We start from the raw sequence: 72,089 nt of genomic DNA, 5'->3' as shown, positions 1-72,089 counted from the left end.
AATGAGATTATATCCGTGGAATATTTAGTGAGATGCCTGGCATATGGTATGTCCTCAATAAAAGGGGGTGACTGAGATAGTGGAACTGATGTTGTCTGTAACAATTCCCACAGGCAAAGGTTTTGCCAGTTGATGGCAGTTTTCATTCACTGACTACTGATCCCTTTGGTTTACAAATAGAGGGGCAGAGAGACTGGATATTTAGCTTTGTAGGAAGAGTGCAGGGTTTAGAAAGGGGTTCCTGGCTCTCCTCCTAACAACTAAATAAATACAAAGGGTCCTTGTTTGTCCACATGAAGTCTGGAATTTTATCAATAGAGATTACTTGTTACTAAAGCACTTACAATATGATAAAGCATCTTCCTAGGCGAGAGGATTTGAAATTAAAATGTCATTCCTTTAAAAACCAATTTGTTAATTGAATATAATTCCAATCAACTTAAAAAGACTGGACCAAATGGTTTAAAATTAACTTGGAGTATAAACATGTAAGATGTCAGCATTTTTGAAAAACTTTAATGAAAAAAGATATTATATAGTTCCAGGTAAATTTGTCAGTTGGACAAATTTACCAAAAAAAATTGATTTACTAACTACATATAAAATATTGTAATCAAAAGCACATGATAGGGCCTCTCCGGTGGCGCAGCGGTTGAGCGCTGGGTTGCAAAGCTGCCGGCGACCTCTGCGGCGCCGGTTCGATCCCCGGCTGCTCCCCGGCCACCGGAGGAGGGTCCCACATGGCGCGCAGACCTCTCCTGCCGCCCGCTGCTCCCCTCAGCAGTGTACTTCGGTCCTTCTGTCTGCTCTGCTCCCCGCTCTGGCTCTGGTGAATTCTCTCACCCTCCCGCGCTTCTGACTGTACCCAGTGCATGTATAAACAAAACGAACGAACAAACAAATAAATAAAAAAACATGCCTCTATTAAAAAAAAAATTTAAAAAAATTTAAAAAAAAAGCACATGATATTGGCATAGGAGTAATCAAATGGAAAATGACCAAAATAAGAAGTAAAAAACCAGCCATGTAGATGTAAAAGCTTAATGTGTGACAAGGCTGGCATCCCAGTGGGTTAGCAATTGTTTCTTTGGGACAATAAATGATGTTGACATAATTGGCAATTTGTCTGGAAGAAAACAAAAGTTAGACTCCTAGCACTGTATCTATAAAAATAAGTTCCAGATGAAATAATTGTCCGAGTTAAAATAAAGTATACAGACTTAAGAATAGATCTTTGAGATTATTCATATGACCCTAAAAGTGGTGGTAATAGACCTTGTATAAGACAGGAGACCTGAAAATCTGAGATAAAACACGACAGCAGGAGATGGTGTGGGAATGGTCCTGAGTCTCAGCATTTCCAACAAAATTTCTCCAGATTGAGGACTCTGGATGTAATTGTCCTCAGTACTCGGGAGAGGAATGGAAAACACCCCAGGCCAAACCCTCTGATTCTTAGTTACCTTCCTTCAGCCTCTAGAGTTAAGACACGAAATTCATCAGGGAGGATATTTCTTTGAAGAGGATTCTCAGGGGTAAGTATCCAAGAGCAGTGCCCCTCCCTCTCCTCAGGGAAGGGAAGGTGATGGTCCCCCTCCCCCCCATCTCAGGTCAAATCAGGGAGGCACCAAGGGAATCCCACAGGAGACTGGGTTACCTATGTCTGGGGGCTGCCATCTCTCACTCCCTGGCTGAGCTCCCCGAACGCTCCTGCAGGGCTGCTCCTGGCTAATGCAGTGGAAGGGTCGTGTATACCTCCCCAGAGATCAGGGACCTACTGAGGGCAGACTCTGGTGTTCCTCTTTTTCCCATAGAAGCAGGCAAAGAAAGAGTGGAATGGTAAGAGGGGACCGCTTTCCCAGGCTCAGGGTTCAGAGGGGTACAAGGCCTTCCTGGGGCCCAGGGAACCAGCCTGGACATGGAGACAGCAGCGAGTGCCATTACAGAAGGGGCAGGAGAGGATGTCACGCTCTCCTTGTGTCAGCAGGAGGTCCCTGGAGGTCTGGAGACCCCACGACAACCCCCATGGAGGAGGCAGTAGTGAGATGGATACTCTGACTGGGATTAAGTGCCAGTCAAGGGAGAACTACAGGTGGCCCCACCAGGTGAGCCCTCCTGCCCTTGGCCTTGACCTCAGAGGATTCAGGAATAGGAGGAGGGGGACTCAGGAGAGTAGAGACAGACCTAAGCCTTCATTTCTCCATTTCTGATCCGCAAGCAATGGCGACATGTGAGGTTAATCAGATTTGAGATTAACATATTGATAAACATTGGTTTTTTTCCTCCTGGAAAAAATGAATTAAATTTACAAAAATGAAAAAGATTGATAACAGTCAGTATTGGTAAGTATATGAGAATAAAAGCATGTTCATATAATGCCCACAGCAGTTATGCTACTTTGGGGAAATTAATCTGCTTATGGATAACTCTTAATGAAGGCTTAATCATCTGTCTAGAAATCTGACTTTTTAAGAATTTCTCCAATAGAAATAAAAGCAGCACAGTGAAAGAACATACATGCTATAGATGTTCTTTTAATATACATACATTATATATTCTTTCATATACATGTATATATTTACATATATATGTATTTACGTCTATATATTGCGGTATTGTTTAAAAAAAAAAAAGAACCCACCTAAATGTCCATCATAAGGAACATGGGGATAAGTCTCAGTACATGTTTGCTGTTAATAGATGGTTCTATGTGTATTGCTCTGGAGAAATGTGCATGAAGCATTAAAGAAAATTGCAAGCTATATGTATAATATTTATATAATTTATAATATTTCTAAGCATTGTAACATTTTATAACATTTATATTATCTTTTAATGAAAGGAAAGAAAGAAAAACAAGGTGTGAGTATGTGTATTGAGTGTGAGTATATGAATGTATGAGTGTGTGTGCTTGTTGAGAGGACATAGGGGAAAGTGTGGAAGACTATACCCCAGTATTTGGAGGGCTCTAGCCACTGGAGGGAGGAGGCAAGGGTTAGTTTTTTTTTTTTTTCAGGGCTATATTGTCTGACTTGCTGTAATACTTCAAAAAGCCAGGCAGCTACCTAAGCAATTAAAAATAAACTCCCACCAAGTAGTGCAAAGGGTAAAGAATAAAGGAAAACGGATCCATTGTTTAGATTTAATAAGTTGCCACCTCCCAGGGCAGGGGCCATCCTTTGCACTGGACTTACAGTAAGCATTCACTCAAGTTTTTCCCATTAACTGTTTGAGTCATGTGCTTCCCTTTCCTGAGTCTCATTTACAAAGTGGGAATACCAAAATAGATGATCTTATAGATCTTTCTAAAACTATCAACTCCAATAAGAAGTCATTTGTATGAAAAAAATGTTATCTTGGGACATATTTCAAAGGTGGTAGAATCTGACTAGAGGGCTGGGGAGCTGGTGGTGCCACGGGTTCTACTGATAAGATGACTTTAGAACAGGAAAAGATGCACTACCTTTAAGGGAGTCATGATTTCACCTCAGAACATCAAAGTAAGGTACCACGAGAGTCTTTACAAGAGGATTTAGGGGGTGTCCTTTTTGCTTTTCTTTAAAAGTTTGGCATGCGACAGAGAAGAGTTGGGATGAAGGGAGAAGAGATGGACAGAAGCTCCAAGGCTGACCCTCAGGGAGCACTTCAAGCCAGGCTTCTCCTCTGCCCTGGGGAGCAGCTCTGTCTGCTGACAGTCATTGACAGAGAACTCAGAACAGTCCTCTGATCCAAAGGAAGGAGCAGGCCTCCTGCCCCAGTGGCTGGAGGGGATGGAGGTGAAGTCTTAGCTCCTAGGCAGGCTTGGCTGCCTGCTTCTGGCTTTCATCTTACCCCCAGGGTTCTTCTCCTCCTTCCGCCCCCACACATCACCACCCTCTTCCTTCCATCCCAGGAAGGATATGGGATACTCACACAACACCATGAGGTTGAGACGTGACTGGGACGTCATGCCGCCCTTGTCTGATAACAGTGTCACTGAGCAGTCATAGGTGCCGTTGTCTTCCATGGTCAGCCGGTCAATGATGATGGAAGCGTCTGACCGTATAGGGTCGCCTGACAGCTTGACACGATTCATATAACGTTCACCAAAGGTGGTTTCATTTGTTCCCAAGATCCACATGAACACGCTTTCCTGGGGGAGGAGATGAAATACCACTTGATCTTCACTGGTGAAGGGCTGGGGGCACTGGGGTGGTGATTGTTGGAGAAGAATAACTGTGTTTGGCATGTCAGTTAAAGAAGGAATGATAGAGAAAGAGCTGGAAATGGGAAACAATACATCCAGTCCCAAGTGGTTCAGTGGGAATGGGGTTGAGTGTATGAGTAGGGGCGGTGAAAGGGGAGATTGGACAGGAAGCCAGAAGGACCATAGCTGCTATTTATTGAGTCTGCTACACGTGGTCTCATATAATCCTCATGAAATCCCCATGAAGCAGGTATTATGATTATGCCTGTTTTACATGTGAGGAAACCAGGCATTGAGGGGTAAATACCTCTCCCAAATTAATGTGGCAAGACTGGGATTCAAACTAGGCATCTGGGCTTCAGAGCCCAGGCCCTAGGGATGCCTTGCCAGATGGACAGATGCCTGGCCATCTGTTGCATGTGTGGTTGGAATAGTTTGCATTTTGTGCTGAAAACACTAGATAGCCACGTATTTTAGGAAGTTAGTTTTCAACACAGGTGGCAAAGGAGAAACAGTTAAGAGATGAGGCTGGGAATTAAGTGGAAAATGATGGTCTTTGGCTAAGGTTGTAGCAGTGCAGATAGAAAAAAAAATGAGTTTGAGACTTGTGAAAGAGATAGCATTTGGAGATGAAGTCAGATCAAATGTATATGTTAGGCAGTGGCATCGCTCCAGCGGGACAAGTTTTGCTTGGCTGTTTGGGTGACTGATGATGTCATTTCCATGAGAGGAAACACCTAGAAAGAGGAAGTTTTAAGAAAGAACTGATGCATTGTGCTTACAGGTGGTCTGCCTGAGTGTGGGAGGACACCCAGGTGGAGAAGTTCAGCTGGAGCCAGGCGGGTAGGCTGAGTGCAGCTGGGATGGGGGCTGGGGAGGTGGTCAGTGACATATGGGTGTTAACTGAGTCATGGGCTTGATGAAGCCACCCAAGGTAAATGAGTAGAGAAATGGCAAGTCCCAGAGTTACTTCACTTTGAAAGGTCGAGAGGGGAGAGAAGAGGAAAGCCATGAGAGACAGTCACAACGCTGAGGAAGACACCAAGATGGGGAGGTGGTTGGTGGTATGTAAAATGCTAATGAAAGATGACACATTCATAATAATAATAATATCCAGAGACATGCATCTAAGGATATTTATTGCAGTATTGTAGAACACAGACCAAATGTCCATCTTCGGTACATTCATAGAATGAAATGCTGAATGCAAGTGGTAAAAGAATGAACTAAATGTGCTGACAGATGGAGAGAGCTCCAAAATATATTGTGAAAAGAAAAAAAATCAAGCACAGCAGCACAGTGTATGGCTACACATAAACGTCCATATTCAAATATCAATTTCTGTATTTGCATAAGAGCCTCCGCAGGTCACTGGAGAAGACTGGTTGTTTTGGTGAGGGAACAGAAGCTGAAGGGCCTCAGCTTTCTCATTGTAACTTCTTGCTCATGCATGGGGTGGGCATATTTGTACCCTGCCTGCCTCTGTGCTGTTTGATCTTGTGTCTGTGTCACTTAGACAATCCACACACACAGGGCTGCGGGGATGCAGGCATGCTGGTGATTGCTGGTGGAAACACAGAATGCTCCCTGCTGGAGGGCAATTTGATAAAAGCTCTTACTGCTTGTGAGAAAGTGCTTCATGGGTACATGTGCACACACAGCATGGCCCATGTGACAGGTTAGTCTTGGTTGCAGGGGGATTGGAGGTGAGCAAGCGTCCTTCATGGGGAGGTGGCTAAACAGCACGGGGTCTCCACACTGTGGGCCCCTATGCAGCTCTAAAAGGGTGACAATGCTCGCAATTAAGTGGTAATGAGCTATTCAGGAACTGTGATGTGAAAAATGCCAGGGCACAAGTGCCTAGAATATGCTACTTTTTGTGAAGAAAAAAAAGGGGACAACAGAAACACAGAGGCAATGTCTGTATGAAGCTATGTAATTACATTTCTTGCATTTTCATAAATACTCAGTAGAAGAAACACAAACTAAATCAGTTATCTTATTCAAGAGTGATATTACAAATATTTAGTAATTGTTGCTGCATTACCAACCAATTTGGAACAGATGCTGGCCCTGAGCAATCAATGTCAGCGCAAATCAGCTTTGCCTTGTATGTATGTGGTGGAGGGTGGTCTGGTAGGGGGTGGCCTAGTGGCGGGGATTTATATTTCAGTTTTGGAGTCATGGGATTATGTTCTCTTCCAAAATAGAAATAGAAAATAAAGCCTCTTTCATACTCCCCCAAAGAATTCAAAAAGGAAAAAAACAAAACACTTATAAAATTTGGTCTCAGGGAGAGCGCAATGCTGATCAAAAGAAATGACTGACTCAGAGGATACAATTTTGGTCATTGAGACTGGTCAACAGAAAGAGTTTGGGGAAGGTGACTTTGTTAACATAAAAGTGACATACTATGCTCCTTCCTGGGCCTAGCACAAACTGCTCCTTCCCCACCCAGCCCTGCCTGGGTGCTGACATCTATTGGAAGACTCTGTAGTGATTGCTCTTTGCAAGGTCATGGTCGGATGAGTATCATTTCAATGATGCCCCCAAATTTTTAAGGGTCCCCACCCACCGTATGACTCTTGAGGAGTTTGTTCCACTGGATGAGTCCTCTTAGGCTGGAGGCAGTAGTGCTGAAATTACACGGAAGGACAATGCTCTTTCCCTCGGTACCCAGAATCGTTTCCGTCGGGGTTTTCACAAGGATGGAGCTGTCAGTCACCCATACTGGAAAGAAAGAGAGAAGGTGGGAGAGAGAAGAGAGAAGTAAGGATCATGGATATACCCATCCCTGCCCACAGGGCCTCTCAGGGGATGCCCAGTGACATCCTGCCTTGGGCAACCACAGCTAAACACACTACAATTGCCATCTCCCACAGCACCCATTTGCTCTTCTCCAAGACTGGGGTGAAGACAAACACGTGTTCTTTTGTCCACCCTGTCCCCCGCCTGCAGTGGCCCAAAGAAGTAAAGTGCATTGTAAGGTGGCCAAAAGTTTCAGTAGAGCCTCAGCCCCACCTCTTCCCAGCTGTGTATACTTCTCTCAGCCTTAGCTTTTCCCTTAGTGAAATAAGTACATGAATCCTTCCCAGAGTTGTTAGGAGAATGCAATGAGATGACAGGTATAACTACTTGTTCAGTGCCGAGCAGGTAGAAAATGCTTCATGACTCTTCTCCACCACCTTTTTAGTTGTGATGATGATTTATTCATGTATTTAACAAATATTTATGGAGCACTAAAATGTAGAAAGGAATTTTATGAATAAAATTAAATCAAGGTAAAGAGATGGGGGGTCTTGCCAGGGGAGTTTATTCACTGTGAGAAAAAGTGTGGCCACCAAAAATCATCCACCCCCTGATGCTGACTTTCCTCCATCAAAAAGTGGGGTCCCTGTTCCCTCCCCTAAGATCTGGGTGGACCTGTGATTACTAAGGCCTTAGTGGCTTAGTGAATTCTAAGGCCAGGTTATGAGGGGCCATGAGCTTTGCCTGGTCCCCTTGAGACGTTCACCTGGGAACCCAACAAACATTCTACAGGAAGCAAAGAAGCCATGGAGAGATCAAAATATTCAAAGGCATTATTTTAAGTCACTAATTTTGAGGTGATTGGTTTTGAAGCAATAAATGATTAAACAGAGAACCCTATAAATCCCTGTAGAGAAACTTTGAGGCAGGAGCATAGCAGCAGAGTCAGGTGTAGGTGCCAGGAAGCCATGAGAGGAGGAGGGAAAAGAATGAGAACAGGCAGAAATAGAGGGATCTCAGGTGGCACCTGGCCTTGTCTCCATATTTAAGACTTTATATTTTACTCTAAATGAAGTGGAAAGCCCTTGGAGGGATTAAGCAGAGACAATAGATTTGAGGTGCAGTTTTTAAAGACCATTTCTGGTGAAAGTAAAATGAACAGACTGGTAGGTAATGGAGGTGGGGAAACCACACAAGAGGCTATTTCAATGGCCCAGAAGGACTTGCACTCAGGTCACAGTCATGGAGGTGGCATGACGTGGTCCAAGTTGGAACATATGGAGGAAGAGCTGGTGGGATTTCACTGCAGATTAGATTTGTTATTAGAGGAAATGAGGAGTCAAGAATAAAGATTTGGCCTGAGCAGCTGAAAGGATGGAATTGTTATTTACTGAGACAGGTTTCAGGGACAAGAGCAGAAGTTTGTGGCTGTGTGAAATTGGAGATGCTTAATAGCTCTGAACACCCTGGTACTCGTGGTGGAGAACCAGGAGGAACCAGCAAGAGACAAGGAATACTGGTCGGGGAGATAGGAAGAGAAAGAGAAAGTGTTTCCCAGAGGCCCAGAAGAAACATGTCACATGAAAGCAGAGGGACTGTCACTCAGCGTCGCTGAAGCCCAGAACCAGGGAGCTGGGCAGAGGACCCCTGGATGTCACAGCAGGCAGGTGGCCACTGTGAGGGGTGACTCTCTGGAGCAGTGAGGGTGGAGCCTGGAGGGGTCATCATGGGAGAACAGGAAGTAGATAGCTCTTGCCAGAAAGTGGGGAGAAGATGGGACTGCAGGAGGTGGAAGAAGCTGCAGGTCCGGAGGTTTGTACCTTTAAAAGTTGTTGGGTCATTTCTATATTTTTGAGTGTTTTTTGATGATGAGAATGAGCCAAGAGTATGAGGACAGAGGTGCATCCCTATGAAACCGCAGACCCCACCCCCCTCCACCTCGGGGTTCTGGCTCCCAGCCCCAGAATTTGCTTAAGAGCAGTGCAAGTGGCAGCAGGTGACAGGCACTTTACCACCCACCACTGGTGGCCCCTCTGGGTCTCAGACTGCAGGCAGAGGCCAGCAGTGACTGTGGGGGGCAGTGGTTCTACCACTCCACACAGAGCATGCAGCCCCTGGTTCAGGGCTGCAGGGAGGAGCATGGGTCCCCCCGGGCCAGCTCCAATGAACACTGTGGCTGCCTCCAGCTGTGGGCTGTAGAGAGCCCCATGGATTTGGTGCATGGGTCATAGAATGGACCCAACAGGAGCAAGCTGTGAGCTGGTTGATACTATGGTCCAAACAGCCATAAGACTGAAAACAGTTCAGTCAGACTTGTAGGTGGGGGTCCCAGAAAGACATGAGGCAGGGCAGATGTCAACTTGGGACTCTGACTCTCGGTTCCTGGACTCAGATTGGATAGCAGTTGCCAGTAGTGCTGGTCACCTACTCACTAGCATTCCAGTTCTTTGTGAGTTGCCCCACACCAACAAAGAGCTCTTTGAGAGGGGCTCCCTGGTAGCCTAGGGTAAGTTTCAGCGCTATCACTGCTATGGCCTGAGTTCCATCCCCAGCCAGAGAGCTAACCCACATGACACAGCAGACCCCTCCTGTCTTGCCTACTGCTCCCCTCAGCAGTGTATAGCAGTAAATCTGCCTGTTCTGCTCCCCACTGTCTCTGGTGAATCTTCTTAACCTCCCACTCCACACCTCTGGCCTAGACCCCAGTTCTTCGATGCAAGGAAAAAAAAGCCAGCTCTTTGAGACACCAGGCCTGGGGCCTTTGGTGCTCTTTGCAGGCTATATCAGAGGCAGGTACAGCAGCCTTGGCCTCTGCCAAACTCTTTGACTTCTCTGCAAAGCTTTTTGGCTTCTCTTCTTCCTTTGGAGGTCAGTCCTTGGCTGAATTCTTTTTTCTTTAGAGGTCAGGAACAGAGTCTTTCTTAAGAAGAGTCTTTCTCAGGAATAGAGTGTGTCAGAGCATGTCTATTCTGAGACCAGAAACCCAGAGTCAGAGTCCCAAGCCGCTACCTGCCCTGCCTTATATCCTCTTTCCTGGTTTCCGCCCCCCTCCCTCCACCTATAAGTCTGATTGGACCGTTGCACCAATCAGCTCACAGCTTGCACCTGTTGGGTCCATTCTATGATCCAGGCACCAAATCCATGGGCCTCTCTACTGCGTGCAGCTGGAGGGAGCCACAACATTAGAGCTGGCCTGTGGGACCCCATGCTTCTCCCTGCAGCCCTGAACCAGAGGTTGCACACTCTGGGGTGGTGTGATAGAGGAACCACTACCTCCCTACCTTCACTGCTGTCCTCTGCTTGCAGCCTGAACCCTATGGGGCCACCAGTGGTGGGTGGTAAAATGCTTGTCAGTTGCAGCCAATTGCACTGACTGCAAACAGCTTCTGGGGCCAAGCACTGGAGCCCTGAGGTGGGGGGGGGGCATCTCCAGTTTTATTTCCAGGGCAAAGGAGACTGTGTCCAGGGTGCCAAGGGAGGGCAAGCCTTGGAAAGGACCCAGGCCACTACCCATCTGTAGGGTAAGGAAAAAATGTCAGGCTTTTCTGCCCTCCCGCCATCAGGATTGATGATGGATCCTTGTGGTCCTGAATGCATGCCTGATGGCGGGCACCTGGAGTAGGGTGTGGGCATAGGTAGATGGGATTACACCTGGGCTTTTAAGGGTGGCGTCACGAGGACGCCAGCAGAAGCCAAAAGAGAAGCCTAGAAAGCAGCAGCAGAGAGAGAGAGAGAGAGAGAGAGAGAGAGAGAGAGAGAGAGAGAGAGAGAGAGAGAGAGAGAGAGAGAGAGAGAGAGAGAGAGAGAGAGAGAGAGAGAGAGAGAGAGAGAGAGAGAGAGAAGGCCGGAGAGCCCAGATAGAGTGAAGATTTGGTGGGGGCTGGGAGGCCTGCCAGCCTCCCGGCCCTCTTTTTCCCCTGCCTGCTGTGTACCTGGTAAACCCCAATAAAAGCCACTGAGGACTCTGACTCCTCCTTTACCCGGTCTGCATGGGATCCTAGAAAACCTGCACTGTGTCCATTCCTGACCTTACAATTGGCGTAAGTCGGCAAGATGATCCATGCAGACGGGTATGGAGCCCTCCGAAGACCTGGAGGGACTAAGGAGTAACAGACTGTGTTTGCCTGTGACAGTGCTGGAGGCGTCATGGAGACACAGGAGAGGGACAAGGTCTGGGAGCTGCGGGATGAGACCTTGCATGAAGGAGACACCCGAGAGAAACAGCCAAAGACCCCTGAGGCAGCAGTAATCGTTGGGAAGAGAGGACCACGATTCGGAGCTCGCCAGTGCTGATGCAGGGAGAGGCCTAATGGACTTGGACTGATGAACTTGGACTGACAATCTCGCCAGAAGGTGGAGGAACTTTGGCAAGTTAAGTTTTTGGGACCCTGGGGGAGGATGCTATTGTTTGTACACCCCAGGAGATGGGAATCTGGGGGTGGCCAGTGGGCCTTGATGGCCAAAAGCAGCCTGTGTATGCCCAGCAGCCAGACAGAGGAGAAAAGCCAACTGAGAAGGCAAAAGCTGGTGCTGATGCTAAGTTTGGGAAGCCCTGAGTGGCTGTTAAGCACTAAATAAGCTGAGGAAGGCCAGTGATCACGTCTCGTAAAATCACCTGTGGGTGATGCCCTGCTCGTTGTCAAGTGAGGGTGAGGAGATGAGGAACCCGTCCTTGGGGGACGGGTGGGGAACGTGGCTTGGGGTGGAGCCCAAGTCGAATGTAGAGTTTGGATCCCCGACCCTTGTGCTTGTGCAGTGGGCTGGCCTGAGTGCAGGGGTCTGCGAGTCGCATTGGTGGCTATGAAAGCCGAGTGTTGGCGTGACAGCAGACAGAAACCCTGAGGGTTGGCGATTACCCCCAACAGAATAGAATCGCCAATCCCAGAGCTAGTGCATCCTGGGGGTGGACGCTGTGTGTGGCTTGTAGCCGAGACTACAGCCAGAGAAGGCCAGGAAGCCTGCCGGCTCCTGGCGTGTTACAGTAGATGCCGTGAGTGGTTCCCCTCCCTTGCATGAGCAGTGCCTTCGGCAGCAGATTTGGTGGCTCATCTGCTGGTACCAATAATTGTCTTTTGCCACTAGGTTGGGGCCCTGCCTGGACTTATTTGTGTCCTGTTGTATTTTGTTGTTATATTGTGATGTATTTGCTTTTGTGGGCCATGGCTGCATTGTTTATGTTTGCTAAGAAAATTGTATATATGTAGATTGTATGGCAGAAAACCCTGAGAGGGTGGACTGTAGGAAGGAAAAAATGTCAGGCTTTTCTGCCCTCCCGCCATCAGGATAAATGATGGATCCTTGTGGTCCCGAATGCATGCCTGATGGCGGGCACCTGGAGTAGGGTGTGGGCATAGGTAGATGGGACTCACCTGGGCTAAGATTGGGCTTTTAAGGGTGGAGTCACAGGACGCCAGCAGAAGCCAAAAGAGAAGCCTAGAAAGCAGCAGCAGAAGGAGAGGGAGGGGGAGGGGGAGGGGGAGGGGGAGGGGGAGGACTCCGGAGAGCCCAGATAGAGTGAAGACTTGGTGAGGGCTGGGAGGCCTGCCAGCCTCCCGGCCCCCCTTTTCCCCTGCCTGCTGTGTACCTGGCAAACCCCAATAAAAGCCTGCAAAAAGCCACTAAGGACTCTGACTTCTCCTTTACCTGGTCTGCATGGGATTCTAGAAAACCTGCACTGTGTTCAGTCCTGACCTTACACCTGGTCTGTGGGATCCTAGAAAACCTGCACTGTGTCCTTTCCTGTCCTTACACCATCCATCTATCCATCCATCCATCCGTCCATCCACTGTAATGGCATGTGGCTAATGATGTTGATGGGGGGCCAGAGGTGGGTATGATGGTGGAAATGTGGGTGAGATCTTTGAGTGTTCTGACAGCCATGTAGCAGTATTGAGAAGGAAAGCGTCTAGCTGAAGACTATCCCCATCTCTCAGCTCTGCAGATTGCACTGTGCGATTAAAATTTCAGCTCAATTAACATGCTTCTCTTTTTAAATACAAATCACTCCCAACGAACAGTTCGAGTTGTTCAGACTTTAATATGCAGTGCTTCTTCATAAAATGAAGAAGAATGGGTGTCCTCATGGCAACCACCACTGATCTCCTCACCGCTTCTCTCCTCACCTGAACAGAACATCGCCCTGGAAACTGGCCCAAGCTGCATCCTGAAGGTGACCACTCTCAGGCTTTCTCCCTGACCACCAGCAGCTGATTCTCTTCTTGTCTAACGCCCTACTCACAATCTGCCCCTGGAGGGGCTGCTGCATCTGGCCCCTGCACTGTCCCTCTGCCCCTCCCCCTGTACCCCATTTTTCTGCTGGTGCTAATTCTCACGGTCACATCAAAGAGAACCACTGAATCATTCCTTTAGATGACTGAATGTCTAATTACCTGCTTGGCCAAGATTAAAGGGAGGAAGATTCAACCAGCAGTCAAAGGAAAGAAAATGAGCCAATACATTGAGTTGGTATTTTTCAATTTCCATGTTGTGTTCATTACAACCTGATGACACAGGCACCCTGTAGGTATTTCGTAGGCATTTTCTCATTTTTTGTTATATTCTCCTGATGGAGAGTATGTATTATTTTGTATTATTCCTGTATTGTGATGACAGAATTGAGGCTCAGGGAAGTGAAGCAGTTTGCTCCATCTAGATATGAAAGCCTGCACATGGTGGAGCTGCCAGGGAGTCTGAGTGGCAGCCGTGGTGAGGGCGGAGAGCAGCGGCCCATCTGGCAGGGCACAGTGAGAACTTTTGCCTGTAGCGGTTTGGGGGGCAGGGTTTGTTCTGATTACCAACAAAATCCAGTTTGTATCTTGTTCCTTGCCCGCATTGCATTCCTCACCCCCCTCGCAGAAATGCTTAGACTTTTTTTCAGCCCATTGACAAGTATTTAATGTGTACCTTTTGCAGATGAGTGCCCTGCTCTCCTCTGGGAGATAAATACCCATAAAGTGACCTTCGTACCCTGACCTAGGCTACATAGACTGGACTCATGCACACAGTAAGCCTCTTAATCAAACCCTATGTACAATATTCATGACAGAAGAGAAACCCAGGTAGACTTCATGTAGAACTAGGCCTGTAATTGCATAAAAACAACATCCACTCTTTGCAGCTTCTTGCCATTCTCAGGTATTTTATATCCTTCTCAGCAGCAAGCCTCTGGCAAATGAGACAGGCCTAATTGGCAGGATTCAGAAGGTCTCTGAATATCCCTTTCCTGGAGGGCAAGATACTCCAATCAACCACTCTATTCCTGTAACTGTATCATGCCCTGCTGAATGCACAACCTCTCTATGGCCATTTTAGGAAGTAGTAGAGTTTAAATACACAGAGCTAGAAAGCCTCCGATGGAATTCTAGTTTGTTTACTAAATGTATGACCTTGAGCACCTATGTGAGTTCTCTGTGTCAGAGTCCTCACTTGAGAATGGGCAGTGTAAGATTAAATATCCTGAAATGTGTACTTCGAACCCAGACTCAGTACTCAATGAATGATAATCACTATTACACATGGTTTTCATCTTGACTCACTTCTATTTTCTCGTCCCTAGGTCTGTTGAGGCGTGTGCTTGACTAGAAGTAAATCACAATAGCTAATCCCCCACCATCAGGTGAATGAACTGTCAAAAAGGAACAGTGATTGCTAATGATTATAACTGAAGAATAGATCAAATTTAGGCATTATTATAACAGTCAGTTGACATAATTTTATGTTGATAGATTTATAAGGGAAGAGATTGACATGAATGAATAATTTCTACAGAAAAGAAAATGTAGAAGACTCTTTAGATGTTTTTTGTAAGCTTGAAAAGGATTTTTAAAGGCTGACCCTGTGTCCTGATTCATGTACAGTTTCTATAATCCTGGACGAGAACTTATTCTGTAGTTAAGAACTTTATGCCAGCAGCCATCGTTGGGAATCCTCCATAGCTAATCTCAATCCTGCCCCTGATTCAGTTAATAGTGTCGTGTTCTAACATTACTAGTAATAAACACACCTGGCTTGACTTCTTAATAATTTCCCACCATACAGGAAAGGCTTGTGATGTTTGTAATCATGTACTCTTTCACCTCCATCTGAAATAAATTCAGTTCCCTTTCGTTTTCCCATAGGGTAAATATGTATTATTAGCTCCTTGGCTTTGCTTTTCCAGGGAGCCTTTGCTTCCTACTCAGTGGAGAGGACAAAGGCACCAAATAGACATCTAACCTGTGATTAGAAAACTAGGAAAACGAGACATTCATTTCTAGGACCTTCCAATTACCTCCCTTCCTACTTCCTTATATAGGTCTACATTGGGGGGGGGGGGTCTTCTTTCCAGCTGCCCAGAACTCGCCCTCCCCTGTAAGTGCAGCCCTTCCACCCTCTCATCTCCTTGGAGCTGGACAAGCAAGTGTTTCCACCTGCAAGGAGGGACTCTTACTATCTCTGGCACCATAAAAATTTGCTGAGAAAGAGATTTTGAACACATACATTGTCCCAGGGAAATGTCCTGCCTCTTCCAGCAGAGTTGATTACTCTGTTCTTTGTGTCACCTGCTTCCCAGGAATACAGCCGCCTCACGCTTCTCCCTTGTGCAAGTTTATTATACAACATGGCAGAGTGTCTGAGAGCAGAAATGCTGGAGGCCAATCGCCCAGGCTGGCATCCTTATTCTTACTTTTCCTAGCTGTGCAATCTTGCAAAATCTACTTAACTTCTCTGTGCCTCAGTGTAGGGTAAATGAAGTTATCAGGCTTTATTTTACCTTCTCGGTGTGGCCTATGCAAAAAGTGCTTGGGAGCATGAGCACAGGGCCCACGCACCTGTAATTATGGACACTTGGGCCCAATGAGCACGGGCCTCTGTGTGTGTCGGTGCACATGTGTAAATGCACACACCTTTGTGTAGAGGAGAGGGGTAATGGCAGTGGCAGCAGCGTATCGAGGAGGACCACTCTGAGGACCACTTTAAGGCAAGATCAGAGACTGAGAAGGCCAGAGAGAGGCCAGAGAAAGAGCTTGGATATTCGTGGGGGGGCTTGGGAAGCTAGGTTGCCCGCCAGCCTCCCAGCACCCCTGCCCGGTCTATGTCTGCCTCCTTGCATGCCAGCCTCCCTGTCAGTGTGCCTGTGTGCCTGGTTCCCTGAGAGCCTGTAAAAAAATCCCTCAAGGGCTCTAAGACTATCCGTCTGTTCAAATGGACAGTGAACCTGCCCTGTGCATGCTATAAAATGCAGATAATATTTAACTCGAGATTGTGGTGAGGGTGAAATGGCTTTCATACTTAGTTCATCCTTTACCCTGGCACACAGCAAGAACTCTCCCTGCGTTCTATATTCTCGTGCCCTGCGCCTCTGGTACGCTGGCTTCTCCTCCATACCCCCAAGGCTCAGCAAGTTTCCTGATACATAGGAGGTGCTCAAGTACATGCTTCTTAACAACAAACAAATCAAATTAGAAAGAATTTAAGCTGAAGAGTAGGGCTTACATCCAGAGAAACTTGGTTGAAATACCTACCCTCAGATGTTGGCAAATGCCCCCCCAAGTCAAATAAAGGACAAAGTCATCCCAGACAGGGGAAGCCCAGCCTGCAAGTTGCCCCAGATGAAAACAGGAGAGGTCATTGAACCTCCCTAAGGGGCTGGGGTGTGGAGACCCAGCCTGAAGCCTTGATGATTGCTTGTAAATAATTAAGGTTTGTTAAAAAGATAATAAACAGTCTCTTGAGAGCTAACGGAAAGTAATACATCCAAGGAGTTAATGAAATGCTTGATGGAACTGGCTTGCTGGAGGCAAGCAGCACATTATGGGAACCCTAGGGAAACTTTCCACTTAGGAAAATCCATTTGCTCAGAGAAACCGCATTCTTAGGAAGGAGGTGCTGGAGGCCAGAAGGGATCCAGAAGCCCCCAAACTAGATACCAGGGGACAGTGCTGGTCCCTGGGGGTGGGTGGTGGGTGGGATGGAGGGTGGGTAAGAAAGAAGGGGCCAGCTCATGCAGGTGGATAGGTGTGTCCTGCCTCCCAGGTGGGACCACCCCACTGGCACCTGGGGGAGGAGGGATCTAGATGCCGGGGTTCAGTGGGGGGGGGATTAGGGCTCAATGATTGTTAGCCTAATTGTTCATTGTACATCTTTAGGAATCTATAAGTTCAAATCAATTCAATGAATTTTTGCTAAGAGCCTAGTTTAGTGCAAGGCACTGAGAATAGAGGCATATTCATGCCCCACCTCTGACCTTCTGCCCTAACTGCTTGCTGGCTCTTCTGAGTTACTGCAGACAGCACATATTCTGCACAGCACAGTTCTCACCTGGATAGGCTGTGTGTGTGTGTGCAAGCTGGCTCCCTTACTAGAGGACCCAGCTCTCACAGCAGGGTCTGTCTTATATTCCTCTTTCTCTACCACCCACAGGTTCCCAGTCCCAGGGGTCTTCACAGAGCTGGGTGCTAATAAGACCTTGTTGACTGAGTGATTCCTGCATAGTGTCTGCTCCAGGGAAGCAGTTAGCAGTCACTGTCAGCCTGCATCCTAACAGAGCCTAATTAAGTGCTATCTGCAAGCGCTAAGGGGAGGAAGGAAGGAAGGAAGAAAGGAAGGAAGGGGCTATATTAGGACTCAGGAGAAGGATTTTAATGGATTTTAATGGAATTCAGAAGAGGTGTGACTTGAAACAGTCCCCAAGGGATTCAATTCACTAGGTTGAACTTGTGCATTTAAGGGATGAAGCAGGATGATTTACAACAGCATCACACAGAGAGAGAGCACATTCCAGAAGGAAATATACCAAAATACAGTGTAACAGTTACCTTTGGATTCTGGAACCTCATGGATAATAGGCCAATTTTGGGTTTTTGCTTTGTGTATTTTTATTATCCAAGTGCTCTCCAACACACACAAGGCATGCTTATAAACCACCGTAAGTGAACTGGGCAGTGAGGAAACTGAGACAGAGAGGGAAGCCTATTGGGTAAAGGAGATTGTGGAGCACAAGGAGATGACAAAACTAGAATCAAAGGACCAGAAGGGATCTTGAAAAGGCTTCCTCAATCCCCTCTGGGATAGAAGAGGGAGAGCCTTGAACAGGCTTGTTGGTTATTGGGAAGGCATTCCCTGCAAGGAAGAAACAGAAAATAGAAAGGGACTAGATGGAACCAGACCCTAGCCTCGAAGGGGAAGGGGTAGAAGGAAGGAACAGGAGGGGCAGGGTTGGGGCCGAGGTGGAGGACCAGCCTGGCCAGTGTTATCTGATAAGTGGGCAGGTGTGGGCAGCGAGTGCCAGAGCACTGGTAGGGGAGAGGCTACCTTCTGTATTTTATGCTTCCTGCCATGAACTTTGTGACAGGCCTAAGTGGCAGGGTCTGGTTGTCACCAGGTTCTCATGCCAGGGGTTTATGGCATCCCTGACTCACCAGAAAAAAAAAAAGTGGCTCAAAGGTCACTGGATGACAGAGATGAGGGAGACACCTCAAGAAGGAGGTGGGTTCTTACTTGGGGTCCTGGGAAGAGTGGACAGTGTCGGGGTGGTCTGGACCAGAGATAAGCTCAGCAAGTAGAGTGGGGATGGCAAGGAAACTTATATGCCCCCCCCCCATATGAGATGGTTTGAGGGACAACTGAACTTAACCCTCAAGTCCTCCCCAACTTGTGTCAATACTGAAATTCCCTCCAGTGAATGGAGATGCTGAAGCTCCAGCTAAAATGCAATATCTGGGAGGCATGAGGACAGGGCCAGCAACTCCTTCCTTTAATCTGCATAAGGAATCATTTCCCTAATTAGTTCCTCTTTTGGGATCCTGGGAAAGAAATGCAGGATGGGTAGATTTTGAGAGATGAAAGTGAGATGAGGAAATTGGAGAGAAGTAGGGACTTCCTGGAAGAGAGAAGGGCAGGGCAGTAGATACTGAAAGCAAACCAACTTGGAGTGGAGCGAAGCTGCAAAGGGAGATGCCCACTCCCTAGCACCCATCCAGCTAAAGGCCACTGAGGGCTGTGTTCCAGGCCCTGTGCTAGATGCTGTGGATAAAATAAATAATGACAGAGCTCAACATAAATCTATCACGGTAGCAAGTGTTACACATTCAATGACAGGATGTAACAGAGATGAGGAAGGACCTTTTGAGCAGACTGGGGAGTAAGCAGGAGAACCAGGGAGAGGTGGGTTGGGACAGAGGAGCTCTGTGCAGAGGTGAGGGCGTGAGACAAGGTGGGGCATGTTACAGATGCTCAACTAAGCCAGGACATAGCAATAGCACCAAGGGCATGGTTTGGGAGTGTGTGACACCTGTCTGAGGTCTTGACTCCTGCAAGGTAAACTTGCAGGCCAAATACAAGCATTGTACTTGGTCCTTCAAGGACATTTAGGACAAACCGCACTACCTTCCCTCTTTCAAACAGGTCACCTCTTCTTTCTCTCTCTTGCATAGCAGTTCTGGAGTCACTGCCAGCATAACCAGAAATGTGGGATGTGTCCAAGTCTAACATGCATGACAACAGTTCAAGTCTTTTTCCTAATAGTGATGGGAAATTAATGAAGAACTTTAAGTAGAAGTACTGACACAGTCATAACTTTTTATTTTAGCAGGTTATTCTGGCTCCAAGGTAGAGAACAGATCAGAGAAGGGGAAAAAATGGTTCACATGGCCAGTTAGAGGTCATGGAAGTAGCTTAAGAGAGGCTACTTAATTAGAAGAGGCAGAGAAAAATGCAAAGAATCAAGAGATGTTGGAGAACTCATATGATGATTTGAATTTGTAGTTGAGGGAGAAAGAGATGTCAAGGGTGATATGGAGGTGGTAAAATGTAGCCCCAGAATACTGTGAAACTCCTTTCGTCCAGAGGCGGGTGTCATGTTCCCTCCTTTGAGTCTGGATTCTGTGATGCTTCACCAACAGATCATGGTGGAATGGGTCAGTTCCTGAGTCTAGACCAAAAGAAACTGGCAGTTTCCAAGTCTTGTCTCTTAGAACCCAACTGCCATGCTGTGAGGAAGCCCAAATTTCCTGCGGGGATCTCCACAAAGAAAGGAACTAGAGTTAACACCAACTTGCCAGATATTGAGGGCACACTCTTAGAAGGGGGTCTTCCAATCCCAATCAAGTCTCCATGATACAGCATGGAGCTGAGATGACCTGACTCTGCCAACCCCATCCAAATTGCACATTTGCAAAGACTGATTATTTTTGCTTGAAGTCACAACATTTTGGGGTGTTTTATTATATTGCAATAGAAAACTATGACAGATGACTGCTAGGTTTTGGCTTTAATTCCTGGATGAGTGGAATGTCATTTATTATCATAAAGAACATGAAAAACAACCTAGGTTTGTGGACAAAGATCATGTGATGGTTTTCAGCTTGTGGTTTGAATGTTTCTGAGCCAGCTAAGCTGAGAAGTCACGTGGGCTTTCGCACTTGTAGATCTGTAGCTCAGGAAAGACTTTGAGGTTTGAGAGTTTTAGTGCAGGCTGAGTCACTGGCAATGGTTGTCAACTAAAGATCCAGATCTGGAGTGAAAATAGAAGAGGGTCTGTGTGGGAGCAATTCTGATGTTTCATGGTGGGTAGAAGAGAATGAGGCTTCAGAGGACACAAAAAGATGAAGCCAGGGATGTGGAGGAGAACCAGGAAAGGGTGTATTGTGGGAGCAACAGGACAGAGTTTCAGGAAGAGCAGACTCAGCCCTGGCCAGTCACACACACATGCTGGGCCACACAACTCCCCCTCCAGCCCCCTGGTGACCAGAAGTGCCTTCAGTAGTCTGAGTTACCGAGAAGCCTGGGATGGGGCACTGGTTTGCAAAGCCAAAATGAGGATCCATCTGTGTCCATGAACCAGCTCTTCCCCGGGACCTTGTTTCTCAAACTTGCATCCTTGGACCAGCATCACCTTCACCTGGACACTTGCTACAATGCACACTCTTGAGTGCAGTCCTGGACCTACTGAATCAGTCTGCATTTTAACAAGATCCCCAGGTGACTCGTGTGCATGGAAGGTTGAGAATACATGCCATTGAGGGAAATTTTACAGCCGCTCGGAGAAGCAGGCAGGTGGGCACAACTGAGCAGCAAGTCCTGGTGATATAGGAGGTGGCTCACAAAACTCACTCCTCCCCAAACTCTAGTGGGTGGCTCTAAATCTAGACCTCACACCAGAATCACTTTGGTAGGTAGCTTTCAAAATCAGAGCATTGGGGCCTCCCTGGTGGCGCAAGGGGTTAAAGCCGCAACCTATGAAGTTGTCCGCAACCACTGCAGTTTGATCCCCGGCCAGGGAGCTGCTCACATGGAGTAGCAGATCTCTCCTGACTCACCCGCTGCTCCCCTCAACAGTGTATTTCAGACAATCCACCTGTTCTGTTCCCCACTCTGTCTCTGGTGAATCCTCTCACCCTCCCGTGCATCTGGCCTGTACCCAGTTCTTGTATACACACATAAATAATTCTTAAGAAAAAAAAAAAAATCAGAGCATTGCCCAGATTCTGGCCTCAGGAGTCTGATACAGAAGGTTGGGGCTGGGGGCATCTGTACTTGGATTCCCCAGGCCATCCTGATGGGCAGCCAGGGCTGATAGCCACTGCCCTTTGCCATCATCTCTCTCCCTTTAAACACACACTATCTTAGGCTTACCACACCCCCACGGCTAGGGCTGGATTGCAGCATTTTAGCCCTATTAGCATCTTAGAGAAGCAGACAGTATGACTTGCCCTGGTGGATGCCCTGGCTTCTGGCTTGTGCTCATGGATCAGCAGGTAGTGTCCAGGCCCCAGGGGTGGGCCAGGATCTGGGGAATGGAGTGGCCACAGGGCCCACAGCCACAGAGAAGATGGAGGGTCTGGCTGTCCATCTTGCAGTGCACTTGCTGGCTCTGGTCTGAATCCCACCCTCTTAGGGTCAAGTGGCATAAGGCTACTCTCTTACCTGATTCTCATCCCCTGAGTCCTGTGAACCTGACAGCTGGGACCAGGTCACCACATGGGGCATCAACATGCCAGTGACACCGGGCTCAGCTAAGCTACACTTTGACTAGGCAGACCCCAGGGAGCTCCTGACCTTAACCGAATGCTTATTATTCCGAGATCTTTATATCTGCACACTTGTTTGCTATTCATGATACCCTATAGGAGGTACAATGTAGATTTCCACACTTTATAGTTACCCTTTCCTCCTTCTGCATAGATCAGAAGACTGAAGTTTAGCAAGCTGAACTAATTTGTCCCCCCAGTACAGTCAGTTATGACAGAGGGCCCCCTCCCCAGTGCCTGTGCTGGCGGTAGGGTGGCCCATGGGATGGTGGGAGCAGCATACCTGGAGGGACAAGTGTGTATCTGAAGGTGTTTAGAATTGTCAGGCTGACTTGTCGCCAGTGTATTTAAATTCTCAAATACACCCCCTTCTTTGTTGTCTGTCCCACAGGACCTTATGTGACAGCTTCTACCTCCCCGTAGGCAGTTGAACCCTGGGGCCTTTTTTCAATAGCCTGGTGTTGCTCTGCTCAGGCCAGCAGCAAAACCTAAGCCATTACTGGGCAAGTCCTGATGGAGAAAGGAAGGCAGGCAAAGGCCAGTAGGTCCTCTGAAACCCGATTCAGCTTTACTTCCTCCAGGAAGTCCTCCCACTCTCCCCCGGTGTCCTCTCATGAGCTTGCAGGGAGGACTTTTAGGTTTGGCCTTTGAAGGCCCTCATTGTGCACTGGCACATGGCAATGCCGATTTCACCCCCAAATGTTTCCACTTGGCAAATATGCCCCAAGCTGACCACTGCGCCTGGCTTCCTCTGCCCATGGTACCAGCCCCTTCCCCTGGGCGTAAGGTAAGGAAGCAAAGGTGGTAGACGTGTGATTCTGGGCTGGGTGAGCTGGGAGGGGAGAGGGGCAGTTCTGGTCTGCACAAAAGCCCCAAAACTTGTTTCTCTGGAGGAGTTCATCCAGAGGTCACATGCCTTTTCACAGGAAGAGGGTAAATGCACCCTGCAGGCAACCCATAGTTAAGGCCACTTCTTCTAGGCTGGATAAGAGTATTATTTTTTTTCAAGCCCTAATCTGTTCTTATTATTCAAGCATGGAATATGTCCTGGGGGTGTGGGAGGAGGCACAAAGACTTCTGGCTTTAAAAAAGAGGATCAAAGCATCACAGGCTGACTGGGCAAGGAGGGACACTTCCTTTTGGCTTTCTCCCCTTCCAGGCTGGAAGCATCCTTCCTGTCTGCATCTGATGGCTGAGGCAGGTTCACCATGACTGTGCTCATTTGAGACCCTTGCTGCTCTGGGGTCTGCACAAACTATGTGTCAGTCAAGAGCTGTTTGGATGAAGAATGAAACGAGGACTCGAATCTGAGGACAAGGGGCCCTCTGATTCCTGTCAGATGCACCCCCTGAGGGACCTCCAGCCTGAGCCAATCCATCCTTTTCAGGCTGACCTCTCAGCCGGCTGATCCAGCCCTCACCTATCATGGGCCACCTTCCACCCAAGGACTCTGAGGCTAGACTTTGAGAGAGGGGAGAGGAAGAGACGCCTGGGGAATATTTTATTTCTATTTTGTGGGGTTTCCCATCTTCTGAGTATTCAACGATGTGCCTCAGAAGGGCTCTTGCTCTTTGGCTGCTTTGAGGGGTTTGAGTCTACTTTTGCAGTGTGCATGATAAGGGATATATTGCATTGTCCTCTGCCTCTGTTTCCCTGCATGTGATACAGGTGTATCACTTACCACTGTCTCTTTCTCTAGTATGAAGGTGACGGTTAAAATCCTACATAGTAGACATCTCTAATCCACACAACCTGCATTTTCTGGGACAACCCTGATGTCAAATGTTTTGTCCCTATCATCAGATCTTATGTTGGATCCTATAGACTCTATTTGGGACCAGGAAATATGGCCTTGAGAATATATGAATTCTTCATTCTAGAAATGAGCTGGAATTTTACTTACTAATATGTGAAAAAAATTCTGATTCCAGCCTGGAAACTGCAGCCTGAGCCACAGAAGGCATCATCCTTCCCAATAGTGAGACACAGGGCAAGCTAGAAATTAGGCAGTTTCAGGGACAGTGCAGGAGGGGACCTCTGAAGAATTTAGGGAGGCTTCAGAGATAAGGACAACCAAGGGAGTGTAACCAATTCCACTAGGAAAAACAAACATCTCAGGACCAAGGACAACATTGTTAACGTTGGTCCTGGTTTCCTTCAGGTGGTAAAGGGAGGCAGAGATTGGAGAAATGAAGAGTGGTTTAATTTATGGACAACTTAGAAGGGCAGCTGTTTAACTTCAATGCAGGGATGCCCATCCAGAGGACTGGGCCATAAAGATAAAGATGCAACAAATGGGGAAAGACAGACCTGCTAGATAAGGAATGTGAAGATCCCCCACTCAGTAGCAAATTAAGTGAGACAGCCGAGAACTCACCAATCACAAAGAGACTGGTGGAGCTTTAGAATAATGAGGGACAAAAGGTATATATTCCCTGAGACACAGCTCCACTTTGGCTTCCTTGCCCCGCCCAGGCCTGGTTCCCTGGCCTGGGAGTCCCACTTTATTTCTGTTCTTTTTCTCCTCAATAAACTTTTTCTTTCTATAAACAAACCTGCCTCTTCTCGCTTGCTTGCCTGAGCGTCTGCGAAGTTCCTGCTGCGGCTTCGTGAGACACCAACCCGTGGGGGTCTAGTGGCTGGGGCTCAGCACTGCCCTGCAGCCTGGGATCCGTTCCTGGCTGGGAGACTAGGCCTGACAATTCCGGTATCAATAGGAACACAGCCATGTCACTGGAGGCCCTCACTGCGAAGCCCCTCAGTGCTCGGCCCTATGTCCACCTCACGCCTGGATACTGGGCGGGGAGGGGGCCTACTCACCTCCACAGAGCATCCACAGCACCAGCCATATCTTCCCCACCATGGTCTCGTTTCCTCTCTGCTCCAAACCTGGCCCAGACAGACTGGGCCCACTGGTGGAAGCCAAAGCAAGTTCTAACCTGGCTTAGCCTTTGGTGACTTGGTTTTTATCTTTATACTCAGCTCAGCCCCACCTGCCCCTTGGCCTGATTGACAGGCTAACTCACCTATGGAGCCAGACTCCACCTACTCCACCAAAGCAATGACAGGGACCTTCTCCACCTTTTCCTGATCCAGTCACTTCCTCTGTGTTACACTTAGCAAGTGTACAAAGTCCTGGGTTTCTCAACAAGGAGTGGGCTTATCCATAGCAGATACGAAATTACTGCTATGTCATAAAAAGAAACATGATTTCAACGTACCCTCTGAAGCCCAATAAAAGGGTGTTGTCTCCAATAATAGAAACACTTCAAGATGCAATATGATCTGTTCCTCTCCTTCTCTTCCTTGTCTACAGGACACTACCTCCACACTACCCCATGCTGGAGGTAGTTGACATGTCAGAGAGTTGACAGTCTGCTTGGGGTGAAAGAGAGGACACAAGGATGCAGAGAAGACTATCTTAGAAATACCATGGCCAACATTCAGTTTGCCTGGAACTGGCCCATGTCCCAGGCAAATTGGGGCGGCCCTACTTCCAGAATGATAAGTGCCATTGGGAACATCACTTGGGAAATGATACAGGAAATGTAACTGGGGCTTGAGGAAGGGACCCACTTTACACCTAGTGGTAAAACAAAATGGGGAGATTAGTATTATAATTTTACAAATAGATCTGAGTCTCAGAGGAATTCAATGAGCTTTCCATGGTCACATAGCAAGGACGTGGTTTTCGGATTTCTAATCTCCAGTGGCTCAGATGTCACTTTCTGCAAGCTCTGGGTGGTGACTGGAGGTACAGAGAAGACAGAGGTCCTCTGTCCCTTCTTCTGAGAGAGGCCCTCCTATCTGTGGTCTCTCTTAGGGGTGTGGGTGCCCCATCTTCCCCTCCCACTTGCCTGCCTCTCTTCCTTCCCTACATGAGAGCCCATCATTTTGAGCCTTTGCTAGCCTGATGCTACCCTTCAGCTCTTCCCTGCCCTATTCCCATCTCTTCTCCTTCTACGCCCCTCATCTCACCTCTCTCTCATACCACATGATGTCTTCATGGAACCTTGAAGTCTGTGGGTGTAAACTGAACCTCAGTGATTCCTCATTGTGGTAGCTCCTCCCTTCTTTGATGGTCTCTTACTAAGTTCCTATTTTGACACCCAAGATGGTGGTTTGGTGACTGGTAATGGTGCCATGTGACTTCTCAGTGATGCCTTCCTGAATCCTAGGGCAAGTTAGGGAGAATTAGGCAGCCCCAAGGACAGTGCAGGTGGGGACCTTCGGAGAGTAAAGGAAGACTCCACAGATAAGGGCAACAAGAGGAATGTAACTAATTACGCTGGGAATAAAAAACATCCCAGGACTAAGGTCAACAAACACCAGCCTCAGTTTCCTTAGCCAATAAAGGGAAGTGGAGTTTGGGGAAAAAGAGAGTGGTTTAATTTGTTGACAAATGAGGAAGGCAGCAGACTCACATCTGGGAGACCACCATCCTGCCCTTTGACAGAGTGCAGGGATATTTATGCAAGGGGGGGATGGGATGGGGTCAGCACTGAGACCAGTGGGCGCCAGCCTGTTTTTCTTCAATAGCTGATGTTTGACTTTTCCTTGAAATGCAGGGATGCCCATCTGGGAGACTGGGTCATAAAGATAAATCTATCAAACAAGGGAGAAGATGCAACAAATGGGGAGAGAAAAACCTGTTAGATAAGGAATGTAAAGATCCCCTGCTCAGTAGCTGTGAGGCCACCTGGGAACTAACCAATCAGGGAGAGACCACTGGAATTTTAAGATAATGAGGGAAAGAAGGTATATATTTCCTGAGACACGACTCCATTTTGGCTTCCTTGCCCCTCCCTGGCCTGGTTTCAGGGCCTGGGAGTCCCACTTTATTTCTGTTCCTTTTCTCCTCAATAAACTTTTTCTTTCTCTAAACAAACCTGCCTCTTCTTGCTTGCTTGCCTGAGAGTCTGCAAAGTTCCTGATGCAGCTTCGTGAGACACCAACCCATGGTGGTCTAGTAGCTGGGACTCAGCGCTGCCCCTGCGGTCTGGCATCATTCCTGGCTGGGAGGCTAGGCCTGAAAATCTACAATTCCAATATCATTCCTTGACCACTCTGTCAAGAGGAGACCCCACCCCAGCCTTGCCAAGTCTCTGCCACACATGTTTGCTTTCGACTGTTAACAGGGTGGTCCCCAGGAAAGGGGGAGGTTCCAGGTTTCCTGCCCCACCCAAAAGGAGGGTGGAGCTGAACAGGGAGAGAAGAAGCTGGAGAGGAGACTGAGGAAGAAAGAAAGAAAAATGGAGAGCCAGAAGGAGACCTGGAGGAGGCACATGTTGCTGAGAGACACGGGAAGAAACTGCACTTGCCTTTTGGTCGTGGACTGGGTGACACAGATGTGGGTGAGAGACCTGTGGGGAGGTGACAATGGCGGTTTTTGTCTTGATTTTGATTTTGCTCTTTTCCTTCCAGACTTGTCTGGTTGTTTCTCATCCTTTTCTGTGGGTCCCCCTGGAAGATGCTTTAGACTTGTGGCAGGCTTTGGGGCCTTGCTCTGGGCCAATCCTGCTTGGGTGGACTTTTACCCACGAGGGGACCGGTAACTTTGGGTGCTTGATTTAGAAACTATATTCTTTGCCTTTCCTGTATTGTTTCTTATTGTATTAAAGTTCCTTTTCATTAAAGTCTCATGAGTTTTGTGTTGATGTGGCAGATGGCAGAACCCATTTAGAGTAGGCAGGTTTGCGGGGTCTGGGGTACCCCTCTCCCTGCCCTGTAACAGATTCACCATATGAAACTAATTTTGCTACTCCAAAACTTTGTCCATATCAAATCATCTGAATCCTTTCCCCCCACCATACCATACCTGCTGTTATCACGTCGCCACAAAGCCTTCTCTAACTTCAGTCAGAAGGGTTCTTGCCCTCCTCTGAACTCACACAGCACTCTGCTCTCTCTTGGACATTTACTACATTCTGCCTTATGTGTGAGTTATTTTTGATCTGTGTCTCATTGCTCCTAATAAACTGTGAGCTCATTCATTTACTCAGGTAATTTTTAATGTGCCTGGCATTGTTCTGCCTAGCCAGGAAGAAAGATCATTTGAAGCAAGTATATCTGTTTTACTTTGGTCAACTATAGCGCTTGACATGTAACGGGCAATCAATAGAAATTTGTGGATAGGTAGGCAAACATGTGGACGGAGGAATGGATGAAGGGGTGTGTAGGATGAGGGGTGACCAACTGAGTCACTGGACTTTGCTTAGCTCACGGTGAGGTGGGAGGTGAGCTAGTGATGCAGGCTGGTTTATGAGCTCATTTGAAGTTTAGGAAGTTTGTGGAATTTTTTTTAAAGATTTATTTATTTATGCATACAAAAACTGGGATACAGGCCTGAGGTGTGGGGAGTGAGAGGACTTACCAGAGACAGAGTGGGGAACAGAACAGGCGGATTAACTGAAATACATTGCTGGGGGGAGCAGAGGGTGAGACAGGAGAGGTCTGCTGCACCATGTGGGTCACCTCCCTGGCTGGGGATCGAACTCGTGCTGCAGTGCCTGCAGATAGCTTTATAGTGCTGCTACTTATTAACCCTTGCACCACCAGGGAGGCCCCAACTTGTGGAATTTTTATATCACCCAGGGTTGTGAGGGACCATCACAGTGGGGTATGAATGTGGGGGAGGGCTTATATAGGAGACAACAACTACCAATTTGCTATTAGTCATCTCTGTGAAAAGAAGTGTAACCTGGCCATAAGCAAGGATGACCTTTTTGTCCCCCATGGTGCTCTCCAACATATATCAGAGGACTCAATTTCCATGTCTGGTATTTTTCCAACCCCCTCTAAGCAGACATGGAGCTAAGTCTGTTGCATTTTTCCAGATCCTTGGCTTTGAAGTATCAGGGGTACAGGCGAGAGAGATCCCAGACACCAAAGAAAACCATTTCTTTAGGCATCTCCATTTACAAAGTGTGAACTTATTATGCAGCCCCCTGTCAGTGTCCAGAGAATCAGCCAGGAAGGAAAGAGTTAAATGAGGCCTGCTTTGGGGTCTGGGTCCTGAGCCTGCATTCCTTTCTCCCAGATCTCTGCCAGGCTATGGGGCCAGAGGCTAAATTTAGCAGGTAGCTAAGGTTTCCTGTTAGCAGCTGTCCTGCCCCTCTGAGAAGAGCACCAGAGAGAGGAGAAAGGTTAGTCCTACTCACTGCTTGGAGCTTCTGGTCATTTCATCTGGGTCTGTAGGGCCTTGGAGACTGCCTTTTGGTGTGGAGATACAGGTAGGTCAGTGGGTATTGCATTGCCCCCCTCATTTTGTCCTGGTGAGCCCAGGACTTAAGTAAAGGGGCAGCAGGTTCTGCCCAGGCTTGTCTGGGACAAGCTCCTGAGTTTCCTGCTCCTTGATAGGCTGTGGGATGGCGCCTGAGGCAGAGGCCACAGCTTGTGAGACCTGTAGAAGGCCAGCTGTATTCTGCCTGGAAGAGAGAGAAGGTGTATGTGTGTGCGCATGTGTGTGTGTGTGTATGTGTGTGTGAGAGAGAGCGTGTGTGTGTGTGTGTGTGTGTGTGTAAGACCTCATGTGGCCATTTATTGAATATTGTGGCTGAACTGTTTACACAATGGGGGTCTTGGTAACAGTGGCTGGGACAATCTCACTGGGTTTTCCCTGTGTGTCCTTTCCTCACCAGGTATTAGCATGTGGTGATCTTTCCTTTCCTAGTTCCTTGAGAGGACTAAACTGACACACCCCCTCCCCCACAAAACTTCCACAACTAGATTCCCTAAGAAGCTTTTTTCATGCCAGACTTACAGAAGCTGACGGGGCTATCATGGCGACCGGTGGGGAACCTGAGGAGGAGCAGGTCGTCCCAAGTGAGGAGGAGGAAGGCGATGTGAGGGCAGTGCAGGCTCGGTACCTCCGGAGCCCCTCCCCCAGCCAGTAAGTGTGCCCTTGTTGAGCTCCACACCCCTGAGGCTATGGTAGGATGGGACCAGGGAACTTGATGAGGGGTTGCCCCAGGGAGTTCACAGCCACTACCTTAAGTTCACTCTTTCAGCAAACATTACTGGGTACTGTTTATGTGTCATACTTTCTGGAAGAAGCAAACATGCAGACAGACTGCACTGCCTAGTGTTGTGGTGGGTCTAGAATTAGTATGCCTAGTATTTAGTGTGTGGTGGGCTAGGGAAGGAATCACTGGACTTGGAAAAATCATAAAAGGCTTCCAGAGGAGGTGATTCTAGATCTGAACCTTGAAGAATGAGTAGGACTTTGACAGGTATATATGGAGGGTGATGCTTGTTTCACTGGGATTGAGGCTGGATGGATATGGCATAGTTGACCATAGCTTGTAAAAACATCAGGAGGAGAAGAGGCCCATTACTAGTATTAAAATATATTTTTTAAAGATTTATTTATTTATGCCTATAAGAGCTGGGGTATAGGCGAGGTGAGAGGATTCACCAGAGACAGAGTGGGGAGTAGAACAGGCGGATCTACTGAAATACACTGCTGAGGGGAGCAGCGGACAAGACTGGAGAAGTCTGTTGCGCCATGTGGGTCACCTCCCTGGCCGGGGATTGAACTCACACTGCAGTGGCTGCGACTAGCTTGATAGTGCTGAGACTTAATCCCTTGTGCCACCAGGGAGGCCCCAACTAAAATATCTTTGCAACTGTGAACAAGCTGTCTTTCCAACCAGGATATGTGCATACCTACAGAGGAGTGGCAATGTGCCCAGGGGTAGGTAAATATGATGCATCTTCTTACAAAGTCCTCTTACTTCCTGGAAAGTCATTTAAAAGTAACTTTTACATGAAATCATTAAGAAATATTATTATGTGGAATGAAAAACATGCATAAAATTTTAAGAAAAATCACCAGACACCAGAGTGGCATAATTGCCCATTAAAACAATAGTGTGTGTGTTGGCCATTTTCTTCTGCCATAATTGAGAGCAGGAACTTGACCTCTTATTACACCTCTGTCACCCAGTTCATGTGATGATTCACTTTAACTATTGAGCTTCTGTCTCCTTATCTCTGAGAAAGGAAGGAAAGACCCAATTAGATAGAGTATTCCAAGTACACGTTACCTCGAAGTATCTGTGGTTCTAGTTGACTGGCTTATAGTTCCTCCTTTCTTCTGGGGTCTTGCTGGCACCTGCTTTTCAGGGCCTGAAAAATCTCACCCATTGGCGCAAGATGGGACCAAGGGCTGATGCTCATCCCTCATGAATATTGTGCAAATTGCTCAGGACTTTTCCTTTAAAGCTCAATATTATGTTCCCACTTAGAAAATGGTCAGGATTGAAAGATTTCAATCTACTCCTTTCTCCTCTATGCCCTGAGACATGGCAAAGGTGGTTTTGTATGTGGCTGGGGTGGGGCTGGCTTTGTGTAGTGGCCAGGGTCATGTTCTCTGTGATGGTGAATGGCCATTTCTTTCTCACTCACTTTCAAGAGCGGGTATCCAAGCTGTGAGCAGTGCCTGGGGTTCCATTTCTTTTGTTGAGCCTTCATTTTAAGGCCCAGCTTCTGAAGTGACCACACACACCAGCATCAGGACGGAATGGGGGCAAGCACTAAGCTTCTCTCAGGAGGGTTTTTTTTTAATTTTAATTTTTTAAAAAGATTTATTTATTCATGCATACAAGAACTGGGGTACAGGCCAGAGGTGGGGGGCGGTGAGAGAATTCTCCAGAGACAGAGTGGGGAACAGGCAGACTGACTGAAATACACTGTTGAGGGGAGCAGCAGGCGAGACGGGAGAGGTCTGCTGTGCCATGTGGGTTGCGCCCTGGCTGGCCAGGAATTGAACTTGTGCTGCAGAGACTGCAGATAGCTTCACAGTACTGTGCTTAACCCCATGTGCCACCAGGAAGGCCCTTAGGAGGTTTTTATTGTATGGGTCAGGGCCTGAAAATGGCCCTTTCACTTCCGCTCAGATTATATATTCCAGTGATTAGAACTCAGTATAGCCATGCTTTCTTGTGAGGATGCAAATTAAAGTCCATGAGTCCAAGAAAAAGAGGAAACAGTTTTGCTAATATGTAGCTTCTCAGCCACAGCTACCCCTCTAGGCAGTTAATATCCATGTTATCTTTTATTCCCACCTCTAGAACACACTTACTGCCTCTCAAACCTCACCTACCAGCTGCTGCATAATGTTCAAAGCCAGGTCCTCTGGAAGGTGTGCATCCTCTCCTCAGGTCTAAGCGCAACACCTCATGGTCTCACCAGGGAAGCTGCCAAAACAGCTCTCCAATTAGTTGAAAGGGGTTGGGAGACACAGCTGTCCCCAGTCCAATTAATTAATGAATGCTTTTGTCCCACAAGAGGGGAGATATCCCATATTTGACCCTGATTTGGCCCTCAGGGTGGAATTCCCTTGCCTGCTGTTCTCCAATGGCCTCCACATCCACCCCCTGGGCTTTTTCCCTCCATTGCCACATCTGAAGCAAAGTTAGAGAGTGTGTCTTCTTTGAAGGCTGTACAATAACTTCTTACTTCCTGTGTCAATAGATTCCTGGAAACTGACTTTAAGTGAAGGGCTTTATAATGAAACCAAGTCCTCAAAAAACTTTGATTTGTTCAACATTTGCCAGGATTATTTTTTTTTTCATCAACATTATAATGAAATGACATTGAACAAAACATAATTGGCAGACCTGCTGTGTAGTTTTTACACTCACACACTGGGCCATACACACAAATTTTTAATACTTAAATAATCCAAAGCATGTTCTCTGACAGTTGGAGAATTAAACTAGAAATTCATAAAAAACAGGGAAATATATAACATAAATTCAAATTAAAACCACAATTCTATGCTTTTTTCTACTCATCAGACTATCTAAAATTAAAGATCAGTGATAGAAAATATTAATGAGGGTGTGAAACAGCTAGAACTCACATTCGTTGCTGGTGTGAGTATAAATTAGTATAGACATTTGGAAAACTATTTTATAGTATCTGTTAAAGCTCAACATATGCCTGCCCTATGACATACCAGAAGAGAAGCACTAAAACACTATAGGAGCTCGCAGTCATCAAGAATAGAATATCTAAACAATATGATGATCTGTCCAATGAACAGTATGCTAGATAGATAATCTGGTGGGTATATTTTTCAACACTGCATTTTATTAAGTCCTCTCACTTGGGTGGAATTAAACTTCTCAGATTATTGGTTGGGGAAACCTGAAGTTCTGAAGGTCACTACGAGGGGAGGTGGGAGGCAGGGAAGATTAATTCTTCTGGTTTCACATCAAATTAGCCCACCAAGGGACAAAAGCGTTTCTTAATAGGGATGTTCCAAGGGTGTTCAGGCTTTAGTCTTTCCAGCAGCCAGTCACCCTCCAAGGCAAGAGAACCTGACAGCACCACATCCATGCGGAATAGGCTGAGCCTCCTAAAAGCATGGTCCTCCATCCAGCCCAAATCTTCTCTGGTTTTCAGTCACTCTGGGTGAATCTTGTTGGTTTTGATATCCTTCTTGGTTTGTGTATACTCTAGCTATCAGGTTTTAGAAGCTGTTCCCAAACTGGCTAGCCCTTCTCAGAAATTTTTAAGAGAGATGAGCACACTGTTTTACTTCATAGGCCATTCCTTCAATAATGATCATCATAAAAACTGAGGTGTAGATTATTAGAGCTTCATTGGCTTTTGAGATACCATCCAATCAATCACTTCATTATACTGAACCAGGCTTAAAACAGCCCAGATGAATGAATCTATAGTGTCTTTAAAAATGGAAAGTCAATCCACAAGCTAAGAGCAATATTTGAAAATCACATATCTGACAAAGAACTTGTATCCAAATTATCAACAAAATCTCTCAAACCCAATACTAAGGTAACAACCCAATTGGAAAATGGACAAAAGACTTGAACAGATAGTTCGCCAAAGAAGACATATGGATAACAAATAAACACATGAAAAGATGCTCAAAATCCTTAGTCATTATGAAAATGCAAATTAAAACCTCAATGAGAATACTATTATATGCCTACTAGAATATCTTAAATTAAAAAGACTGACCACACCAAACATTAGTGAGAATGTGAAATGCCCAGAACAATTTGATTGCTGGTGAGAATATAGTATGGTACAACCATTTTATAAACCAACTATCAAGTTCTTAAAAAGTTGAACACCCACCTAAACATCTACCTATACAATCCAGTCATTCTACTCCTAGGTGTTACCCAACAGAAGTGAAAGTCTGTGTCCACACAAAGACTTGTAGCAGTTTTATTTCTAATAGCTTAGAAATAACTAAATATTCTCTAATGAATGAAAGTTGTAGTATATTTCTATAATGGAATACTATTCGGCAGTGAAAAGGAACAAACGGTTGCTTCCTAAAATACTATTCAGGAGTTAAAAAGGAACAGTTTTACATCAAATAAGCAAGCTTTCCTGGAACTGTGTGGATGAATCTCAAAATAATTATGTTCAATGAAAGCAGTAAGATGAAACAGTAATGCCATGTAGTTCCATTTATGTAAAGTTCCAGAACATAAAAATGGATCTCTGTAGTGACAGAAAGATCAGGGGTTTCCTAGGGAGTCTGAGGCAGAGTCAGTAGAGTGAGACCTTTAAAGGGGCCTGCAGAAACTTTGTGGTATGAGGAGTAAGTTTACAGTCTGGATTATGGGTGTATAGGTTCCAAACTTTACCAATCTGTACATTTTAAATGTGTACAGTTTGCATAAAATTATACCTCAATAACATTCTTTAAAGCCATGAAAGGATAAATAAGCCCCTCTTCTAGTAGGCAGCTTGGTGGAAAGGACTTCAGTGCTAAAACTGAGGTCATGCCTGCTTTCCCATTTATTAGCCATGAGAGCTTGCATCAATTACTAAATCATAAGATGGGAATACCAGTTTTAGCCAGTGGCAAAAAATAAGTATATTGTTAAGTGTCATAGATGATATTTACATGTGTATAAATTACATATAAAGGCATATTAGATATCTGATAAATGGTTCTCTTCCCTTTTCCTTCTAGAGAATGCTATCTGACAACCAATTCCTTTCAGTAACTCAAGGGGTAAAGAATTTTTTACTTAACCAGAGTTCCACATACTGTAGTTGAAACACCATATTTCTCTAATTCTGCCACAGGCAACAGATCATTTTAAGCACTAGATCATTACCTATTGCCATCAGTCCCCAGCCTGAACAATCCTCCCTGTACTTAATAAGTGCCTGTAATTCCATCCTTCTTGTTTTATCTCTTCAGCTAAAGTCTTGAGCCTTTTAAAAATTAAATTGTGTGCTGAGTCAGCACATAACCACCAATGGCCTCTCACTCTTAATTTCCTAGGGTGACTGCAGCAAATTGCCACAAACTGAATGGATGAGAAATAACGCAAATACATTTTTTCCCAGTTTGGGAGGCCAGAAGTCTGAAATCAAGGTGTCAGTCGGACTGTTTTCCCTTGGCAGGTTCTAGGGAACACCCTTTCCTTGATGCTTCCCAGCTTCTACGGACTCTGAGTTTCTTGGCTTGTGGCAGTGTAACTGCAGCTGCAGCCTCCATTTTCATATGGCACTTTCCTGTCTCTTCTTAACATGCCCTTTTTAAGGTCACTTCCCCTAGAATTTAGGGCCCAACGTAATGATCTCATCTCAAGATCTTTAACTTAATTAATCATCAAAACTCCTTTTTTCCAAATAAGGTTGATTCAGAGGTTCTGAGAGACATATGTTGGGGGGCAGACACCATTGAATGCACTGTCCTTGATCCAGTCCCTGCCTGGGAGACATTAAGTATATGCTTTCTTGGGGAACCAGCATAGGATCTTGCAAAACTCCATCACTAGATGCCAACAGTCACTGCCAAAACCAACTTTGGTTAGGTCAGAAATGATCTGTCCTGGAAGGGAGACTTTACATTTCAGCCTTCTCTGTAAATCTCATCCTTGGGTAAATTAAGAACCCGAAAAAAGGTGTGTAGCCAGTGGATAAGGGTGTCATCTTCATTTTTGCCTGACTTTAGGCACTGACTTCAAGTGCCTTAAATTCAAACCTAGCTACTAAGAGACATTCCCTTTGGAGGAAAACATTTAGTTAGTGACTCTTCCATCTCCCAGTGAGGCAAATTTCCCTAGGGAATTCACCGGCTGACACTACAGTTTAATTCTCCCCCTCCCCTGTCCTGAGGGGCAACTTGGCAGGACCCATCCCCCACATGCACTATCTCCATCACACTCCCTAGACACCCACATAACAATCTACGAAATCAGTGAGCTTGTGATGTGAACCAACCTCGAGGCAGGCCTCTCCCTTATAGGGAGACCGCCACCCCCAATCCCCCCATGCAGGTGTTCTGGAGCCCACCTCTGACACTTCTTCCCTACAACCAGTTTCACTTCCTTGCTAAATAAAGACTCAGACTCTCTCTTTCTCTTGTTCTGACTTGAAGAATGTTTTTCTGCTTTCCTTGATTTCTTGCTTTGGCTTTTAAAATAGGCATTTTTCACGACTTTGTGATGGTTTAGAATTCCTCAGAGATCTGGTCAGGTGTCTCTCTGGCTGCATCTCTCCTCCACCTTCAGGGTCATTAACTAACTGTGCTCCGCTGGCCTTTCCTGCAGCGAGCTCTGTGCGCCTGGTGGTGGCGGTGCTGCAGGAGTGGGGGCACCGAGCGTCCTGTCTGAGTGTCCTTGGGAAAGGCTCCTCCTATCACCCTTTCTCTTTTATATTTCTTTTTCTGCGAAGATTTTTCCACCCCGGCTCTTTCAGGAAGACTGCAGGAAACAGCTTGCTAAAAATCGATTTTCTTTAGTTTACTGACTTCTCTCCATCCATCCTTAGAGCCTGAGCTTTGCCTGGGTGGTCACTTTCTCTGAAGTGAATGAGCACTTAGAGGGAGCTCTGAAACCTGTTTCTTACTCACAAAAGCTACACCGAGAAATACACCCTGCCCTGGGCCTCTGCCTCTTTCACTTCCAAGGGCTTCCTTAAAAGGAAGTGATGGGCTGTCTGGGCAGAAGGACCCTGATTTCACTCGTTTCTGTGTCTGGACAGCTTGGCAGTTGGTTTAAAACAGTGGCTTTGAAACTTTGCTAACTGTAACACGCAGTAGGATACACCATTTACTTCATAGTTCAGAGCATATCTACCAGGGAGTGTAAGGAAAAGTTTCGCAAAATTGTGCTTCACAACGGATGGTGCTAGTGTATTATAGTTCTTCCTTTCTTTTTTTCTCAGAGCTGAGCATGACCCATGGAATTGATTTTGTGATACACTAAAGGGTCACAGTCTGCAGTTTTGAAAAAACACAGGCTTAAAAATGCTGCCCCACTCTCCCGCTCTTGGTTAGGAAGTCCATCAAGCCCGCTTTATTGTTTCTCTTTCAATTCACCCTCAAGGCTCTTTAGCTGCTATTTCCTGATCCTATGATGAGGTGTGTATCGATCCTAGATCCTTTCTTTCCCCGCCTGTCTTTTTGAACAGCCAACCCTGGCTGCTTCCTAATCGGGGCGAGTAGCATCTCACTCCAGCTCAGGTAGGCGGATGGAGGCGCTGACGGTGGTCATAAATCAAAACCCCCACTGCTGTCTCACTGGCCTTGCAATATGAACAGGCCTGTGGTTAGGTCTCTCTTTCTCTGCAATCCTGCTTCTCCATGGAAAAGGAAGGGGCAGGTCCCTCCCCATTCGGGTGCTTTGACTCCTGAGGGCCCATGTAGACTTGGCAAACTGTGTCTGTAGCAAAACAGTTTCACTAGCATTAGGTTTACATCTCTCTAGCAGTTGACTCTGGAAAGCACTTATAATCCACACTCTGATTCCACATCATGAGGCTTAGTTTACCATTGTTCACACTTTTTCATAGGCAGCCAAGAACAGCCATGGGGCTGGGGAGGGAATCTGTCCATCTTTTTCTCAATCAAAAAACACCGACTTTTCAACAAAAGTGTCCTGTGTCAGGTCTTCAAGCACAAAGTCTCCACTTGCTGACTCTCAGCCCAAGTTCAGTCTGTACCACCCATGAGGAAGGAGCATGTTTCACAATTATTTCTAATTTTGACTTTTAATTTCAAATTCTCCCTTGTTAAAGTCAAAACCTCAGAGTTTAGGTCTGTTTAGGACAGAATCTCACTTTTCACTTGAAAACAAATCCACACCAACTGAAGTTGCTTAGGGAAATAGTGCCATCAGGCTGGGCAGGTAGACACAACGGTGGTTGGGGGGAGAGCCTGGGGGTGCCAGCTGTGAAGTCCCTGCTGGGCTCTCTGCACTCCTGACAGGGGAGGCCTCCTCCAGCCTCTCTTTTCATCTATCTCTGTGTCAGTTGCTTAGAAGAGGGATTAGAGATGCAGAGCCCCTGGGCCTGTAGAGGAATGAAGCAAAGGGACCTTGTGGGAGACATGAGAGGGAGGAAATGCTTACCAGCCCCACTTCACATGACATTTCTCTGCTAACTTCCCTACCAGGGTTTTGTTCTGAGCTTTTCTCCTTTTTTTTCATAATCTTGACCCTTAATAAACACAATAATTATTTTATTACTAATAGCACAGGCAGTCCCCATTATTAGCAGGTTCCACATCCATGGATTCAACCAAGCACAAAAGGAAAGGCATGCTTATGTAATTTTTTAGATCTATGATAGGCAGGTCTATATTGAACATGCACAGGTTTTTTTTTTTCCTTGTCATTATCCTCTAAACAACACAGTATAACAATTATTTACATAATGTTTACATTGTAGAGGTATAAGGGGGTGATTTAAGGTGTATAGGAGCTTTGCATAGGTTATATGCAAATACTACACCGTTTTATAGGCGAGCACCTGCAGGTTTCAGTATATGGAGGTCCAGGACCCAACCCTCCAGATATTGAGAAAAGACTGTGTGCATCATATCAATATTAAGAAATGGAAGAATAAAACTCCCTTAACAAACGTTGCTGAAATGCAAATATGACTCACAGTTTTATAAAATTTGAGGGTCTGGCTCTCATTTTATGAAATGTTGGTATCTAAAAATGAGTCAGTCCTCAATTTCCAGCTCAGAATGTCACAGGGCTGACACAGTGGCTGAGCTTGCGGTCTCTTATTGGTGTCATTTATTGTTACTTCCCAACTACAGCAAATTTGGGTGGGTCATTGATATTTATTAGGTTCTATATCATTATTAGGGAGAAACGTGTCTCAGCATTTGCTCAAAATTCACTTAGCCCTTGGAATAGCACAGTCTCCATTTTCTATCTCTGCTCAAAAATTGCCCCAAAATTTAAGACAATGATTTATATTGCTCCACTTTTGTGGATCAGGAATTTGAACAGGACTCCATGGGGCAGCTAGTCTGATTTCATGCGGCGTCAGCTAGGTGACCTGATGGGCTAACCTCTAAGAGGCTGTTGGCCAGGAGCACAGCAGGGACTCCGCATTTCCTTTGGTGCTGTGCCAGCCCTTCATTACTAGCCCATGCCTTTCTGAAGCTGTGGGGCACAGAGAGAATGGTGGCAGCCTACCCTCCCACCCATCCAGCAGAAACGCTGGTAGGGATACGGTGAAGGGCATTTGCACTGTTGATGGAGGAGGGCCAGGGGACAAGAGAAAAAATGAGCAGCGAGATGTCCAAGGGATGGGAGCAGACTAGAGAAAGCACAGCCACATGAGGGGGAGCTCCCCACAATCACAGCCATACCTCTTCCCTCCAGAACCTAGACTAGAGCACATCATTACATCATTAAACACCAACTCATGAGGCAAAAATGCCTATTCTGGCCTGAAAGCAGGCAGGCAGCTGAGCCATAGGACACTCAGCATCTGCCTTCTCAGGTTCCCTGGCTCCCCTAAATGTAAGAAAGCATTCCTTTTGTCTCCCGTTGTTTTCCACGTGTGGTTAAAATCAGATCCAGGTTTTTATTTTTATTTTTGTTGAAGTAACATTGATTTATAACATTATGTAGGTTTCAGGCATACATCATTATAAATCAACATCTCTATGTACTGTATTAGGTTCACCACCAAAAGTCTAATTCCATCTTTCACTGTACAATTGACCCTTTTTGCCTGGTTTACCCAACCCCCCCAGATCCAGGTCTCTTATTTAGCACCCCTATTCATATACTGCCCCTATTCATATACTGCCCAGAGTTTTCTCATATGAATACTCCTTCTCTTAGGTACTCTATGGTTTCTGATGCAGAAACAGAGAGCATTTTCATGGAGCCCATTCACCTGTCATCGGCCATTGCAGCTAAACAGATCATCAATGAAGGTAATGCCCTCAATGGGAGCTGGATGGGAGCAGTGAGAGTCTACAGGTCATCTGTGATGGGACCTTGAGAAGGTCTCACTGTCATCTGGAGGTAGGACCTTGGGAAGGTGTCACTGTCATCTAGAGTTGGGCCACAGGGAGGTATTGATATATTTTGCAGGTGCTGCCTATCACATTAAGAAGGCAACTCTCTCAACCCCTCTTATTAACTGTCACAGGACAGAGGTGGAAGTTGTCACACCTTGGTATGAACAGTTCTCTAGTCTGTTGATTGCCAACTGCCCCCAGTCTTTCCTATTCAGTTTTGCAGTTAACTTTGGGATCCAGGTGTGGCTCATGCAGTGATGTAGAACCCATAGCCTAAGATCTAGTTGGGAACATCCAGAGAGTTCTGTTCTGTGAATGTCTAGATTCAGAGCTGCATTTCCCCTAGCCCTCAAGATGGTTTTCAAAATGAAGTATGCTTGGGGAGGAGGTAGGGAAAGTGGGGAGAGAGGTGAATATTTCCACAGGGAATTTTGGAGCAGAAAACATACTATCTTTCATTCAAAGATACTCACCCAGATTGGATAGATTTCTTTTTCTGATCAATTTTGGGCATGTAATCTTGCATGATTTCTTTCTTCCCCTGTCTCCTCCCTTTCCCCGGGTGTCTCTCTCACTCGTGTTGGGTAAGATGTGGCAGCACTGATGATGGAACAGTGGCCTTTGGGCTGGCCTTTGGGCTGCACTTTGGACCCACCACTAGTGGCCATGGTCTCATCCCTAGTCTTCTCAGTCATGAGAACCGTACATGCTGCAGCTTCTCTGTAATCCCGGGTCTCTCTGAGTCCCCTAGTTCCTTGGGGTCCCCACTAGGGTCCCTGAGGACATCTGATCTCCTGGTCACTTCATGGGGACCAGAAATTCTATCTTCTGTTGCTGATTGCTCTGGGCAACCTAGGGGCCCCATCTTCTCAGACCTCTGCCCTTTTTTACTGTGTTTTTTACCACTTACCTGGGGTCTCTGTTATCTTGCTCCCAGGCAGGCCAGGACCCCACAACCTCTCAGTGTCTTCCCCCTGGTATGGCTTTCTCTAGGTTGCTCCCAGCACTATTCTACCTCTGGAAACTCATTTCCTCCCCTGTGTGGGTGGAAATTTCCTTTTCCTTCCATGCTGTCTCCCCTGCTCTGTGCTCAGTCCCTGGACCACTCTCAGGCTTCTGTTCTCAATAAATAAAAATCCAGCTTTAGGTGTTGTGAGAAAACCATTTCTTCTCTTTGAAACCATCACCTTCAAGCCTGTAGACTGCTATGGACACTCCACACTCAGACTCACTCTTAACGCAGAGCAATGCCTTGTTTCTTAATAGCTCTGATCTCCATGCCCCTTCTCTGGGGGCAGTAAGCCTATGTTTCATTATCCTTAATGATTAAAGAGTGGGGGAAGAAATGTATGCATATTGTGGAGAGAGGAGAACACGTCCAGGAATATTTCAAAACATTGCCATGTTGACTAGCGATCAGTGGGTGCAAATGTATATTGAAGAACCCCCTGATTTCATGCAAGTCTGCCTATGCTACAGCTGAGAGTATGAGTGCAGGGGAGTAAAATGTGGGCTTTGCTGTGTTCTGAGACCTCAGGTAGGGGCAGTAGAGGAGAATTGATGCAGGGAGAGAGATGGGATAGAACACGTCGTGGCAGAGTGTCCATAGGGATGAGGGGTGGGGTCATTTGTTTTCAAACTGGAAAGGGAAGAAATCAAAACAACCACCAGCTACAGAAATAGATGAAAAAGACAGTGCTGTATACTTTAATGAGGCTTTGGGAGTTTTCTGGTTGGTTTTTTGACATGGGTTAAAGAAGAGCTATTTTAGTAGGAGTAGGTAGACGAGGATCTTTCACATTTGCTCTGTAAGAGCCCAGGAGAGCCAGGAGGGAAACTGAGAAGCAGAAACCAAGAACACTGTCATCTGTTTTTAAACAAAGTACCACTCAGGGGTTGTAGATGTTTTCTTTTGTCTGCTTGTGAAATGGAGATCAGAGAACATTTAGAGCTAAGCCATGGTGCAGGGATGTGGTGACCCATCTGGTGGTGTGGTTGAGGCAGAGAGAAGAGGAGCTGTGGGCTAACAGAGGCCTTGTCTCCTGGCAGAATCCAGGACTACAAGGTCCTCAGGCCTGGAATAGCTGGTAGGTGGCACGCTCTCAGCTGTGGCATAGGCAGACTTCCAAGAAATTAGGGGGTTCTTCAATGTACATTTGTACCCACTGATAGCTAGTCAACCGGGAAAATATCTGGATGTGTTCTCCTCTCTCCACAATATACATACATTTCTTCCCCCAACTTTTAGACATTAAGGCTAATGAAACATAGGCTTACTGTCCCAGAGAAGGGGTGTAGAAATCAGAGCTAGAAAGAAACAAGGCATTGCTCTGCCTTAAGATTCAGTCTGACATCAGTGTAAAAAAAAAAAAAAAATAGTAACAGTACAAAACACAACAAAGCAAAAGCAGACAATTATAAACCAGAGACATACTGCAGGGGAGGAGGAGGGAGAGGGATCAGAGGGAGGGAGGAGCACAGGGGACTGTGGTGATGATGTATGGGTGCCTTGGGGAAGGAAATTCTATGGGAACTCAACCTGAGGGGGTGGGGGGAAGCAAATATTGTTAAAAGTCTGAGTGAGGAGAGTCCATAGCAGACACCTGTCCAGATTCATTCTGTGGAGGGCAGGGCCCACTCTATTTGCCAAATGTGGCCGCTGTTCATCCACTGGGAAAGAGATGGTGTTGGCAAGAGGCTATGGTGAATATGGACACTCCTTTCCTGCCCAGATTCTTTTTTCTTCTCTCTAGTCAGTATTTTGGTTACGAAGTGCTCTCCCCCATTTTTCTCCTGCCAGAGGTCTGGGAGGCCGAGGATCATGGGCATTTATACTGAGAGGAGCAGACAATCTAAGAAATAAATAAGTAAATTGAATGTGTATTTCAAGGTGATCTAGTATAAATGCCCACTGACTGGTTTCCTTTTCCCAGTGTTATTTGCATTCCATATGTGAAGGAGTCAAACTAATAGAGCGAGTGATGTTATGGAGAGTGACATTTATTCATTTGGTAAATGCTCTGGCACATCCACTTTGTGTGGAGCACTGTGGGAATTATAAATATGAATAGAAACAGGTTCTTAAGGTCCTCGGTCTAAAAAAGTGTCAGCCAGTTTTAGAGAATGATGGCAGGGAGTAACGGAAGCTGGTGTCCCTTCACACACCCCTATAGCCCTGAGCTGCTGCTGATCCGTACCACAGGTGCGCAGACCTGTGTGCCCCCCAGCTCTCTGTTAAGTCCTTCCTGGAAGATATGGTGGCGTTTCCACCTAGGCCCAGAGTCCTGACAGTAAACTGGCCAAGAATGGGTTCTCCCACGGAGCAGGGAAGGCCGCTGGGTCCCTGTCTCCATGATGAGATTGCTGCCTGTGCCCTCAGAACTCAAGCCACGGGAGGCCAGAGTTGAGGCCGAGTGTCCAGGCATGCTGGAGTCCGCAGAGCAGCTGCTGGTGGAGGACCTGTACAACCGTGTCCGGGAGAAGATGGATGACACAAGCCTGTTCAACACCCCATCCATCCTGGACCTGCAGCGGGCCTTGCTCCAAGACCGCCAAGAGGCCCCCTGGAATGAGGTGGATGAGGTCTGGCCCAACGTCTTCATAGCTGAGAAGTGAGTCTCATTGCTAGGATGTGGTCACCCTTTGTCCGACCCCTCTGGGTAATGCCTGGGAGAAAGGAAATTCCCGCAGTTTTCACAAAGGCCCAGTAGCTCTATCCAGCAAACTGAGGCTGCCTGAGCACTCATCCAGTCCCTAACTTGGAGGAAGGCCCCACCCACCTACCTGCACACAGGGCTCCCCAGGTAAACGCAGTATTCCTTCTCCTCCTTTCTCCTGCCAGGGCTTTCAGTCATAGTGTTGCTTTCCCTTCCCTGAGGTGCTTTCTCTGGGCCTCCCTTCTTGCCCCAGAGACTTGCCAACACACACCCCACTCTCACCATCATCCCATGACAGCCCCACAACCATATAATGAAACATTTGGAGTCATCAAACATAGTGATTTTATATGCATTTACCAAAATATGAAAATGTTCATATAATAGTATGTGGATACACAGGTTACCTTAAAGGTATCCTTTTGCATAGGACAAATTATAAACAAACGTGATAAGATTTTAACAGTTCTTCTGTCTGGAGGTGGTACTCAGTGATTTTTATTTTCTTTTTTAGGTGTCTTTAGAGTTAGACAGATTTCCTATAGTAGGCATTAATTGTTTTTATAATCAGAATAAATGTTATTTTAAAAAATTTAGTCAGTGGTTTTCAGGGCAAAATAAAAAACAGCTCACTTAGATCTTATTCCTTCAGGGTCTTGCCAGTCCATTATTGGTACTAATAGGCTGATTTGTGAAACTAATTTTTGTTGATCCATTGACAAATTAATGAAGTGTCCTCCCAGGATAATTACCCCTATCTTCAGAAGCAAAGGAGGGAATTTAGGACTTCCAGGGTTGGCGGGGAAAATAGCTTGGGACATTGGGTCTTGTACTGCACCGCGGGGTAATTAGTTGCCCAAAACCTGATTCTCAGAGCTGGGCACCAAGTCCACAGTGACTTCTAATTAGATCTGTAGACATAGAAACAGTCACACCATGGGGCCTCCCCGGTGGCGCAGCGGTTGAGCGCTGGGTTGCGAAGATGCCCGCGGCCTCTGCGGCGCCGGTTCGATCCCCGGCTGCTCCCCGGCCACCAGAGGAGGGTCCCACATGGCGTGCGGACCTCTCCTGCCGCCCGCTGCTCCCCTCAGCAGTGTACTTCGGTCCTTCTGCCTGCTCTGCTCCCCGCTCTGGCTCTGGTGAATTCTCTCACCCTCCCGCGCTTCTGACTGTACCCAGTGCATGTGTGAACAAACAAACAAACAAATAAATAAATAAATACATAAATAAAAATACATGCCTCTTAAAAAAAAAAAAAAAAAAAAAGAAACAGTCACACCATGGTCACCAGGGACCCCAGACCCCTCCAGATATCCCCAGCTAAAGGCAGCTGCTGCTGCTTGGGTAGACCTGTCAGCCTCTTCCAACTAAGCTCTACTTACTTAGCTGCAACAAAAAGAGCTCTGATCTAGAAACTAAAACACTAGTTCTTGTTCAGTCTTTTTCTCTTTTCAGTTTTGGGAAGTCATGATTTATATCTGTAATCTTAAAATGTAAGTGAAAACAGTGAGTTTTTGCAACCTTATAATTTGTGCTTTAATGGAAATCAAGTGTTTTTTAAAGTACAGTTCAATTTAGCCATATATCCTTTATAAAAGGCAGATTTCAAGAAAACTTCTAAAACAGGCATAACGTAAAGACTAATATTTTCTGGCAATACTTGTTTCCTGAAAGGTGAACTTTATCAGAGGTGTTTTAAACTTTTGTCAAAATAGTCATGAAGATAAAACAGTTGTTTTCTCTACCTCTTAAGTTCCTTATGGAAATAATATAAAATGATGCATGGGAGGGTCTATGAAGTATAGCATGTCAGATCAAAGTGTAACACCACTAATTTCAGTATTATTTTTGTCTGCCACTTTTGGGTCTTGATGAATACCCATTCCCAAGGCATGGGACTTTAAATTTTGGACCATTCAAGGCATCTATTCCCTGTGGGTTTTGCTCTCTTTCTCCTGACTCTCCTGCCCAACTCCTAGTCCCTTCCCTCTCCTGCTGGGGCCAAATCACTCACTTGTTTTCATAATGATATTTGCAGCAAGGCCTAGACACATCCAGGAGCAAAGAAGAGAGACACCCCCCCCCCACAGCTGTGGCCCTCCTGACCCTGACAAAGTAGGCTCTCACTCATGGTGTAATGCCTATTCCTGGCTCTGTCCCTGGCAAAGATGTCCCTGCCTCTTTCCCTCCAGGAGTGTGGCTGTGAACAAGGGGAGGCTGAAGAGACTGGGAATTACTCACATCTTGAATGCTGCTCATGGCACTGGCGTCTATACCGGGCCTGAATTCTACACTGGCCTGGCAATTCAGTACCTGGGTGTGGAGGTCGATGACTTTCCTGAGGTGGACATCTCCCAGCATTTCCGGAAGGCTGCTGAGTTCCTTGATGAAGCGCTGCTGACATACAGAGGTGCAGGGGACGGGGTAGGGGTGGGGTTTCCACCTGCTCTAGGCTGCTAGAATTGTACAAGGGAGAAGAAACCCAGGGAACATTGCAAACACCTCCAGTTGTTCTGCCCTGTCTGGGAATCACTGTCCTAAAAAGGTTGTTGTCGCAATTTACGAAAGGACAGTCATACGTCAGCAAGAAATTATTGAGGACTAACTCATGCCTTGTGCCATTCTAGACACTGTGATGGTAGACAAAGCTTCTGGCCTTTGACTTTTGCCTGTAATGAGAGCAGAGAATATTAAAGGAACAGAAAAAGAACAAAGTCAGATGGTGATCAGTATGAGGCAGATCATAACTGGGATGATATATTAAGCTGGCTAGCTTCTTGGAGAAAGAAGGCCTCTCAGAGAAGGGGGCTTTGAAGCTGAATGACCAGAAGGACTAACCATGGGAAAAATTGGAAGAACATTCCTGGCCAAGGGAAGTGCTACTGCAAAGATCCTAAGGTGGAAGAAGCTTGGTGTGTTCAGGAATTACGAGGGGAGTGTGGATTTGCATGGTGGATGTGGGGTAGATGGGTAGAGGGTTATATCTGAAGGCCATAGCTGAAGGCCAAGGCAAGGGAGTTGAAAGGTACATTGATCTGAGCTACATTTCAGAAAACTCACTCCCTGGGCTGTGAAGTCTAGCATGGTGTAAAGTGGGCACCAGAGTCATCATTGTAGTCCAGGTAAGAAATGAAGGAGACTTGTCCACTGAGAGTCTGGAGGGAGGTCTTGGTGACCCCTGGCTGCATTTTAACAACCATTAGAATGAAGACATAGAAAACATGTTCACATTTATGAAGAATGCCATGCAGAGGGGGATGTCTTACCTATTGAATAGTGGAGTCGAGCCTTTTCAAGGTATCTGTTAGGCTTATACCTACCTAAAACATCCATGGGAATTTGTAAAAATATCCTTATTGTTTTAAAAAAATGCTTTAAGGGAGTTATGTCTTAACAGCAGCTTCTAAAAAGCTTTATAAGTTCAGTTGATGTAAAGGATGATTGAATTATTTTACATATTCACCCACAGTGCAAGCATAGACAGTGTCAGTGAAGGGTCCAGCAACCAGAGTGAGAGCCAATCCCAACATGAATTTTCTTGTTCCATCCTGACCCAAGTTCCTAAAAAAAAAAAAAGAAAGAAAGAAAGAAAGAAAGAAAGAGAACTCAATCGAAATGAAAAGAATGGCTAGTAAAAGAACATGAATAAATGTTCCAATAATGATTGACTCAGAATTGTCACGAAAGGAAAAAAAAAATGAGGTGTGATCTTAAAGATTTTTGTATAAAAGGCCTGGTTAATACAGATGAGTTCATTATTGACCTTCCAGAGTATGGCCACTGGAAGCTTGTTACAGAAAGGTAGACTTTCCTGGAATATATGAAAGAATTTTCCAAAAATTAGAGTGATTTAAATATGGAGTGAGGGTGTGTGTGTGTGTTTGTTTGTGTGTGTGTGTGTGTGTGTGTGTTATTGCGAGAGAGAGAATACTGACCTCTGTATTTCTGAATGTGTCCAGAATTATCCCCATTCCTTTTTGCCTTTATTTCCCCTATTCTTTTATTTCTCTTCTCTCTGATGCTTAGTGCAGTGGAGTGAAAGTCAAAATACACTCCAGGGTTTCAAAAGTGGGGTCAGTGAGTATTTCCTATTTTCCCGTGCCCACTCCTGCCCATGTTCAACATTGAAGAAAGGATTTCCACCAGTCAGGGCAGCCTCACCACTGTCTGACATCTGTAATATGGGAATAGTGGAGTGCCTCTGCTGTGGGGCGGAAGCACAGATGAATACCAGAAGGGACGCTAACACATTCAATCCAGCACTTCAAAAAAGTACTTTAAAAAAAATTGGCATCATTATTTCTGTGCTTTCTTTTCAGGGAAAGTCCTGGTCAGCAGTGAGATGGGCATCAGCCGGTCAGCAGTGCTGGTGGCTGCCTACCTGATGATCTTCCACAGCATGACCATCCTAGATGCCTTGATGACCCTGCGGAAAAAGCGCGCCATCTACCCAAATGACGGCTTCCTGAAACAGCTCCGGGAGCTCAACGAGAAGCTGATGGAGGAGAGGGAAGAGGACGATGACCCCGATGGGGGGACAGATGAGGCCTCGGAGGGCGAGGATGCAGGGAGTACTGTCAGGGCCAGAGTGCAGGCCTTCACTGTGGAGGAGGAAGATGATGCAGCCAGCCACCTGAGTAGCTCCTCCATGGGGAAGGCCAGTCAGGCCTCCAGGCCCCTCACCGTCATGGATGAAGATGAGAAGAAACACTATGAGCAGTGGGAGAAGGAGCAGGGCCTCCCCGTGGGCCAGGTCCCTCAGGGTGGGGATGGCAGGCGCTCAGCCTCCTCTGGCTGGGGTGGGGCAGAACCTGAGGATGAGGACGTGGAGCACATCATCCGGGAGTGGCAGTCCCGCAATGAGAGGTACCAGGCACAAGGGCACCGGAGGTGGGAGAGGCAGGAGGAGGAGGAAGAGGAAGATAGTGATGCTGGCTCCTTTGTTGGGAGAAGACGGAGGCACACGGTGAGTGAGAGCAGCAGCTCAGAGAGTGTAAGCAGCCATGACATTCAGGTCCTGAAGCAGCAGCTAGAGATGAGCCGCCAAAAGCAGGGCAGGAGGCACCGCGCTGACTCCGTGTCCACAGAGAGCACCTGGGACATGTGGAACCAGAGGCTGCTGGAGATCGAGAAGGAAGCTTCTCGGAAGTACCACTCCAGGAGCAGGAGAGAGATAGGGGACACGGACTCTGAGGTGGGGAGCAGCGTGAGTGAGGATGACAAGGACAGTGTGTCCTCGGAGGCCAGCTCCTTCTATAACTTCTGTAGCAGGAATAAGGACAAGCTCACTGCCCTGGAAAGGTGGAAGATCAAGAGAATCCAATTTGGATTTCATAAGAGAGACTCGGAGGCAGGAGACAGCAGCAGTGAGCAAGGCACTGAGCAGGCCGAGAAGAGCCCCTCGGATGTCAACCTGACGGCCTACCAGGCCTGGAAGCTCAAGCACCAGAAGAAAGTGGGCAGTGAGAACAAGGAGGAGGTGGTGGAACTTGGCAAGACAGAGGACACAGCCTCAGCCAAGAAGAGACAGCGGAGGCTAGAGCTGCTGGAGAGAAGCAGGCAGACACTAGAGGAGAGTCAGTCCATGGGAGGCTGGGAGGCGGACAGCTCGGTTGCCAGTGGGAGCATCCCCTTGTCTGCCTTCTGGTCTGCAGCCCCCTCAGTCGGTGCTGATGGGGACACGGCATCAGTCCTCAGCGCCCAGAGCCGCAGTTCCCATCCATCTCAGGCTGTAAGCCACATAGGGAGCTGCTTGACTCCTCACCCCACCACACCCCTGCCAAACTTACCTGTAGGGCCTGGAGACACCATTTCCATCGCCAGTATCCAGAACTGGATTGCCAATGTAGTCAGTGAAACTCTGGCACAGAAGCAAAATGAAATGCTCCTCATGTCCCGCTCACCATCCGCTGCAAGCATGAGCGTGGCACCAGCAGCCAGCTGCCTGGGGGATGACCACGTCTCCATGCTCAGTGGACAGAGTGGCTCTGCCCTGGGTGGCTGCCCCCAGCCTCAAAGCCTGGCAAGATCCAGCAGCAACACGCCATCTGTGCTGTCACTCAATGCCGTTCCCAGCTCCAGAGCTGAAAGAATTGGGGGCACAGAGAGGGGGACCAGCAAGCCCATGTATAGTCTCTTTGCTGACAATGTCAACCTAAAGGAACTTGACCGGAAGGAGAGGGAGATGCAAATGGAGCTGAGGGAGAAGATGTCTGAGTATAAACTGGAGAAGTTGGCCTCTGACAACAAACGCAGCTCTCTTTTCAAGAAGAAGAAGGTGAAGGAAGATGAGGATGATGACTCCACTGACAGGGGTGAGGACACTGACAGTGCCATAGGCAGCCTGCAGTATTCTTCCCGCAGTAATTCCCAAAAACCTGACACAGACACCTCCTCCTCTCTGGCGGTCCCGGGAAGGGCCTATGGAGGCGGCAGCAAGCCTGACAAAGAGACAGATAGCAGTATTAGTAAGTGGCTCAGTGGCCTCAGAACAGAGGAGAGATCTCCTCCTCCAAGTGATTGTTCTGGAAGCTCCAGGGGGAGATACACCAGATCGTCTCTGCTCCGGGAGACAGAGTCCAAATCCTCCAGTTACAAGTTCACTAAATCCCAGGCAGAGGAACGGGACACCTCCTCCTTCCACGAAGCCAATGGTAACTCTGTAAGAAGCACATCCCGTTTCTCTTCTTCCTCTACCCAGGAGGGCAGGGAGATGCACAAGTTCTCCAGGTCCATGTTCAGTGAGACCGCGAGCTCCCGAGAGGAGAGCCCGGAGCCCTACTTCTTCCGCAGGACCCCCGAGCCCTCTGAAGGGGAGAAGTCTCCAGAACCCCAGGATCCAAGCTGGGCGAGACCCAGAGACTGGGAAGATGGGGAAGAGTCATCCAAGTCAGACTTTTCTGAATTTGGAGCCAAGAGGAAATTCACACAGAGCTTCATGAGGTCTGAAGAGGAGGGAGAGAAAGCGAGGATGGAAAACAGAGAAGAAGGGAGGTTTGCTTCAGGGAGGCGGCGCCAGTATCGAAGAAGCACTGACAGGGAAGAAGAAGAGGAAATGGACGATGAAGCCATCATTGCTGCCTGGAGACGCCGGCAAGAAGAGCTCCGGACTAAAATGCAGAGAAGGAGGGAGGAGTAAGCAGGGCCAGGGGACTGGGAGAGACTGAGACGTGGAGGGAAGCCATGCAGGTTAGCACAGGGCTGGGAGCACATATCACCATCGCCCTTCAGGGGGCAAGGATGTGGAGGGGATCACCGGGCAAGGCAGAGCCAGAATGAGCAGTACGAGGCAGAAGGACATGGGAGGGATGTAGGAGAAGAGGAAGGAGAGGAGAGGTTCTAATGCTGGGCCAACTGACACCATTTGTTGTCACCTGAAGCCCTTTAAGCGTTGACACTTCATTCATGTATTTGATATTGTACATCACAGACTATAGAGGTGAGCCTGCAAAGGCACAATGGTGGTTGAGAACCCAGTTTACATCCTGCTGTATTCACAGCAAGATATGATTCAGCATGTAGTGGCTTTCTACTGGGACCCAGGAAACCTGTTTGTGGCGAGTCTGACCTCTCCTATCAGTGCTAAGTTCTGTTTGTTTCTTTTTAACATTTCGTATCTCCATTAAATCGGTATGTTGTCAAAATTTTCTTCTTCATTCTAGTCATTTTTAGTTCTTTGGATATTAGACACACAGCTGGGTTTTCATGAACGAGTTTCACCTTGTTCTACAAAAACTGTGTCTCCAGACAAAACTACTCTCATTGCCATATGGAAAACCCTATCTTGTCTATGCTGCAATGCAGTGGGAAGACACTAGGTGGACTCTTGTAAGTAATAGGGAACTAGGGAAAAAAAACACAACATTGTTATTGTGGTGACAGGAGCATGATAAAGGGGGAGAAAGGGCACCTCTGGGATAGCAGAAAAACAAAAGCAAACTACTTATAAGATAGTGAAAATCAAAATCAACAAAAAACTATGAACCAGAGACACTCTATGGGGGGGTAGGGGACAGGAGGGGACGGATTGGGGTCAAAATAAGGGGGTTGCAATTGTATGGGGAATATAAAAATAAAATTTATTTAAAAAATTAAAATAAATAAATAATTTTTTTTTAAAAAAAGCAAACTACATAGGGGAAAGAAGACAAAAGGTCTGATACAAAGAGATGGAGACATAGTTTCATGAGAGCTGTGGTTATCCTTGCTTTTCATTCATTGGAGGATTGTTAGACAGTGCCGTCCACTCTCCCTGCTCCCTTCCCTGCACTCTGGACAGGCTGGGTTGGTGAAAATTCTTCAGCCTCTGTTGCCAAGGAATTTTTGCCCCTCCAAAACACAAGTTAGTTGCTGAAGCAAGCAGAATATTTTGAACACCTATAACAAGCATGGGTATATTGGTTTCTACGGTTCCTTTCAAGATGCAGAACTTGCAGGATTGGAAAACAGGCATATACCATGCAGGGGACCCAAATGTCTTTACCCATCAAAAAATCTAATTCAGGAGACACAGCTGACTATGAGATAATTCATAGGAGGGAAGAGGAGTAAGGAGGAATCCACCAATGGGGTGAATAGGAAGCAATTGTTAATCATGTGCTCATGTCATGGGACATGGAAATTAAGAAGATTCCCATCAGTTCAGCATCACACATGGAAATGAGTGTAAATACTTAGAGAGCCAAGTTCAAAGACGGATAGAACAAGTTAACTGAGGGGCCACTGAACAGCTGTAACTAGCGCCCGCCCGTTCATCAGGAGCCAATTAACTCAGATCTTTACATATGCATTAACGGCCACCGGCGAGGGTCCCACATGGCACGACAGACCTCTCTTGCCGCACCCGCTGCTCCCCTCAGCAGTGTATTTCTTCGTCAGTCTGCCTGTTCTGTTCCCCGCTCTGGCTCTAGTGAATTCTCTCACCCTCCTGCACTTCTGACTGTACCCAGTGATTGTATAAATAAATAAATAACTCTTAAAAAAAAAAGGGAAGAAGAAGCCAGTATGAAAAGGCTATACACTGGATCATCATGTTAAAAATAAATAAAATAAATAAATCTAAAAGTAGACAAAAATTTTTACAGAGACTCCTAGGCAATCTTAACTCATCCCCCTCATTGGATGAATGTTGAACAAATATTTAAAGCATCTTGGTTTGAAGAGTCACCCCAGTCTTTCTCCAGCACTGAATGTGAGCTTGGGGGAATGCACCAAGGGGACCACCCAGGATGCTTTTCATTGAGCTCCTAAGCTACAAGGGTAACAGTGGCCCTCATGGCCCACTGTGTGAATAAGCTCAGGTCACTAGAAGGGGAAACCAGAGAGTGGTCAAGGTCAAGGTCTAGACATATGCTTTGCTTGCTGTGTCTCCCAGGAAAGCTCCTTGAGGTTCCTGTATCCAGAGAGGTGTCTGCTTGAGATCAGGATTCTGAAATCAGCTTATTCCTGGAAACTACACTTTATATTGGGGCCACACATCAACAGAAATTTTATGTGCCTTGTGATGAGCTTGAAGGAATTGCTGGGATTTGAAGTCCTAGAATCCCCAATGTGACTTCTGACTTAGAACCAACCTGGGATACTAGTTTGCAATCTACCTCCCAGTCTCCAAATGACATTAGAGGGATGTGTCCCTCTCCTATCCCTTCCTCCCTCCCCTCCATCCCCTCTGGTCACAGAATCAAAGAATTATTTTGCTGTGCTTGCCAGTTTGTTTTCTTCAATTATTTCTATTATGCAAATGAATGAAACCATCTGGTAATGTTCACTTTCTGACTTACTTCCCTTAACATAATCACCTCAACATCCATCCATTTTGTCTCAAACACACTATTCCATCTGTATAAATAGCTGAGTTGGATCCCTTGGCACTTCTCCCTTCTTGTACCACATCATCCACCCAAGTGAGTGACACACCATCCAAACACTTTTCTGTGCCTTTTCTCAGCCATCCTCCTCTGCCCAGGGTCCCTCCCACCCCAACACACCCTGTCTCCTGGCACAGATCCTACTGTCCTCCAAGTTCATCTCCTCTTCCAGCCTCCATGGCTACGTGAGTCACAGAGCATTTTGTTTGCATGGATTTGGGGTACGTCCCACTGTCTGCTTTTTAATATGGGAATTTGGTACATAAGGGTAAGAATGTCTAACTTTTAAGATTATTTTGGGGTTATTATTAAGTAAGGCATTAATTCAATATACCTAGCCAGCTCATGGCCTAAACCAGAATTTAGTAACTAAATTGTTCATGACTATATGCAACTCTAAAATTATAATAATGTTTACTTATCATTAAAGACACAATGTGACAAAGTGTCACAGGTTTAGAATCTAATTGAAAAGCAACCACTGCTTTATTGTTTACTACGTGTTCCAGAAACTAGGTTAGCATGGGTTATCTACTTTAGCCTTCTTCCAAGTCTTCTCTTTTCATTTTTTACTTCATTTTCTAAATCATACGATGTGCTAAGCCCTGTGCAAGACCCTGGGAATTGAACAGAAATCAAGATCAACAAGAACTTGCCCTCAAGGAGCTAATACTTTTGTTGAAGGAGAAGGGCAGTTAACAAGGAATTTAGAATGTTCAGAATATTGCTTATTTTTTTAATTGTCTATTTGTCCGTCTGTCTTTTCCTACCAGAATGGAAGCTCCATGGGGTAGCAGTTGTTCACTATGTATCCCCAGAACCTAGAAGCCACACGGAGCAAGGGTCCCTTCAAAGAAAGGGAGTGCTCGGAGAGGAATAAACAGGGAAACTGATGGAAAACCAGTGGGTAGGGAGTGGGTGGTCTTGCTTTAGAGAGGGTGGTCAAGGAAGCTCTCTCTGAATTTAGGATACTTGGGTATTTAGGCTGAATGCTACAGGATAAGAAGAAGCTAGCCAGAGGAGGTCCACACAAAGACCCTGAGGCTTAGAGAGATGATATAATGAGTGACCTGAGGCCAGGTGGCTACTCTCTGTCAAAGCCAAAATTCAAATGGAGACCATCTGATTATAGAGCCTGTTGAGCCCTGTAATGTAGGTGACATCTATAAGGTATGTAGGACAATGCCTGACACCTAAAAATTGTGAAAAAAATATTCTTTTACACCGTGTACTTGTTAGCAGGCAGACAGAGGGGCACCCCCGGAGCCCCAAACCTGTATGTTCTAACAAGGTTCTGCCATCCACTGCATACTCTTAGCTTGTAATACCTTCAACAGAAGGTGTAATACCTTCAACAGAAAAGAACTTTAATACAACTAGTATGCAATAAAGAGAAGAAAAAGGATATAGTTTCCCAATGAAACACCTAAAGTTATCCATCCCCTGTGGGTAAACATCCAGCCAAACAGGGTTGGCCCAAAGCAGGACTGCAAAGGCCTGAAAACTTGCCACAAGTCTAAGGTACTTGCTTGGGGGCAACCACAGGAAAGGGACAGAAAGGGCCAGGCAAGTTTGGGATGAAAGGAACAAAATCAGAGTGCAAATCAAGGTCACAGCTGCTATTGTCAGCCTGCCATTTGTCTCTCACCCACATTTCTTCTAAATGTCTTAAATCTACGGATCCATGACCCACAAGTCCAAGACTGAGAAGCAACTGGGGCTCTTTCTTCACATGTCTCTACATGCTCCACATGCCTCTGCCAAGTCTTCCCCACCACATCTTTTTTCCCAAGTCCTTTTTAGCTGGTGGCCCCCGTCAGCAACACCCTTCCTTAGCTGGGGCAGGAAACATGGAACCTCCCTTTTCTATGGAGATTACACTGTTAGATACAGGATGGTATTGCAAGTTTTAAAGTCAATCTTGTTTTAAAAGCATGGAATTATTGGTTAGCTAGTTAGTGAATGATTCAGCACGGATCATTTTCAGGACCACAAAGAAAATCAGTTTGTGGCCTTTTAGTTTTAGAGAGATTATTTTTCTTTTTCCTTCCTCCCTGCATGAGAAAGATATTAGGGTAGGAAGGGAGAAGAGATGGCAAGGCTACTTGAGGTTGGAGGGAATTTTTTTTTTTTTAAATAAATTTTATTGTTATATTCCCCATACAATTGCAGCCCCCCCATTCTGACCCCAATCCCTCCCCTCCCGCCCCCCTAAAAGTGTCTCTGGTTCATAGTTTTTTGTTGATTTTGATTTTCACTATCTTATAGTTATTCATTTTCCTGGTCCCTTATTTAAGTTTTCTAGATTCCTGCTATGAGTGAGACCATCCGGTATTTTTCTTTTTCTTTTTGGCTTATTTCGCTGAGCATGATCCCTTCCAGCGCCATCCATGTTGCTGCAAATTGCATGTGTTTATCTTTTTTGAATGCTGAGTAATATTCCATGGTATATATGTACCACATCTTCTTGATCCAGTCATCTATTTTTGGGCATTTGGGTTGTTTCCAAAGCTTAGCTATTGTAAACAGTGCTGCTATAAACATAGGGGTGCAGGTGTTCTTTGGAATTGATGTTTCTGTGTCCTTTGGGTAAATACCTAGGAGTGGAATTGCTGGATCATATGGAAGCTCTATGTTTAGTAGGTCCAGAAATCTCCACACAGCTTTCCACAGTGGTTGGACCAGTTTGCACTCCCACCAACAGTGCAGAAGAGTTCCTTTTTCTCCACACCCTCGCCAACATTTGTTGTTGCTAGTTTTTTTAATATGTGCCATTCTCACTGGTGTAAGATGGTATCTCATGGTAGTTTTGATTTGCATTTCCCTGATGACAAGTGATGTTGAACATTTTTTCATATGCCTGTTGGCCATTTGCATTTCCTCTTCAGAGAAGTTTCTTTTAAGCTCTTCTGCCCATTTTTTGACTGGATTATTTTCTTTGTTGTTGTTGAGTCTCATCAGCTCTTTGCAGATTTTTGTGATCAGTCCTTTATCATTAGTGTTTTTTAAGATTTATTGATGCGTACAAGAACTGCGGTACAGGACAGAGGTGCAGGGTGGGTGAGAGGATTCACCAGACACAGAGTGGGAAACAGAACAGGCAGACTGACTGAAATACTGCAGAGGGGAGCAGCAGGCGGGACAAGAGAGGTTTGTTGGGCCATGTGGGTCAGCTCCCTGGAGGGGGATCGAACTCATGCTTCAGTGTCTGCGGATAGCTTCATAGTGCTGCCACTTAACCCCTTGTGCCACCAGGGAAGCCTGAGGTTGGAGGGAATTCTGCGGGAGGCCCAGCAGTACACCCATGACAAAAGAGCAGCTCCCACTTCACCTGCACTGACTGCTGGTCAGAGTTGCTGAAAGCATTTTTCCCCACACCACAGTGGCTGCCCAACTGGGACAGATGTCTATGCACTCCAGAGTAGAGGGGAAAGGCAAGTCACTCCAAAGGCCCTCAGAGCAATGCTGGGTCCTAGCCCTGGCTCTGACCTCATCACATGGCTTGGCTAAGAGCTGCTTGGGGAGAACCCAGCATTCCTCAAAGGAACACAGAGCAACCAAGGCCCCTGCAGCAAGTGAACAGGCAGACAGCAGGCATGACTCAACGCCCTTTGAGGACACTGAGAACTTGTGGCTTTAATGGATCATGGCCTTATTAATGTTTCTCAAAAAAGTAAACAATGCTAACAAGCCCTCAGACAGGCTGACCATGGTAAGCTTCCAGCCCTAAGGGCCCCAGAGTGGACCCTAGTAAGAGGCCCCCAAACTTCTGTGGCTCCTGATTTTGGAATTCTATTTGGAAAGTTGATTAACCACCTCTCAGCCAAGTTTCATTTAGGCTTGCTGATCAGTGCAACTCTGCCCACCCAGTGTCAATATTATCTTTTTGCAGGCAGGAAAAGTCAGGCATGGAAGGGTGTAGTAGTATAACCGGAATCACACAGTAAGTTAGGAAACAAGGATTTGAACCACACCATTTTGCCTTTAAAAAGTGGTAACCTCAGAGGGGGAACAAGTCAAATTGCAGAGAAAACTGGAATCTGATTGCAGGGCTGCTGATGGATTGGTCATATCGCAGATGCTGTCCCTGAACAAAGCCCATGCTGGACTGGGCCTTCCTCCACCCTCCACAACTGCCATTTCACTAATAAACAGTGCGGTGCGAATGAGTGTTGAGTGGGGAAGATGACAAGGAGGAAACCCCCAGGGACTTCTCCTAAATAGGAGCTTTACTTAAAGGACGGGCTGTTCAAAGAGGTTAAGTTTTCCACATACCTGCTCTTTCTGACTCCCAGGAGAGGAACCTTCATTCCAGGGAGTCACAATATTTGTGCATCTTTCCGACAGCTTTCTCTTTTTAAGGATACGCAGCAGAGGTAGTTATGTAGCTCTTGATTTATTACAAAGGCTGCTGGGAAAGATGACAGAGAGCCGGAGGGTGTATGTCTGTGTGTGTGTGTGTGTGTGTCTGTGTGTGTGTGTGTGTGTGAGAGAGAGAGAGAGAATGGACAAATCACTCACCTTCACAGTTTCACCCAAAGAAGGAGAATTGCCCCCTATTTGATAGCCATAGGATGAGGAACAACGACTTTGGATACGGTCAAATTTTAGACAAACAGGCCTAAAACTAGGTCTATTCAGTAGAAAAGGATTATAATATATTTTTAATAGATAATTGGGACCTACCAAAAAAAGACCTCCCTTGGCCTCATCCATTCATTCCTTCTTCCCTTCAACCAGGATAGAGTACTTACCAAGGACAAGTATTGTTCTCGGTGCTGGAAATGCAAAGATGAATGAAGCACGATGTCTTTCTCTGAAGAACTTGAATACAGTGGAGTGAGTGCCCAACAAAGAAGGCACTTGGAGCCCAGAGGCTACCTTAGCTTGAAATTTTAGTATTGGATTCATTCCTTTGAGTTAAGGCACCAGCTACTGTTAAAATACCTGTGAATTAGGGACAACTCAGTGGTGTGGATTAACCAATGTCCCTTTGAAATGAGACAGACACTGAGAAAGGAAGTTTTGATGAGGAATATCAAAAGGTCCAGGAACCTATAAATTGTGTTGGAGGAATAGTAAGGGAAATGTGGATCTATTTGCCAATCAGGAAGACCTTTCCCTCCTTACTTCTCTATTGTTTTAAGCCTCCTAAGATATACATCTCAGTGCATGCTGCAGTGAATCATAAGATAGAACACAGCAACTGACCCTCCACTGCAAAAAAAAAAAATCCACTTTTTAAAAAGTCTGTATGTCAGCAGTTCAGCCAAGCTGATCAAGGCTTTTTATTTGATCATGAACAATGTGGCATTTTAGGTGATAATGTTTGCTGGACACAAAAACAGTGTTTCAGATATGATTGCAAACTGGGTGAATTTTTAAAATTGCACTTACTATAATAAAATATTTTCACTACCCCATAATAATAAAGTGTGAACGAGGCATTCTAAAATCTGGCTTTGCAGGTATGATTCTCAATGATATCTCAGGCTTAAGACTGACTTCTGTCCAGATGAATGCTGTGTGACTGGAGGGGTTGGCTGTCAGAGCCCACAGCACCCCATTTTCTCCCATGCATCTGGCAGAGCCAGCAGAGCTTACTGTGGAAGGCAACTGAGCAGAACAACTTAATTCCATGGAGAGCATTCAAAATTTCCTTTCCTGTAGCCCATAAAATGTCATTTCATTAACTTGTGCATCTATCTGTGTAAAATGACTGTCAAGCTGTGTTTATTTCATAATGATAAAATTTGGAAGTGATTAAGAAAATTCTAGAATAAAATGGCATTAGACATTATATTTTCGTATCTGCTGTTGCTAAATAAAATTATGTTTCTCCGTCTGAAACTTTAAGTTGACTTTCAGAAACACCCCCTTGACTTCCCCAGGCTACATCTGTTACACCCCACCATTTCTCCACAAAATCTCTCATGTGATCTTTGAGAGTCTGTATTTTACCCACATTTTCAGGACTCACCAAGACCTTCATGTGAACCAAAGCCAACATATCTCAGTGTTAATGACTACAAAGTCTCAGTGACAGAGCCACAAACAAAGGTAGGTATTTTAAACTTCATTTTATAGATAGAAAAACAAGTTCAGGAGTTAAATTGTAACGGGGTGGTCCCCAGGAAAAGCGGAGGTTTCAGTTTTCCTGGACCACCCAAGGGAGGGTGGGGCTGAGCAGGGAGAGAAGAAGCTGGAGAGGAGACTGGAGAAGGAAGGAAGCAGGATGGAGAGCCAGAAGGAGACCTGGAGGAGGCACATGGAGCAGAGAGACATGTGAAGAAGCTGCACTTGCTGCTTGGTCCTGGACTGGTTGAAAAAGATGTGGGTGAGAGACCCGTGGGGAGATTAACAATGGCAGCTTTGATCTTGATATTGATTTTTCTCTTTTCCTTCCAGACTTGTCTGTTTCTGACCCTTTTCTATGGGTCTGCACTGGAAGGTGCTTTAGACTTGTGGCAGGCTTTCAGGCTTGCTTTGGGCCAACCCTGTTTGGCTGGACATTTACCCATGAGGGCATGGGTAACACTGGGTGCTAGATTTGGACACTTTATTTTTTGTCTTTTCTGTTTTATTCACTAATTGTATTAAATTTCCTTCCATTAAAGTTCTTATATGTTTTGTCTTGATGTGTTGGATGGCAGAACTTATTTAGAGAGGAACTTATTTAGGTTTGGGGGTTCTGGGGTGCCCCTCTCCCTGTTCTGTAACAAAATGAATTATTCAAGGTCAGTCATTCCACTCGGAAAGACTAGGGAATCCATCATATGACTTTGACCCACTGTGCCACTGTAGGGTAAGTGAAAAAGTTTCAGGCTTTTCTGCCTTCCCGCCATTAGCATTAATGATGGATTCCTACGGTCCTAATTGCAGGCCTGATAGCGGACACCTGGAGTAGGTTGTAGGTGTGCATAGGTGGGCACACCTGGGCTGAGACTGGCCTTTTAAGGGCGGCATCACAGGGACGCCAGCAGAGAATGACCGAGAGGATGAGAACGAGAAGAACCAGCAGAGAAGTAGAGACCACGAGAGAACGTCAGAGAGCCCAGAAAGAGTGAAGATTCTCAGGGTCGGGAGGCCGGCCAGGCTCTTGGGCCCCCCCATCCAAGCCCTTCTGCCTTGTAAAAGCACAATAAAAGCCTGAAAAAGCCACCGAGGGCTCCAAGACTCTCCTTTACCTATCTGCTCGGATCATAGAGATCCTGCTCTGTGCCTTGCTGGCCCTAGAGCCACCATGCTTCATTTTGTTCCTAAATCCAAAGCAAAGTATGGAAGGATTTCAAATTTTTCATTAAAAAACAATTAATAATTAAACATCATAGACTTTTTTTTTTCACTTAGGGGTCAGCAACATGATTTGCTACATTTTTTACTTCCATTACCACTCTTAAGTCCTTAGGAACTTTCTAGAAATGTAGCAATATCCTTGGGGTGATTTTTTTAAATTTCCTCATTAAATGAAATTCTTATTTTCCTCAAAATATCTTAAAAAATTTTTTGACAATGCTCTTTTTTCCTCAAGACTTTTCTGGGGTAGTAGAAATGTTGAACTCAAGATTCCCAAAAATAGGAGTGTTGATTTCATTAGCTATAGCTCCAATGCATGATCACCCGGCTGTCTAGCCCCATAATCAGTCTTAAACAAAAGTGTTCTAGATACCTCTTTAAAGCACCCAGTCATGGGGCCTCCCTGGTGGCGCAGAGGTTAAAGTCTCAGCACTATCAAGCTATCGCCAGCCAGTGTGGCATGAGTTCAATCCCCAGCCAGGGAGCTAACCCACTTAGTGCAGTAGACTGCTCCTGTCTTGCCTGCTGCTCCCTTCAGCAGTGTATTTCAGTAGATTTGCCTGTTCTGCTCCCCACTCTGTCTCTGGTGAATCCCCTTACCCCCCATAACTCTGGCATACACCCCAGTAAAAATAAATCTTTTTTAAAAATTAAGGCACCCAGTCATTGATGTTAGATTATCTAAGTCTGTTTTGCTCCTCTATGTGATATCGTGCATTGGTTCTGAATGCTACCAACGGTAAAGTCCACCCTCGGTGATCTGTCTGTGCCAGATGTATTTTTATTCATTTTTAATTTTGAATTCACAAATAACCCTCTGATATAGGCACTACACCCATTTTACAGATGAGGAAATGGGTTCAGAGAAGTTTAAGTACTAACACAAGGCCACACGTCTAGATTGGCAGGACTCATAATAAAACACATTCTGCCTGATGGGAGCTAACATCCTCTCCCAAACCCTAATGGTCTCCAATTATAAAATGCTCTATGTATGGCAGGGAGTTTTAGAAGTCCACTGACCTTTCTGATCGTCCTTATTTATTCTGTCTACTGTTCTCAGAACCTCAAATCAAGGACAAATATAAGTAAACTCTGGCCACAACATGTTTAATTGAATAATCTATGCTATTACTTGTCTACTGTTCCTCAGTGGGATAGATATCCTGATCATGTCTGAGGCTATTTTCTATGTTTATTCCTTTTTTCCTCTGGGGAGATATATTTGATCTGAGAGCATCTGTTATTTTCTGGAACAATTTTCTCTTTTGGCTTTAAGCTTGCTGTAGGTATCAGTTGTGCTTTCTCGGATTTGTTGGTGCATGCCACAAACATTATTAATACCCACTGCTTGAGAAGGTTCATGTAAAGTGAGATAGGCCTTTGTTAGTAATGCCAGTATCAGCTTTCTTAATTAAGTGGCTGGCACTCTATGTTCTAGGTACTCTGAAGGAGACAGAAGAGACATGGAGCCCCATTAATTTTTTTTTAAAAGATTTATTTTTTTATGCATATAAGAACTGGGGTACAGGCCAGAAGTACAGAAGGTGAGAGGATTCACCAGAGACAGAGTGGGAAGCAGAACAGGCAGGTTAACTGAAATACACTGCTGAGGGGAGCAGCAGGGAGTACAGGAGAGGTCTGCAGCACACCGCCCCCCACTTAATGTTTTGTGCAGTGAAGGTACCCAGTAGAGAGTTCTGTAGCTATTGCCAACAACAGGGCACTACAGGGGGTTCCAACTAAAGAATGCTGGAGAGCTTAGTAACTTCTGCAGACTCCTGCTGTCCAGGGAATAGTGCCTCTGTTTAAAGGGGTGTTAATTGCTCTTGTCTGAAAAGAAACACTGAGAAAAATAGGAAACCCCTCCCTGTGAGATAACCAGAGAAGACAAAATTAACATTCACTTATCAACTAGAGAATATTAAAGAGTAGATAATGGTAGTATGAGCTTGGGTGGTACAGATTGTTATTTTTTCCTATAACATTATTGACTGTATTTTTCCTCCATTACCAAAACCTAAAAAAAAACAAAAAACTTTACTGTCATACCACACAGAGATTATCACTGTTGATATTTTTCCATGTGTATATAAATATAGTTTTTATATATTTGAGATCAAATTATTTTTAAACTTAATTTTCAATGTTTTCTATGTAAGACATTTTTCTACATGAATTTTAATAACTATAATGTTCTATCTTTGAGCTAATTTATTTTACTAGTCCTCATTTTCAGATGATTATGTTTTCTGATTTTTCCTGTTATAACAACACTGAGATGGGCCTCCCTGGTGGCGCAGCGGTTGAGCGCTGGGTTGCAAAGCTGCCCACAGCCTCTGCAGGGCCGGTTCGATCCCCGGCTGCTCCCCGGCCACCGGAGGAGGGTCCCACATGGCGCGCAGACCTCTTCTGCCACCCGCTGCTCCCCTCAGCAGTGTACTTCGGTCCTTCTGCCTGCTCTGCTCTCCGCTCTGGCTCTGGTGAATTCTCTCACCCTCCTGCGCTTCTGACTGTACCCAGTGCTTGTATGTATGTATGTATGTATAAATCAATCAATCAATCAATCTTTAAAAAAAAAAACAACACTGAGATGAATCACTTTGTATATGTATGCTTGTCTATCTCCAGTTATTTCTTCACGATCAGTTATTAACTCAATGCATACATACTTCCTTTAAAGATTTATTTTATTTATGCATACAAGAACTGGGGTACAGGCCAGAGGTGTGGGGAGTGAGAGGATTCACCAGAGACAGAGTGGGGAGCAGAACAGGCAGATTGACTGAAATACAAGGCTGAGGGGAGCAGTGGGTGAGACAGGAGAGGACTGCTGTGTTGCGAGCCAGCCGCAGCAGTCTGGGTGTCAGGGGTTCCTGAAGGATGGGAAGGCGTAGGCGCAATTGTAGAGAAAATTAGTAAGGGAAGGGGAAGAGGAATGAGGAGACGCAGACACTTGATCAGGGTGCTGACATCATCCTACTGAGGGTCTCAGCAGTCCTTTATTTATACTAAGCAAATCGTGAGTACACAAGCATAAGGTAGGAAGATAATAATCATCACATGTTCTTTTTCAGGAGCCGCCAAGGGTCTGTTTGCCTTCCGGCAGAGGTGTAACATTTATTATTCTTTGTTTTTTTTTGTTTTTTTTTTTTTTAAGATTTATTTATTTATACAAGCACTGGGTACAGTCAGAAGCGCGGGAGGGTGAGAGAATTCACCAGAGCCAGAGCGGGGAGCAGAGCAGGCAGAAGGACCGAAGTACACTGCTGAGGGGAGCAGCGGGCGGCAGGAGGGGTCTGCGTGCCATGAGGGACCCTCCTCCGGTGGATGGGGAGCAGCCGGGGATCAAACCGGTGCTGCAGAGGCTGCCGGCAGCTTCGCAACCCAGCACTCAACCGCTGCGCCATTAGGCACAGTTGCTAAACAAATGTTTTCAAAATAGTTATTTACTTTAAACAATCTAACAGTTATTTTATTACTAACAAAAAGCCTATGTGTCTGCAACTAACATTTTTAAGTTTGCCATGGTGAACGATTAACTATGGGCTAGAGGAGAACAAAGGGCAGGAGATTACCTGGGGGAAGGGAGACAAAGAGATGATTTCTAACTAACCTATAAAGTTTAGACTAACATATAACTAATTGATTAAAGTAAAAAACAGAAAGCTTTTATATAGAAATTATCATCTATAGTATATTGTTTTAATATTGATTTGATATTAAGGAACCAAGGGCCTGGAGGGCGTTAATGCCAGGCAAGGTGCACTGACTCTTCCCTAGCCCCCAACTCTCAATTAGGGGAGGAAGTCTCCTAATCTAAACAAAGAGTTTTCTACCTATCACTCCTCTACTACCTAGTCAGCCTAGTTTCCGTATTTAACTTTAAGATCAAGGGGCAATTTTCTCTTCCATAAGGTTGCTGGTTGTTGTTTTAAGGAACTACAAATATTTTATCAGGGGCAAAAGCAGGAGATGGTTATAGCCTTTGATCCTCAAAAAAATGGTCAATATGTGACATATCAGTAGTTGTAACATTGACCATTTCCGAGTGCATTATTTGTGCTGCTGTGATTACTAGCTCAACCATTCACAAATTGCTGTTGACTTATTCTTGAATGCGTACTCTAACAGCTATCATACCAATTGTCACATCCTAGGGAATTAGCCCTAAACAAACAGGAAGAATTTAGCAGGGGTCAACTATGGCTGTCTCCTGGTTTATCAGGAATTTTCTTATACTTGGAGCATGGCTCTGCCTCTGCCGCCCAACTGTTATCCTTAACTTTAAAGTAAAGGAACTTCTTTCTCTAATTAGCTCTTGCCTCAAGACACCACATCTCTATATCAAAGACTTGGCCGATAGATGTTTACAACCTTTTGTTTCCAGAAGTTTTTTCACTGGTTAATGTAAAGCCAGATGTTGAATTGCTGCCTTTTTTGGCAGAGGACTTCTAATTTTATGAAAAATGTAATATTTGTATCATGCAGTGCCATTTGTCATCAATTTGGTTATTCAGTGATTGATCAGTATTTGCAGTTTTACTTTTAAATGCATATTTTAGCAATGGTAGAAACTAGCCATAAACAAATGAGGAGAATCTTGGAGTCAGCTAACGAGATTCCTGATTTTTCAGAAATCTGCCCCATGCCCGGACTTTTGTCAGACAACATGAGTAGCACGGCTCCCCATACTGCTGCACTATGTGGGTCACCTCACTGGCCAGGGATCACTGCTACAGAGGCTGTAATAGCTTCACAGTGCTGCGCTTAACCCCCTGTGCCACCAGGGGGGCCCTGTATACGTATTTTAAAAACCAAACCAAAATCCTCTTTGTTCCAGATAATCAATTGCCTTCTAGAACATTTGTATGAATTCAGTATCAGCAACAGTACCTAGTTCTCCACACTCCTACTGGTGCTAGTTATCAAATATGCTCATCCTTACCAATATAATAATGCAGTATTAATGATGGCTACAATTATTAATGCTTACTCTAAGCCGTGCACTTTGCTGCTGCTTTAATAAAGGCTCTGTGCATTTGCCATTTTTAGGTCTTGTCAGTCCAGTCAAGTGAGAACAACTTTCTAGTCCCAGACCATTGTCAACTACTTCCAAAGAACTGGAAACTAAAATCCCAATGCCTTGATCCTCTTTATCATCCGGTAATGTTCATGTGTCTGGCACCCTGGCCATGTCTCTCTACACCACTATCTGCAGGATGCTGTGGACTTCTTATCCAGGCTCTCTACCACCAAATCCTCCCTCTGCAAATGCTGCCTTACAACTAGCATCCCCTTACATATCCACCCTCTTCTCTGAGTGCTCCCATCCGCTCCTAGGCTTAACAGAAATCTGACTCTCCTTTGAGGACACAGCTCCAATTGCAAGCCTCTCAAGCAATGGCTATTTATTCCCTTACTCGTCACTTGTCATAGTTGCTAGAAGAAACAGCTGAAGGTGGTTGCCCACAGAAGCAGAAATCAGAAGTGGGAAGAGCAAAGGCAGGTGTTTGCTGACTTTGCTATTATACTTGTAGTTTTATGTAACTTTTAAAATGACATGCATATAAAACAGTGCACTTTGTATTATTTTGGTAAAATAAATGTTAAATTTTAAGAAAGAAAACAGGTATAAAAGTATCAGTGACTTGCTCAAAATCATAAAATGCTCTCTCACTCTTTTGCATATTGGAGGGTATTATTGATGAATTTGACATTTTTCCCCATGTGTTTATTGAATGTTGGCATAATTTATAAGTTGTATCATTCTCACGAGCTATGCCTTTTTCATTTTGGGGCTGTTTATCTTTTGACTAATTTATAAACAGTCTTTAGTGATAATATACACTGACTCTGTCATGTAACTTAAGTGTTCCCTCAGTTTATTTTCTTATAGATTTATTAATGTTTCAGATATACAGAAGTTTTATATTTTCATACAGTTAAAATTTTCAGCCTTTATGTTTTCTGCTTTGAAAATCCTTTCTTAGTAACTTATATACACCCATTTATATTTATACATATATGTATGAAGCATACTCTATATTTCTTACATAATCTTAAACGTTTCTGCTGTTTTTATATTCTCTCTCTCATTTCTAAATGAGAAATATATTTTTATTTATTTATTCATCTTTGTTTTAGCTAGTACATTACACACTTCCTTGCATTTTGTCTAGAGAATTGACTATTTTTAGTATTTGTTTTCTAATTAAAAGATGTCTGCTTTTATCTTTGTTAATGTCTTCTTGCTTTCCTTGGGTTTGTTCTGTTGTGCTTTTTTGCTAGTACCTTCAATAGAACACTTAGCACATTTATTTTTTATTTATAGTTATTTCATGATAAACTTTTTAATTCCCAAAATTTGACTCTGATCACAGCTTTTGTTACATCTCATAATTGTTATTCGTACTATCATGATTTGCTAAATATTTTGCTATTTTTGTAATTTGACTTCTCCCTTAACCCAGTAATTAGTTATGAACGAATTTTAAGTTTTCAATTGTTTGGGTATATTTTTGTTAATTTTGTGGATGAATATGTTGGCTGATTTTTGTAAATATTCAATGTCCATGGGGTCGAGAGCAGGGATCAGCAAACTAGGGACAAATCCATTTCACGGCTTGTTTTATAAATAAACTTCTGTCAAAACATATCCAGCTCATTTATTCACTGCAACTGCTTTCATGCTACAGTTGCAAAGCTGAGTAGTTTTGATATAGAGTGTATGGCTTCCAATGACAAAAATGTTTTCCACTTAGTCCTTTATAAAAAAAGTTTGCCAGTCACTCCAAAGGAATATGGTGTGTTGGGTATAAAAACTAGAAAAAAAATCTTTAAATAGAACATCTATCTTTCCAGATAAATATAAATTCCAGCTATACAATATGTTTCAATAAGTAAATAAAACACAGTGAAAGCATTTACCAGAAGTGACAAGTTATGTATCCTGGTCCAACAAGGTGATCATAACCTGCCGCAGATCAGCTCAGCGGCGGCGGGAGATCGAGACAATCTCAGGGTTGAGTGAGAACGAGCAAAAGGTGGTCAAAGGAATTAGGGCGGGGGACAAGAAAGAATGACACACAGACACACTCAAGGGAGAGTGAAAATCTGAGTGTAATTTGCTCAAATCATTACGCATATTTATACATTTTCAAAAGGCATTAGGTCACACAAAATCTATTTTCCCAGCATAACAATGTTTCTTGTTACCTAGGCATAGAATACAATTTTCTAGCTAATAGTTTACAAGTTGCTAAGCATATGTGGCTACATTTCCTGAAACTGATTTTTACATATATAGAAAAAGTCAGGTAAGAAAATTAATTATGGACAAGTTGCTAAGTTACTACTTATTCAGAAACAATGATTAACTGGTTAATGGTTAAACTGCTTTGTAGGTAATTCCATCAGGCTTGTTTGTAGGCAACGCTCTTAGCAGCCTTGTTTTCAAGCAAAGAAGGGGTTTTTTACTGCAGGCTTATTGCCTAGATTGGGCTTATAGGCTTGTAGGCCTTGTTTGATCTGAACGCCAAAGTTTATTATGATGAAGCCCCTCGGGGACTGCGACTGTCTTAGGTCGTCAGGAGTCACAGACATGAGGCTGGCCAGTGCCTTCTTTAGTCTGCCCCCGATCTTACCTGTCATTGACTGTCCAGTCCAGCGCACAGGGGAAGAGGGTCTTACGTACTCTATTTGTGAGCATCCACAGTACAGCCACTCTTTATTTCATCCAATTACTGGCGAGCAATGGTGGCAACAGTGGCATTGCCAACCATTGAGGCAGGAGCTGCCACAATAACCCAATGCTAAAAGGTAGCCACAGAAAGCTTGAATTGAATCTTTCATGCCCTAGAAACACACAAATAATATGGAAAATCACACTTTTCAGCTTTCTAGTATATCAATATTACTAGGAGAGTACTGAGTTAAGAATACTATTTTAGGACCTCCCTGGTGGCTCAAAGGGTTAAGACACAACCTATGAAGCTGTCTGCAGCCTCTGCAGCATGAGTTCAATCCTGGCCAGCCAGGGAGCTACCCACATGGTGCATCAGACCTCTCCTGACTCTCCAGCTGCTCCCCTCGGCAGTGTGCTTTGGTCAATCTGCCTGTTTTGTTCCCCACTCTGTCTTGGTGAATCCTCTCACCCCCCACACCTCTGGCCTATACTCCAACTCTTATATGCTTAAATAAATAAATCTTAAAAAAAATATTATTTTAAATATAGCAATGCTAAGATGTAGAAGTTGCATCCATTTTTAATATACAACAAACCACTACGCTTTATTGCAGTGGGTTAATTAAGCTAACCCCAAGCCCCTAGGAGGATGCTTTTATTCACTCTCTTTGGCAAGTTGTTGTAGAATTGTGGCATAAGAATATGATGTTCTTTGTAATTTTCAGTGTGTGTTTACAGAGGTGTGTGAAATTCCCAATTCATGTCTGTTCAATACCTAAGAGGCTGACCCAGAAAGCATTAAGTTTAAAATATTCTGAAGTTGAAACAGAAATTGGTCATCTGGATGGCAGCCAAAGAAAATTCAATATAATACTAAGTAAAAACTGCACATCAAGGCAGAGTTCAGAGCATAGAAAAGGCAGATAGAGCACTCCTACCAGGCAAGTAGGAATGACAGGACCCCTACCCTGGGTGCAGAGTCAAATGCTAGGACTATAAACTGGGCATATGGCTATCAATTAGGTCACACTCAGCTCAACTGAATCAGCAAACCTTCGAACAACTTCCCAGGCTCATCTCAAAGGGATGAGGCCCTTTCTCAGGCCTGTGAAAGTGTTCTTTCTGTCAGCTTCTCCCAGGAAGCCAGAATGCTCTTACTTCTTCTCTTTCCAGGGCCACTACTAGGTCCTCTTGGTCCCCTTTTCTCTATTTTCTGGCACAATTAGAAGGAATAAAACTTCCTCTCAGAGTCAAAAGCTTTTGCTTTTCCACTCCCCTTTTCTAGAGTAAAACGATCAGCTAGAAAAGAAACTTCCGGGACCTTGATTACTATCAACATTCTGTTTATAACCGATATGGGTATTTCACTGAAAACACTTGAGCTATTATAATAGCACCAGTATTAACTGGCCAGTCCTACTGTAGTGAGATCTGCATGGAATGTTTAAGAGAAGAAGGATGTTATTAAGCCTCTGTCAGTGTTTATTCATTCCCTGAAGGGAAAATGGACGCTGCATTCCAAGAATGAATATTCCTAGGTGGGGCAGGGATGTTCATCCATTGTTTCCATTACCCTAATGAAATATCACTCAAAAGGGCCTAAGTGGTTGTTGAGACACAAAGGAATCATCCTATTCCCCTCTGCGTTCTTCTGGGCTGGCAAATAAACAAGCATCAGACAGAATGATAAGAAGCGGGGGAAAGATGCTTAAAAATACCGTATATGCTTCCTGAATAGAGGAGAGACGGAGCAGACTGAGTATATTCCCACATAATTCTAGATGCCACACTGAGTCTTGGGCTTAGCTAAGACAAGGGAGGTTGGGGAAAGTAAGGGGAAATTCAACCAGGCTGTTTACTGGGAAAGACAGAGGCCACAAAATGTATGCAGATTTAGTTCTGCCTTCTCCAATGAAAAGAGATCAGGGGATTGGGACAGAAGCTGACATATAAATATCAAAAATAACTTCCACCTAGTCTTCAGAGCCTTGCTCATGACATAAATCTCTTGCCAAAAATATGTAATTTGGGATGGCGGAGTTTTGACCCCCTGCACAACTAGTGTGAGATTCTACAGTGCTATAAAATAGTTATATTTCCTGTTTCCCTAATAGTGGCAGACATTGCTAATTGTTACTTAATATCCATTCTTTCCCCTTCTTTATAACGTTATTCTGATTTTAGAAGGAGGGGAGTGATAAATGTCCAACGAAAGGCTGAATTTCCCCACTTTTATAGAAATTGGGTAATTATGACAAAGTTCTGGCTTCTAATATGCTGGACTTTTAGGGAAATCCCTGAAAAGGGAAGGTTGAATCAGTTCTCTTTGGTTTTCCCTTCCTTTTCTTCCTGCCATATTTGTAGATTCAGTGACTGGAGATGCAATGTTCAACTTATGACCTTGTGAATGGAAGCCACACAATAAAGAAGTCTTACTGAGACTCTATAGACCCGTTACATTGGCCTTTTATTGCCCACATCCGTACTTCATTATGTTATGGGGCAAACCCCAGGGAAAGGGGATGACCTGGTTTGTGAGTCTCTACCCACATGCTTAAGAACATAGAACAAACCCAAAAGCAGACACATAGAGAGAAATAAAATAAGGTTTAAAAGGGTGTGATCACATAAGGAGTGAGTGAGAAAAGGGAGAGTTAAGAGCGGGAAAGAGAAGAACATTTATTGACTGGTACATGGAAGGATGCTCTCTCTTCTACCAGCTGATAGCATCAGCTGAGCAGAGACCAGGGTGCAAGTAGAAGCTAACAAAAATGGTCCTTGCTCAGGCTTTTTAAGGGCCACTTGGTGGCTCTGCTCTACCTCCAGTTCCTCGTAGCTCCCTTTCAGGAGGTAGAGTCTGGAAAACTCTTTTACCATTGAGTTGGCAATCAGTGCCACCCACTGACTCAGAGGTTGCTTCTCAATCTTCATCTTACAATTACATGATAGAAAAACAATTTCTATCTTTTAAAAGCCACTATTATTCCAGAACTCTGTTAGTCACAGTGGAACACAATTCCTGATACCTCATATGCTAGGCAAGATGCCTATAGTTTACTGGTTAGGCCTTTCTCCCTTTGCAAAGGAAAACTTGTTGATACAGATTTATTCACTAATCTCTTGTTTATTTGGTTAATAGGAAACAAATATCCAAAGACCTTCTGCATTCCCAGTGAACTATAAAATTGAATTTCTGGTGAATGAAATAATGTGTATCTAGTTTAGAGAGCAATACAGGAAACAGGTCCTTGAATTGGAATTAGCATTTAGTTATGGGAAAGTGGCAGAAAATTCTGGGAAATGTTTAAAGATGAAACTGTCATGGCACAAAGTATCACCCAGTACCATTCGTTCTTCTGGAC

General features: G+C 45.3%; 1 protein-coding gene across 1 annotated transcript; it reads left to right on the top strand.

Moving 5' to 3' along the window:
- Positions 1-29,723: 29,723 nt before the first annotated feature.
- Positions 29,724-51,184, top strand: STYXL2 (serine/threonine/tyrosine interacting like 2; the record flags this gene model as incomplete). The annotated part of the gene is made up of 5 exons (XM_084249342.1): positions 29,724-29,833; positions 40,041-40,135; positions 43,602-43,833; positions 46,071-46,288; positions 48,198-51,184. The coding sequence occupies 5 exons, from the start codon at positions 29,724-29,726 to the stop codon at positions 51,014-51,016; spliced, it is 3,474 nt and encodes a 1,157-aa protein (XP_084105468.1). The 3' UTR covers positions 51,017-51,184.
- Positions 51,185-72,089: the final 20,905 nt, after the last annotated feature.

This window comes from Talpa europaea (assembly GCF_964194135.1).
Source record: "Talpa europaea genome assembly, chromosome: 12".
Taxonomy (NCBI): Eukaryota; Metazoa; Chordata; class Mammalia; order Eulipotyphla; family Talpidae; genus Talpa; species Talpa europaea.
Note: the sequence above shows the minus strand (reverse complement) of the source record. Positions and strands in the feature narration are given on the sequence as shown.